The 72089-nt window shown below is 36.3% G+C and overlaps 4 protein-coding genes across 4 annotated transcripts in view; 3 read left to right on the top strand and 1 right to left on the bottom strand.

The window, feature by feature from the left end:
- Positions 1-4414: 4414 nt before the first annotated feature.
- LOC126726741 (dihydroceramide fatty acyl 2-hydroxylase FAH1) lies at positions 4415-7988 on the top strand. The gene is made up of 7 exons (XM_050432089.1): positions 4415-4600; positions 5200-5270; positions 5551-5643; positions 5821-6017; positions 6175-6280; positions 7174-7320; positions 7600-7988. Exons 2-7 carry the CDS (start codon positions 5220-5222, stop codon positions 7717-7719), a joined length of 714 nt encoding a protein of 237 aa, XP_050288046.1. The 5' UTR covers positions 4415-4600; positions 5200-5219; the 3' UTR covers positions 7720-7988.
- Positions 7989-29336: 21348 nt separating this feature from the next.
- On the top strand, positions 29337-58538 carry LOC126726740 (uncharacterized). Its single transcript, XM_050432088.1, has 21 exons — positions 29337-29795; positions 37976-38074; positions 42761-42912; positions 43299-43371; positions 43563-43685; positions 43959-44067; positions 44524-44603; positions 44816-44897; positions 45144-45283; positions 45369-45479; positions 46833-46949; positions 47079-47168; positions 48061-48114; positions 48311-48385; positions 48580-48655; positions 48866-48965; positions 51080-51149; positions 52361-52431; positions 53136-53245; positions 53890-54147; positions 57918-58538. The coding sequence occupies exons 1-21, from the start codon at positions 29670-29672 to the stop codon at positions 58181-58183; spliced, it is 2382 nt and encodes a 793-aa protein (XP_050288045.1). The 5' UTR covers positions 29337-29669; the 3' UTR covers positions 58184-58538.
- Positions 58539-63198: 4660 nt separating this feature from the next.
- On the top strand, positions 63199-64281 carry LOC126728570 (putative germin-like protein 2-3; the record flags this gene model as incomplete). Its single annotated transcript, XM_050434369.1, is given in 3 exon segments — positions 63199-63460; positions 63463-63489; positions 63492-64281. Coding segments are annotated over 3 exon segments (498 nt in total), but the record flags the coding sequence as incomplete, so codon positions are not given.
- A 6520-nt stretch (positions 64282-70801) lies between these two features.
- The window catches only part of LOC126726739 (uncharacterized), a 1891-nt gene continuing 603 nt past the window's right edge, over positions 70802-72089 (bottom strand). The window contains exon 1 of the mRNA XM_050432087.1: positions 70802-72089. This exon is cut by the window's right edge and continues 603 nt beyond it. Coding sequence (XP_050288044.1) covers positions 71044-72089 — 1046 coding nt within the window. The 3' untranslated portion in view covers positions 70802-71043.

The raw sequence follows: 72089 nt of genomic DNA, 5'->3' as shown, positions 1-72089 counted from the left end.
GAGTGGGCTTGTGTCTTCATTGTTATTGCCTACGTGTGAAGTAGATTGACAGCTCACTTGCAACATACTTCTTTCACCCACTCTAATAACCGGATTTGGCTCATCTATCTGAATAGGAGTGGGGCTCTCTGTATCTGCCTCAGCTTTTTGACTAACAACTCCCATATCAATTTCTCTTATGTTTCTTTCAGCCCTGACTTTAGCCGACTGCCTGTCTTGAGTGTCTGACACTCCACATATCTGATTTTGAGCTGACTTGTCCCCTGAGTTTGAACTTTGGAAAAAGTCTTCATTGTTGCTTTCTTCTCCACAACCCGCCGGTGAAGTATGCAGAAAATTTTCAGCTGCAGACCGGCTTCCATCTTCATTTGTATTTTCCTTGGCACCTGAATTTCTGGCTTTAAAATTCATTTGTTTTACATTTCCACCATTAAAGGCTCCATTTGCCTTTAACCACTCCCCATATTGCTTCGGGGTGTTTTGCCAGTCAGAATAGATCTTGCAATGTTTGTCATCATGACCAAGCAGCCCACACAAATAGCAGAAGGTAGGGAGCCTTTCATATCTAAATGTAATCCAAAACTTTTCACCACTCTTATTCACTACATTTCCACCTCTTCGGAGTGGCTTCTCAATTGGGAGAGCCACTCTAATGCGTAGGAATTTGGCTTGATTTGAGTGTTTGGCTCTTTTATCTACTTCAATCAAACGCCCCAAACTCTTCCCAATATCCTGACAAACTTCCACTGACATGAGCTCAAATGGTAAGCCCCATAGCTGAATCCAAAATGGAGTGTGGGAGAAAACAATATTTGTTGCCATGAGACCTTTCTTCCATCTACACAGAAGCAGCAAATTGTTTTCAAAATTCCATGGCCCACTGTTTTCCACCTAATCGCGCTGATAACTTGAGCCAAATTTAAATTGTAAGATGTTGCTCCCAACGTCAACAATTCTTAGTTCCGATCCCATCTTCCATGCTGCCCTCAGTGTGTTTTTCAGAGCTCTCATGTTTTGCTGCCTATCTGAAAGAAGCCTTCCAAACAAGCTTAATGAACATTCTTCTAAGAGGTCATCCCTATTTTGAGTTGAAATTATAATATCCTCTTCTTCCTCTTTAGTCAGACAAAGGTGCTGCAGCTCTTCGGTGATATCTTGTTCCATTGAGAAGACCAGTGAAGTGAGAGGGTAAGAAAACCCCCACAGGGGAGCTTAGTTCTCTACCAAAAGGAGAGGGAAAGTTCTCTTACAAGGTGAGAGAGAGAGAGACTCCTACACGGGAGAGAGAGACTTTATTAGGTACTCTTGAGTCTGGAGAATGATATGGTGCACGATTAATCAATTATCGTGGGTTTTTTGGCAAATGCTTTGCAAATTTTACACCACTCAAAAGAGTCAAAAATCTATTTTTTTGGTTGACAATAAACATTTCTGGTTTGACCAAAATTTTAAGTCATGTAGATCATTTGAAAACATTGATGTAGTGTGTTTATATAGTAGGATTTAGGCATATGAATTTGAATTTGAGTGATTAAAATTCAAATAACTTGTTTGGATAGTTTTAAAACAGTCAAAATTTGAATTTGACAAAATTTACTGCAAATTTATAAACTTTCAAAATCCTTTGAAATCAAGACATTTTAAATTTAATGATTACAAATTCAAATCCAAGTTTTTGAGAGCAACCTAAAACTATTCGTTGTTTTGTTGGAGACATGAAGCCAAAACTAATTATGAATCTTTTCTCACAAATTGTGGTGGGAAACGTAGCAAAAAGTTTATGAACACAAATTTTGTCACACACTTATTCATAACTTATGCATGTGTCAAGTAGTGATTAAATTATTTTTCACCAAGTACCAATGATGGTCCTAATGTCCTATATATAAATGATATAATCCAATCACAAATTCACAAATATACAAATTGTGGTAAAATGCATAGTGGTAAAATGCATAGTAAAATGTGTGTCCCTAAAAGAATTATTGAAAACAGAAGAACATATCAGTCACACTGGTCTATGACTCTATGGGCACATCAATGACAAGGAATGAAAGGCCACAGTTTCGTAGTCAAGCAACTAATACAAAGTCTATCACTTTGTTTTATCATGCCATGTGACATTTGCCTGCAGGATAAGATTTGGCATTCAATCTAGAGAGAGAAATTTGCAAAAATTTTAGAATATTCCAACAATTTAATTAATTGAAAACGCATCTTTGACAAAAATTTTCCCCTTTGGAAGAGCAACAAGCCAACGAGGTGCTAAAACATCTATCCATTCACACTTTTCGCCATGTTTGTTTTTTATAATAAGCTTTTCTACAAAAGCATATCTTGCGGCTTAGAAATGTTGTACATTTTCTCAGTAAACAACTTGGTCACCCATTTTTCTCCAACTAATGTCTTGCATTTCGAGAAGTTCTTTTTGGATATTCCATTTGCCATCTGTATGCCAACTTGACAGGTCATAGTACACTTTGTTTTTCCTTCCCCTTGTTTGATTGGCTAGCAATAGAAATAAAGAAAAGCAAAAAATTTAAAACACATTGAAATGATAAATCGAAAGTAATAAGTAAAAAAGTTATTTCAATAATATGAATTTAAATTTGGGATTATTGTATCATGTAATTATGATTCAAAAGGTTAAAAAAATAAATAAATTTGATCCAAAGATTAAGACTAAAAGCGAATTTTTTAACTTACAATTTCAATTATTAAAAGTGTGATTGCACAATAAATAATCCTATCTTAATTATTACACCGTACCTCAATCGTGGTTCCCTAACAAAAGGATGAATCATGAATCAAGAATCAAATTTTTGCCGCCAAGTTTAAAAATCTCATAGTTCCTAGTCCTATAAAACTATTCCATACACTGTGGAATCCTTTGAATCATTGTAAGAACTATGCTCCCTGAAATTTACAATCAAATCGAATGACTTCTAGAAGGTATTTAAAAGACTTCATTAGCAATGGAAGAAGTTGTTGTGCAAACTTCAAACCCAAATAATACGGGTTGATTCTTTAAATATTATATATATTAAAAAACAGAAGAAAGAACTTTTGAAGGCTTTCACAAGATGTGTAATGAGTAAAATGACTTTTGAATTTAGCAAATATGGACCACCTATACTGAATTTCCTATGAGTATTAACTTAATTTTGTAGTTAATTTTATTGGCAGGTTGATTATCAAAAAAAAAAAAAAAAATGGCAGGCCTTCACAGCTAAAAAACACACAAATGTCTCTTCTTATCACTTGGTGGGCTAGTCTCAAGAAAGAAGGTAAAAAAACTTAAACAAACGCGGTTTTAAAATTGAAGGTAACAGGTTTTAAGAAATTGGTTTAGTGGTTTTTAAAATCTCATAAAATCTATGATGTTTTGAGTTTGAAAATTATAATCAAAGTCTTGAAACCACCTTTAAAAATCCTTTCTATTTTTGATAATAACTTGATGTGTGTAGATTCGTAGAATAGAAAACAATACACAGTTGTGGAATATTCTGAGTTTATGACATTGAATGGTTACAAATAATCCTTCTGAGGGAATAGAAAACTAGAGGCAATATTTATTGGTCTTGGTCATCATGATTTCGTATTCAAACCAACGGTATTTAGAGAAAGGTTGTTTAGCATTATCTGTTGGCGCTGACTGGATGTTGAGGTACGAAAACTTAACGGTTAAGAGTCCTCACACAAAATTCAATAAATTGGGTTTACGACTACGACATTTTCACAGTAGATCTTAGATTGCGGACCGTTACGAGTTTTAATATTGCTTACCAGTAAGAAGTAGAATTTATTATAAACATAAAGTAGTGAATAGATATATTAATATTTTGAAAATGGAGCTTGTGTCTAGTGGTCAGTGTCATTGGATATTTTGCAATATAGATACATGTCCAAGATTTAATATATATTCATATCCTAACGTGTCCAATGACCACTTATTACTAGACACAAGCTATATTCAAAATTTAAAAATTGGGACTATTTGGTTGTGTAACTAAAACAATAATTTTTAATATTTAAATAATATTATATGTATTTTTATATATTTTTCAAGTGGCTCAATTTTCTCACCCAATCTAAAACACCCCCACGCCCCACCTCATCCCCACTCAAACCATTTACTTAAAAAATAAAAAGAAAAAAAAAATCCAGGAAACGGCTACGCTGTAATCTGAGCAGAGCCAGACTGGCAACCGTTAGATTCCAACGTGGGAGAAGAATCTTGAAGATTGATAGTGACCTCGGATGCTCCTCCCATGTTAAATCAACGGCCCAGATTTTTCCAACCCTTCTTTCCTAAAACAAAATAACACAAAAAAAACACCTTACACTTATCACCCAAAAATTGAAAAACGGACCACTCTGCCTCACGAACACACATACATATACACACACACACCCAAAAAAAAAAAAAAAAGAAAGGGTCCTTTCTCAATTGCCACTCAACACAGTTGAGAATCCTCGTTGCTATTCGCAGCAACACACCAAAAAAAAAAAAGAAAAAAAATCCCCACGACCAAGTACTCTTGGTGGTGGTGGTGGTCTTGTTCTTTTGGATTCGGATCCGACCCGCATTGTGTCTCGGGTTTGTTCTATTATGTTCTCCTCTTTTTTCTCATCCGGGGTTCCTAAAGAATCATTTGTAGATCTGGGTTTTTTGTGTTGTTTGATTTTCTTGACAATTTTTTTTCTGGGTTGATTTGTTTTTGGATGTGGGTTTTTAAAGTAGATACATTGTTGGTTTATATTCATTGCTTTCTTGACTGTTATGAACATTTACTGCTGCTTCTTTATTTGCTTTGCTTCCAAAGCTGAAATCTTTATCAAGTTTGTGTTTGGTTTCCAAGAAAATTAGGATAAGGGAAAGAAAAAGAATAAATATTCTTTTAATCCTCTGTGTGTGTGTTTTGGTTTATTCTGATGTTTCTCCAAAGGAAGATCCTAGTCCTAGGTTGATTGTGATATCCTTATAAAGAGGAATTCTTTTGACTTGAGATCTCTTTTTCATGATTTGAAAGGGAAAGAGTTCGTTTAGCTTAAAATTGGGATAAATTAGCTAATGATTAAAAGGAGGCTCAAAATTGAGCCTCTTTTTTATGTCATGTCATGCTTCTTTATAATAGAAAGGGGGTTTGTTCAGTTTGATTCTTAGCTGATTCATTCATTCTGTTGGTTTCTCTGCAGCTACATTGTAAGCTGCCAAGATGGTTGCGCAGGAGTTTACGGTCGATTTGAATAAGCCCCTTGTCTACCAGGTACTGTTACACTTCCATAAAGTCTCTCATAAAATCTATAGTAATGGTATTCACCTAACCAAATTATGCTACTGTTTCCTGGGTTGAAGCTTTTTTATTGCAAGGAATTTACATTTATATTGCAAGAAGTTGTTAACCGCTTTTTTATTCTCAACCAATTATTGGAACTTTTAAATTCATTAGCAAAAGCATGTCAATTCACATTTTAATTTGAATTTACATAAATGTTGTTATGCTAATGGTTTTGGTATGCATGTTAACTTAAAACAATCTTTCACAGGTCGGCTATCTTGGTGAATCTTATCAGGAGTGGGTTCACCAACCTATTGTTAGCAAGGAAGGCCCTCGATTTTTTGAGAGTGATTTCTGGGAGGTACAATCTCTTTGTTTGCACGTAGGAACCTTATTTCCATTAGGACATAGGTTACAACATGCATATATTTAGTTGCAAGAATGCATATGTTTATGCACTTGTATAATTAGTAGTTTAATTTTTCTTTTTTGGAGATTAGATACAGCAGCAAATTTGACTCGTTACTACTTGAAACAGTTCTTGACCCGCACTGTTTGGTGGGCAATTCCAGTCATTTGGCTGCCAGTTGTATGCTGGGCCATCTCCAAATCTATTCAAATGGGCGTATCGCTTCCTCTTATAGCTTTCCTGGTGGCCTGTGGAATTTTTCTGTGGACACTTATCGAGTACTCATTGCATCGTTTCCTTTTTCACATCGATACAAAGAGCTATTGGTTAGTTATTATTTTGATCTCTCTCTCTCTCTCTCTCTCTCTCATGTGTGTTTATGTAGACATTTAAAATTTTGTTTGATTTTCTAGCATCTATACAGAGTTTAGTTGTCTGTTATCAAAATTTTCTCGCACTAAGTTTGTTTTAAATTTTATTTAGGGGAAACACCATTCATTATCTTCTTCATGGCTGCCATCACAAGCACCCAATGGATGGCTTGAGACTTGTTTTCCCACCGGCTGCAACAGCTATCCTTTTATTTCCAGTACGTCTGTTCTGCCTTATCCAATATCCTTTTATAAGAATTCAAGGAGTTGCTTTTTTAGTTAATTTTTTTTTTTTATAGGTAATAAGAGCTTCTTTTTTTAGTTATTGAAAGAGAAGATAAATTATGTATTAAATTTTTAAGCATTTGACTTAATATTTTCTGATTGGCAGAAAGAACAACTTGCATGTATACTATGTGCCTTAATATAGTTTGCCTTGGACTTATTTTTCTTTGATTGGTGAGCTACACACACACACCTAGTGGGTATTGAATCCACGATCTCACCCTCCACTTTTCTCTTACAAGGAGAGGACATGCCATATGAGCTGGAGCTTATTGACTTGCCTTAGACTTAATTAACTGGATCTTTTTTGTTTGAAATATTGGTCTTCCTCTTAAACATTCTATAGCAACCAATCCTAGTTCCAAATCCATGTACTGTATACCAACATGTACATACTGACCTTCTAACCAATTCCATGTGAATGTATTTTAACTAGTGGCACATGTTTTTATGGGCACTTGTATCCTGAGATAGGTGAAGATTCAGGATTCTACAAATTAAGAAATTTCGATGTATGAACACCATCATGATTGAACATAAATTTTATGGGTGGGTCTGGACTAAAATATTGTTACTTAATACGTGTATTTACATGTGTTTGTAGTATCCTTTTATATGAGAAAAAGGCGAGACAAACTTGTGTACTATTCCTTATTTTGTATATTGTTACTGACTTTGTATATATTTAATTAATCTTTGGTGTGCAAAATGAAGTTCCAGGTAGTTCACATTTAGACTTCTGATAAGTTTTTGTCATAGTTTCACATATTTGATGTATTATAAAGTTCTTCTGCTGATTCCAACTGTTACTTTCCATTCCTGCCAGTTCTGGAACTTGGTCAAACTTATGTCTACTCCTACAACTACTCCTGCTTTGTTTGGAGGTGGTTTACTGGGTTATGTGATATATGATTGCACCCATTACTACGTCCACCATGGTCAACCAACAAGCAAAGTGCCTAAAGATCTCAAGGTAAGAGCAGGGCGGCAAGTGGTAGTCTATAACTTGCCCCTCCCTCATTAGATCCCCCCCTATATCTTTCAATGAAGAAGTTATTTGTAATATTAAAGTATATCTTTTCAGGTGTCTAAAAGAATTTTAAATTTTGGAATCCTAGGAGATCATTAGCCTGTCATTATTAGATATGTAATCACATTATCAGAAAAGGCATATTGGTTTATTGAAGGGCAGGTTATCAAATCAATCTGGTAGGAGCCAACAAATAAGGCTTTGTTTGCTTGTGTTTTGCAGAAATACCACTTGAACCATCATTTCAGAATCCAGGACAAAGGCTATGGGATCACATCATCATTCTGGGACAAGGTGTTCGGAACACTTCCCACAATGAAAGCTGCTGCGAAAAGTAGATAATTTATCTCAATGAAGCATCTGTTCATTGGTTTCGAGTAGCGAGCTTCTGGGGTTTTTAACATTTTTTCTCTCTAAATATTCTTTAATCTGCTGTCTATTTATTTGATGTAGTATGTCAATCCAAGAAATACCTTCCTGGATAGCTGCATGCTTGCATGTTGTGGACAAGTCAGTTTTTTGGGTGTTCCTTCCATACAGGGGGAAAAGTACTGTATAAATAGAATCTATGTCATGTTTGTTTAAGAAGGAAAAAGTCTCCTCTTGTTTCATATCTTCCCAAATTGTCTAGAATCTAGATTGCTTGTTCATTCGATCGTTTTGTCTCTCAAGTAACTTCTATGGCATACAGCTCTCATCTGTGTGGGTTACTACTTTTTGAAGGGAAGAATTATAAAAGTTATTCAAGATGTGTTGTAAGTTGTTTCTAGTATAAATTGTTGTACTGATATCTTTTTAGATGGAAACCTGTTAGTTCATCGGAAAAAAAAAAAAAAATGAATTAATTGTTTTGTGTATGTGTTTTTCTCCGTTGTTTTGGATGGAGGGGGTGTTACTATTATTATTTTTACAGCCCTATTTATTCTTATCTTTTTTTGGGATTTGATTTTTGTTAAATTATTGTTCAAAATAGTTTTTTTTTTTTTTTATACAAATTTTGGAATAGGCATTATTTTCCTGGTTACAAGTGGTAATAGATTTTTCCAAGGGAAATTGTGAGTGTGGCATGCAAATTGAACTTAGTCTTTCTTTGTAAAATGCCCATTTTGTATGTGGAAAATCAAAAGATTAATGATTGATCCAGTCTCAAATGCGTAATTTGCACTTGGTATCCAAACGCTTTTAAGCGGTGTTCGGCACTTCGGCTTATCTATACTACTATTTAAGGGGCTTCTCCTGTTTGGATTCCATAATTTTTATGCCCAAAATACCCTCAAATTCATCTGTTTCTAAGGTTTAAATTATAGGGTTAGACATGTAAAATTAATAATTTAAAAACTCCTAATTTTTAGCTAAAAAAAAAAAACAGTTTTTTCTCCCACTTCTCCATTTCTCTCTCACGTTAGTTTACCATGTTTCACTCCTAAAAAATTGCTTTTAATTTGCCAACCACGTTTTCCACTTATACAATTACTAAACTCAAAATTTTTTTTTTCCCTTTTACGACTAATTGTAAACCAAATTCATTGTAAAATACATTTTTCATCAATTCCTTTTCAGTTTCTTTGCAGTTCACACTTTCTCCATTTTTTATATAAACAAATGCACTTTCTTCTCATCTTTTTTTTATCCAGTATCTATATATATTTTGTTTTTAGGTGGAGAGAAGAAGAGGCTGACAAAAAGAGATTTGGCCAGTGGGGAGAGAAAGCAAATCTTGGCCATTCTTCTTTTCTATTGCCACTCTAGAGTCTAGATCTAGAGGCATTCCGAATCCACTCATCTACTTGACTTTGGTAATTGGTAATATCCTCCCACCGAACAACCTTTTTTTTTTTTTTTTTCAGTCTCTTTAATATCTATTTGCTTTTAATTTTGCGGTACTGGTTCTTTTTTTTTAAATATTTTCTCTAATTGTTTCACTTTGGTGCGAATTCTTTTTCAAAGTATGGAAATGGTAATATTTTTATCTCTTTTTTTGTTTTTGGGGTTATCGATTTGAAATTATTGACTAATTAGTTGATATTGTATATTATAGATGATAAAGGCATTCCCTGATTATTTTAAGTGGTGCTCTCTCTTCCTCCTATTCTTTTTCTTCTTCACGTTTGATTGTTCTTCATTTTTTTTCTTTTATGTTTCTGCATTTCATAATTTGGGGAATGTGGTGAGTTGTGTCCGTTGCTTTTATGGTTAAATACGTGTTCTAGGTGTTTGTAAAAAATATTTGGTTTGCAAACGTCTAAAATTTTTCTTATTATTTCTCAGGTGAGTGACCCATTTTTAAAATGAAGCCAACGTTGTCTCCAAAGATGTTGAGCCCGAGCAGTGTTGTAGCTGATCATCAACGACATAGTTGTTAGCATTAATAGCGGTGAGAGAGATGGAAGGGAGTCAGTGATGAGCTATAGTCATAGTAGATAGTTCTTAGTTTTTAAAATTTATGTTAATTTTTCAATTTAAATTTGTACTACCATGAGCATTCGGTTTAGTTCTCAGAGTTACTATTACTCCATTTGGAATTTGGAAGTTCGATTGATTATTTGATTTTGGGTAAGGGTTAATTTAGAACATTAATTATAATTTGGGATTACTACATTTTCCAATCACAAAAAAATCTAAGGGTGTGATAAAAAATTATTTCTCCACACATGATACTCATCACACCCCTAGGTTTTTTTGTGATTGAAAAATGTAGTAATCCCAAATTATAATAAAAACTCTAAATTAACCCTTACCCAAAAAATAGAAAAGCCTCTGAGCACGCGCGTGAGCGCGTGCTCAAAGGCTAATGTTATTGATCCTGGTAAGTTAGGAATAATATAATCAGATTCTTACCACTTTTAGTTTGGTGGGCTTTTTGGGTTCGTTAATTGAGTTCAAATATTAAAATTAGATAAGATATCATCCCTTAAGAAAATTTATATTCTTTCAAAAGTATATTCCCTTAAAAAATGAGTTTTCAAATTTTAGAATCTTCACTTACATAAGGTTTTCTGTAGAAAATTAGCGGTGACTTAAAATTGCAAGTAGTGTGTTTTTTAAAATAGTATTGTTCTAGTAACATTGTTAGTATTTTTTGAAAATACATATGGATAAAAAATTGTGTGAAAATATATATAATGATGTTTATACACTGAAAATTATTGTCTAAATAAACAAAAGTAATAAATCATAAATGGCCCTGAGTTTTCCAAAAAGTGAAAATCTACCATTTGAAAAAGCAATCTCGCTGATTTCATGGAGTCAAAACAATTTAAAAAATCATGCTTCGGCTAAAAACGCCCCTCAAGGCTCTATGATAGCCTATCCAAATGGGCCCATATTCTTCTAAAAAGTAAAAACTATGAATAGCCCATACAAATAGGCCCATGCTCTTCTAAAAAGTAAAAACTACTCCTATAAAATTTGACATTTTGACATATATATTTCCATAAAAAATTGGTTCTAAAATAAGTCTGCAGAGTAAATTACTTGTAGTTTTAATTTTAAATTGGGGTCTTGTGGGATTGTTGCATGAACAAGGGCGCCAGCTTTGGGTAGTATATATGGTGTCGTGAGTGAATGTTTCTAACATTTTCGTACCCCATATATGTATTTTGTTAGCCATTTTGACAACAAATTTAAGGAAAATGGATGGAAGAACATAATGGGTGACATTTTAAATTGTCAAGGACCAAAATTGAACTTTGCAAATTTGTATGGATTAAATCAGAACATGTATTATATTCCAAGAATGTAAAGCATAGTTTTGCCTTTATTATGTAAGTTTAAAAATAATGAATAAACTTTTAAACATTTTATCACCCAAAAAACAAAAAACATGAACAAAGAAAGTCATTCCTAAATTAATTTATTATATTATTGGCATGAAATTAGGGGATATTGGGCTTTTGCCCTTATTTTGCAAAAATAATAGCAATATGTCCTTGTTTTGAAACTATTTAGGTCCGTGTCCCTATTTTTGGAACTTGATTTTAACAAAATCAAGTTCGGTATAAAACTCGATATCCTTAAAATCAAGTTATATGTAAATTTTTAACTGAAACTTGACTTTAGCAAAGTCGAGTTTCACTTTAATTTTTTTTTTTTTTTTTTTTTTTTTTTTTTTTTTTTTTTTTTATAAATTAAGTGGCAAAATATGCATAGAACTCAACATTGCTAATGTCGAGTTCTACTTGTAACTCGATTTTACTAAAAACGAGTTTCAAAACTGGGATACAGACCTAAATAGTTTCAAAATAAGGACTGTGGGGACCGGCCCAGAATAACAAGTTGGCTGGACCTTGGGCCCGTCCGAGGACGATTCTGTCCGAGGAGACATCGTGGCCCATAATCCCTGCCCAAACCTACTGGGTCGAAAAAAACACGCCCGAGGAGTAACTCCTCCACGGATATTCCAAAGTCCAAATCAATGATGCATCCCAGTTACTGTAGCCCTCACTCCAAACACGTAAAAAGAAAGATGACTCAAAATATCCCAGTAAAGGCTGCCACCACCACATTAAATGCACCACAACTACTCTCCTGGCCGCATTAATGAAGAGAAGACCTCTGAACAATGTTACCTTGGTCACTGCAACTCACAAAGAACTGGTAAGGGCGTCTGATGGAACAGGCGCTCAAGTGGGGGTTTGGATAATCAACAAGTGTAGGGCCCAGATGATAAAAGAGAGCCTATATCATATGTAAGAGTCCCCCAGAAAGGGGGACGGAAAAAAGGAGGAAAAGGAGAGAGAAAAAGAAGAAGTCTTTGTATGAAAGTAGGTCCATGAATAAAACTTCCATTTTCACACCCATTTTCTGGATTCAAGTTTCTATATCCACGAAAGACATGCAACGAACCGTTTGAGCCAACTGGAACCGAGTTCTTCAGCCCATACTCTACAAACTTCATTGTGTGGGACTTCTTGAATCAGGGCCTGATCATCCAGGACCGGGTTAACGAAAATCGTGTCCCTACAATTGGCGCCGTCTGTGGGAAGAATTAGGATATCAACTAGCACAACGGTCGAGCATGGCAGAACTAGGTCCACACCAGGAGAATCCTCACCAGACTAACTCCCAACAGACACAACCCATTGAGTCCCAGAGGCAAAATAATCCTGCCAACCCGGGCGGCAGAGGGAATCGTGAGGGAAGTGTACATACTATCCAGACGAGCCAGAGTTACACTCAGATAGGTAGTCACGTATCCCAGAGGCGAAATAGTCATCAGGCCATGCAACGAGAGATAGATGACCTGAAGAGGAAGTTACGACGTGTGCAGCGAAAATGATCTCCCTCTAGCTCAGGTGAGTCCTCTAATGGGGAGGATGCGAGTTACCGACGGAGGTCAAGGACCCCCCCAAGTGAAACCTTCTCTTACGAAAGAGAACCACACCCTGTACGGAAGTATGAGAGCCCATCCAGCAAGGATTCGGGAAATGATGCTATAAAGAGGGCGCTAGACCAGATTTCAAGGTCACCCTTCATGTATAGAATCGAAGGGGCTAAGCTGCCTCGACGCTTCAACCAACCAGCATTCGCGTCTACAATGGCCGAGCAGAGTCGGTAGAGCACGTTAGTCAGTTCAACTAAAAAATGGCTATCTACTTGCAAAATGAAGCCCTGATGTGCATAGTCTTCCTATCCAGCTTGGGACCAATGGCGATGAGGTGGTTCAATAGCCTGAAGACAAATTCCATAGGCTCGAACAAGCAGCTCACTCAGGCTTTCTGCTCCCGCTTTATTACAAATACCAGACTCCCTCGACCCCTCAGTTCGCTATTGTCCTTATCCATGCACGAGTGCGAGACCCTGAAAGCATATTCGAATAGATATTGGGAGGTATATAACAAATTAGATGACAACCATGACAATGTTGCTATCAGCACATTCAAAAGCGGTCTCCCCACCGAGCATGACTTAAGGAAATCTCTCACTGGTAAACCAGTTGCCAACGTTCATCAGTTGAGGGATAGGATCAACAAGTACAAAAGGGTGGAGGAAGATCAGCTGCAAGGAAGGGGAAAGGAGAAGGTCATTCCCCCTAAAGCAAATGATTTTAGGTCAGAAAGATATAACCATAACCAGCCGAGGAGAGATTTTTCGCGACAGGCTGGACAGAGTAACACGCAAATGGTGAATGTTGTGTTCAGGGAGCCAGTACAACAGGTGCTGGAGAAAGTAAGGAACGAGCCCTATTTCAGATGGCCAGGAAAGATGGCTGGAGACCCTTCCAAACGTAACCAGAACCTATACTACCACTATCATCAGGACCATGGGCATACCACTGAGAATTGCAGGAATCTATGGAATCACCTAGATCAGTTGGTTCGAGAAGGGAAGTTACGTCATCTCTTGCACCCCTCGAGCGGCCATCCCGGTCAAGCAATGCAAGAGCCTCGAAAGGACGTGTCATTAAGACCCCCCATCAGAACGATACATGTTATCCTCGCCGCACCAGGAAGAACTAGGCCACCCCTCTCCAGGGTACTGGCTGTTGATCGGCTCCCCTCCAAGGACAAGCAAAGGGAACCCAAAAGGTCAAAAAAGGGAAGCTCTTTGATACTAGGATTCTCGGACGAGGATAAGAGAGGAACTATCCAACCTCACAACGATGCCTTAGTGGTTACGTTAAGAATTGGAGGCTTCGATGTGAAAAAGGTGTTAGTAGACTCAGGGAGTGCTGTAGAGATAATGTACCCTGATCTGTACAAGGGGCTGAACCTGAAGCCGGAGGATTTGACAGCTTATGACTCCCCCCTTATCAGCTTCGAAGGAAAGACTGTTACGCCAAAGGGGCAAATCAAACTACCCATACAGACTGGATTGGAGGTGGTGGAGGTAAATTTTATCGTGGTCGATGCTTACTCGCCCTACACCGCGATAGTTGCCAGGCCATGGATCCACGCCCTGGAAGCCGTATCCTCCACCCTTCACCAAAAAGTAAAATACCCATCCAGAGGACAAGTAGAAGAGATTCGTGGAGATCAGGCCATGGCCAGGCAGTGTATGGTGGCCGCCATCTTGCATCGGTCCCATGTCGAGTCCTCGGCACCTGAGAGCTTATAGCAACCAGCCGCCTCGGCAGGGCAAGACGATGGGCTAGCCGAGGAGATAAGGTGTGAAAGTTTAGATAAATTCACTGTCAACAACGATCCGGAGAAATTTTTCCAGGTCGGCTCCGAGTTGCCTTCTCAAGAAAAAGAGGAACTGGTCAGATTTCTCAAAGGAAATGTCGATGTGTTTGCATGGGACGCCTACGACGCCCCGGGAGTTGATCCTAGCCTTATTTGTCACCACCTGAACGTTAACCCATCTTCCACTCCGAAGAAGCAACCCCCCCGACGCCCCTTAAAGGAACATGCTAGTGCCATAAGAGACGAAGTGGAAAAACTGAAAAATGCAGGGGCTATCAGAGAGGTCTTTTACCCCGAATGGTTGGCAAACACGGTGGTAGTAAGGAAGAAAACAGGGAAGTGGAGAGTCTGCGTGGACTTCACGGACCTAAACAAGGCGTGCCCAAAGGACCCATTTCCTTTACCACAAATCGACCGATTGGTGGACGCAACCGTGGGTCACCCTCGAATGAGTTTCCTGGACGCCTTCCAGGGCTATCATCAGATACCCCTTGCGTTAGAAGACCAGGAGAAGACGGCTTTCATGACGCCCATCGAAAATTATCACTATAAGGTGATGCCGTTTGGACCAAAGAACGCAGGGTCAACCTACCAAAGGATGATGACCAGGATGTTTGAGCCACAGTTGGGCAAAATCATTGAGGTTTACATAGACGATTTGGTTGTGAAGAGTAAAAGGGTGTCCGAGCACGTGAAAGACCTTGAAATAATCTTTGCTATCTTAAGGGAGCACAAATTGCAGCTGAATGCTTCCAAATGTTCATTCGGGATCGGGTCTGGGAAATTCTTAGGGTATATGGTAACCCATAGGGGAATAGAAGTAAGTCCCGATCAAATCAAAGCAATTAACGGCCTACAGGCTCCTCGGAATCCGAAAGAAGTGCAGAAGCTCACTGGCATGATCGCATCCTTAAACCGGTTCATATCCCGATCAGCGGATCGATGTCGACCTTTTTACCTCTTGATAAATAAGTGGAAAGGGTTTGAATGGTCGGAGGATTGTGTTCGAGCCTTCCAGCAACTTAAGGAATACCTATCACAACCACCCATCATGTCCAGCCTTGAGGCAGACGAGGTATTGTTTGCATACGTCGCTGTAGCCCCCCATGCTGTAAGCCTGGTACTGATACGGGATGATAATGGGGTACAACGACCGGTTTACTATGTGAGCAAATCATTACATGAGGCTGAGGTGCGATACCTACCTTTGGAAAAAGCAATTCTGGCGATAGTACACGCCACACGAAAGCTCCCTCACTACTTTCAAGCGCATACGGTCATCGTTCTAACTCAGCTTCCCCTTCGAGCGGTGCTTCGAAGCGCCGACTACACAGGAAGGATCGCCATGTGGAGTGCGCTTTTGGGGGCCTTTGATATTAAATATATGCCCAGATCCTCCATCAAAGGTCAGGTCCTCGCAGACTTGGTCGCGGAGTTTGCTGAACCCTCTATAGAAACAATAACCGAGAAGAAAGATATGGATGGAAAGTCAGTTGGTGCAATTTCAGCAGGGGGGACCTTGCATTGGAAGATCTACGTGGATGCCCAGAAATTCATCTGGAAGAACATTATTACCCGCTTCGGAACTCCACACACACTCATTTCGAACAACGGTCTCCAATTCGACAGCAAGAACTTTAGGGAGTATTGCCGCGAGTTTGGGATCATTAACCGATACTCCACTCCCGCCTACCCCCAAGGAAATGGGCAAGTCGAGGCCGTGAACAAGGTCATAGCGAACGGACTGAAGAAGAGACTAGATGAGGCAAAGGGGAGATGGGTAGAAGAGCTCCCACACGTCTTATGGACCTATCGGACGACGCCGCGACGGTCAACCGATGAAACCCCCTTTTTGATGACTTATGGGGCTGAGGCCGGGCTCCCAATTGAGAACAACTTTCCCACACTTAGGTCTAACTCATTTACCCCAAACAGCAACGACGAGTTATTGGGAAAAAGTCTAGACCTAACCGAGGAAAGAAGGGAAAAAGCAACGATCCATATGTCCTATTATCATCAGAAGCTAAGACAAGGATATGATGCCAATGTTAAACTACGACCTTTAGGTTCGGGTGATCTCGTAATGAGAAAGATTCTCAATAGCGCAAAAAACCCCTTTTGGGGCAAGTTGGGGCCCAATTGGGAATGACCGTATCGCATCACATCCGTGGCCAGAATAGGCACTTATTATCTAGAAGATTTGGATGAGAAAACTGTACCTCAACCATGGAATGTAAATAACCTAAGAAGATACTATTATTAATGAAAATGGCTTTGCCCATGTTTTGTTTCGTGATTATCCTGTGCCCACTGTTCTATTTCCATCTATTCATAGTTTTAAACAGAACCTAAGTCCTGCATGGTTCCTCGGATCACAAACTTAGGGGAAATTATTACTTATGACAATCTATTCATAGTTTTAAACAGAACCTAAGTCCTGCATGGCTCCTCGGACCACAGACTTAGGGAAAATTATTACTTATGACAATCTATTCATAGTTCTAAATAGAACCTAAGTCCTGCATGGCTCCTCGGACCACAGACTTAGGGGAAATTATTACTTATGACAAACTATTCATAGTTTTAAACAGAACCTAAGTCCTGCATGGCTCCTCGGACCACAGACTTAGGGGAAATTATTACTTATGGCAACTATTCAAGTTTTAAACATAACCTAAGTTCTGCATGGCTCCTCGGACCACAGACTTAGGGGAAATTATTACTTATGACAATCTATTCAAGTTTTAAACAGAACCTAAGTTCTGCATGGCTCCTCGGACCACAGACTTAGGGGAAATTATTACTTATGACAATCTATTCAAGTTTTAAACAAAACCTAAGTTCTGCATGAATCCTCGAACCACAGACTTAGGGGAAATTATTACTTATGACAACTATTCAAGTTTTAAACAGAACCTACGTCCTGCATGGCTCCTCGGACCACAGACTTAGGGGAAATTATTACTTATGGCAACTATTCAAGTTTTAAACAGAACCTAAGTTCTGCATGGATCCTCGGACCACAGACTTAGGGGAAATTATTACTTATGGCAATTATTCAAGTTTTAAACAGAACCTAAGTCCTGTATGGCTCCTCGGACCACAGACTTAGGGGAAATTATTACTTATGGCAACTATTCAAGTTTTAAACAGAACCTAAGTCCTGCATAGCTCCTCGAACCATAGACTTAGGGGAAATTATTACTTATGGCAACTATTCATAGTTTTAAACAGAACCTAAGTCCTGCATGGCTCCTCGGACCATAGACTTAGGGGAAATTATTACTTATGACAATTTAAACCTAAGTTCTACATGGATCCTCGGACCACAGACTTAGGGGAAATTATTACTTATGACAATTTATCCAAGTTTTAAACAGAACCTAAGTCTTGCATAGTCCTCGGACCACAGACTTAGGGGAAATTATTACTTAAGGGAAATCATTTCAAGGTGTGCGCGCAGTCTAGCATTATTGCAACCCTTATTCAAATCCGCCGCACGACATCCTTTTTATCTCAACCGTCTATATTTATTTGTATCATTGCAAACGTTAAATAAAAGGATGGCACCAGCATACATCAATAGAAAACAAAGAGAACATTCTATATTAATATTCCGAGGTCAATACAAAGAGAGGTCCTTACAAAAGAACACAAAAACAGGACGACTCTCATTCAAAAAAAAAAGGGGAAGTACACAAATTAAAAACCTAAAGACTAAGCCTTAGCAGGAGGATCCTTCTTCTGCTCTGGCTGAGGAGGAGGAGCCTCGGAGATAGAGTCTATGGCAAGATCCTTCGCTTTGTCAAGCACAGGGACGACATCGAGCACCGCCAAGTCCTGCTCAGAAGCTGCTTGGGTGCCATCAGGATTCTCTCGGATCTTCTGAGGATAAAAGATGTTCTCAGGTAGTCTCAGCGCCGAATCCGCAGGAATTCCTGCAGCATCAAGGGCATGAGCCCATGAGATGCTGCAATAGTCCCTGCACACCTCGGGGATCTCCTCGGATAGCCTGGCCTCCGTTTCTTAGATCCCGAGCTGATGAGAAGCTTTCTTTTCAGCCTCTGCAGCCTCTTGGATCAGCTGAGCCTCTTCTTTAACCCGCAGTATCTCGTCCCCAGCTTTCTGTAGGGCGGCCTTAAGTTCCAGTACATTCTACTTCTCAGTAGCAAGACTGGTTTCAGTTACGAACAATTTCTGGCGCTGATCCTCGGCTTGGGTTTCAGCATTCTTTAGGCCAGCCTCCGCGCTCTTGCGCTGTTTCTCGGATTCCTTGAACTTCTCCGTCAGTTCAAGGATTTCTTACTTAAGGGACCCCACGGTCTTCTCCACCTCGGTCCAGGATTGAACCTCAACTTCAGCCAAGCTGCGGTTGCTGCGGCAGAACTCCTCAGCCACAAACACCTGCTGGGTGATCTGCCAACAAAACAAAACCAAAATTAGGATAGAATGCAACAGTGTTGATGGCTTAATAAAAGGATACAAGAAGGGCTTACCATCGCAAGGTCCCTCTTAAGGGACAGAAAGAGCTCGGGCTGGGAGAATCGCCTGTAGGCCTCCATGTCCCGAGGAAGGAGCACTGGCTGCTCCAGGGCCTCAGCTATATAGCCCGCTCTGCCCCTGTTGTACTCTCGAACCGAGGCAGTATAGAGGATAGCGACCCCGTCCAGCTCCATCTTCAGACTCCATGTGCGGGGATTAACGCGCACCTCAGCCCGATTCTCCTCATCCCGGCTCTCCGTGGAGTTAGCCCTCTTACTCCTCTGTCCCCGAGTGGCTTTCTGCTGCTGGGTCGGGCGGGAGGCCACTTCACCCTCCTCAGGAACGTCAACCGGCCTCTTCTTTTTTAGGTCGGGGTTAACCTTGAGGCCAAGGTCGGAAGGAACCTGAGGGGCAATTGGAGGAGGGTCCTGGGTTTGTGCCTTAGCAGGCGCCTTTAAGGACTGACCCTTTCCTCGGCTGGACATCAGCTCTCGCAAAGATTTTCCCTTACCAGCCATATCGCCTACCTCCCCGTCTGAAGAATCGTTCGAGCAAGTCATAATGATTGGACCGTCAGCCACGGAGTTGTGATCCTACTCTCTTTCAGGGTCCGAGAGCTTAACTACGGGGGCTTTGTCAACCTCCTCCTCAAAATAAAACTCGTCTATTTCCTCCTCAAGGGAAAGACGAGATGATTCGGCCTCTTCCTCAGCTGGCACGGCGACTTCAAGGTCTTCTGGAGGCAGTTGCACGGCCGGAGGAGGATCTCAAACTCCAGGTAGCACGACCGACTTAAGATCTACTCGAGCCAAACACCCAGGCTTGGACACGTCAATCCTAGCTAACCGAGGGCTACCAGCTCTAATGGCGTGGCCAACGGGTTGGAAAGCACGGGTTAGTGGTTGATAGCCCAAAACCAGATGACACGCACGCAGCTGCCCGTCCTCGTGGACGTAGATTTCTGATCTTAAAAGATTATTTAGGGCCGGAACGTTCACGTGGCTCAGCTTGGGAGCAACCAAAGCTCTATCTGCAATACAGCCGAGAAGAAAATTAGAATTAAACTAAAAGATTTATGACAAGCGGAAAAGAGAGTAAGTCCGAGGAGCTAAGCCCCTCCCCTAAAGGATTGGGCCTAAAGGCGCCGCACCTGGGGTTCCTGCCTGAGTTGGACAATGCAGACCATCGCTCCATTCTCCTGAGGCAATGAGGAAATCATCCTTTATAGTCTTATTGGATATGGGGAGACAGGAGATTAGCCTAACCATCTCGGATCGAGATTTAAGGTAATACCCTCCATTCTCGACGTAGTGGCACTCATACATGCGTACCACGTCATGCCAAGTCAGACCCAGACCCATTCGCTCGTTCAAGACGTCTATGCAGCCTAATACCCTGAACATGTTTGGAGCGCACTGGTATGGCGTCAACCTATGGTGGAACAAGTAGTCCCGGGTAATCCTACGCATGGGGAGCATCATTCCCCCTTGAATAAAGGCAATCATGGGAATGACTACTTCACCCACTCCTCTATCTAACAGTACTCCTTCTGGGGGACAGTACCGCAGAGCCACCCCCGGCGGGATATGGTATTTTGCCCTAAAAGCCTCCATAGCAACCGGAGTGTCTACTAGTTTTTTGAATCTACCCATTTAAGCTGAACTGGAGGAATGGAAATAAAGACCGAGGAGAAAAATAAAATCCGAGGAGAAAATCGAAGCGACAGAGCGAATGGAACTTACGGATATCTTCACAAATGACTGGTGAGGTGATCAGAAATCTCTTCTAGGGAGGGCACTTCGCAGAAACGATTGTGGAGATTTGAAGGAAGGAGGTGCTCAAGGATTTCTGGGCGCTGAAGTTCTCTGGAGTTCTCTGTTCTGATGTGCGGATAAAAAAGAAAAAAGGAACCTCTCAGGCGCTTTATATAGCAAGAAGGAGAGAGAAAAAATCCCTCCCGCTCACGAATTCAAGGAGCAATGCTGGCCGTCAGATCCACATCTTGCCGTTGGATGAAGGAGACATAAAGCTGTCTGGAGTAAATGGCCGCGCCTCGTAAATTGTGGCGCGTCAAAAGTAACCGCCCACGCGCGCGGACCAAGAGTTCATCCATTCCATCCTTCATAAATGTCAAAACCCCGCTTTTCTCCTCAGAGGGAGATTAAAACCGGAGTTTTGAGGGGCTATTGTGGGGACCGGCCCAGAATAACAAGTTGGCTGGACCTTGGGCCCGTCCGAGGAGACATCGTGGCCCATAATCCTTGCCCAAACCTACTGGGTCGAAGAAAACACGCCCGAGGAGTAACTCCTCCTTGGACATTCCAAAGTCCAAATCAATGATGCATTCCAGTTACTATAGCCCTCACTCCAAACACGTAAAAAGAAAGATGACTCAAAATATCACAGCAAAGGCTGCCACCACCACATTAAATGCACCACAACTACTCTCCTGGCCGCATTAATGAAGAGAAGACCCTTGAACAGTGTTACCTTGGTCACTGCAACTCACAAAGAACTAGTAAGGGCGTCTGATGGGACAGGCGCTCAAGTGGGGGTTTGGATGATCAACAAGTGTAGGGCCCAGATGATAAAAGAGAGCCTATATCATATGTAAGAGTCCCCCAGAAAGGGGGACGGAAAAAAGAAGGAAAAGGAGAGAGAAAAAGAAGAAGTCTTTGTATGAAAGTAGGTCCATGAATAAAACTTCCATTTTCACACCCATTTTCTGGATTCACGTTTCTATATCCACGAAGGACATGCAACGAACCGTTTGAGCCAACTGGAACCGAGTTCTTCAGCCCATACTCTACAAACTTCATTGTGTGGGACTTCTTGAACCAGGGCCTGATCGTCCAGGACCGGGTTAACGAAAATCGTGTCCCTACAAGGACATATTGCTGTTATTTTTGTAAAATAAGGGCAAAAGCCCAATATCCCCTATGAAATCAATTATATTCATTAGCATGCCAGCTTGTGATTATCAAAAAAACAAAATGCTAGTTTGTAAGCATCTTGAGATGTAATTGGTAATAATTTTAGTATTTTTTGTCATAAATAAATTATGCGTCCATAGTCCATACTAAATTTTAGTTGGCATTTAACATATATCTAGTAGCAGAAGTGCACAAAAGAAAATCCATAAATATATCAAATCATTAGGATTCACATAGCAAGATTTGGGACTATGGAAACTTTCTTTAAGCTTGATTAATTATTACTTAATTAGACAACCTAAAATGGAGTTAATTTTTTTAAAAATATTAAATAATAGAATATTAATTACAAGACAATTATTGTAGTTTAAATTGAGGGTTTTGAACATTTCCAAAAAAAAGAAGAAGATAGAGACTTTGAATAAATAGACAAAAGTTAATTAGCATTTTTACACACTTAATATGCATTCAGACTTATCATGACTTTTGAATGGAGTTTATTGTTTGTCTTTGCGTTAGAACTCATTTCTCTCTCTCTTGTGTTGTGTGTGTGTTTGTTTATCAATATATATATATATATATATAGAGAGAGAGAGAGAGAGAGATATATATATATATATATATATATAGAGAGAGAGAGAGAGAGAGAGAGAGAGAGAGAGAGAGAGAGAGAGAGAGAGAGAGAGAGAGAGACGGGTTCAAGTTACACCTAGTATAACTTTACAAAAGTTACATATTTTTTATACCTTAGATTTTTAAAAGATCTAACGGTTGAAAAAAAAATCATTAAATGCTATTCATTTTCCCCTCATTACCTAATTAATACGACAATTTTTTTCTCTCTCTCCTTCTTAAATTCTTTCCATACCTTTTTTTTTCCCTTTTTCTTTCTATTTGTAGAGCATAATATCATTTTTTTTTCTTTCCAACCGTTAAAGAGCACTATATAATTTTGGTGTGGGCAGAAACTTCAGTACAAATCTATTTGCAAGAAATTCAAATGGTACTAGATAAGTTATATATATATATATATATATATATGTATGAATTCAGACTTATCCTTTCTTTTCTCTTAGTGATTTAAAGTCAATTTTTTTTGAGCCTAAACTTAAAAAAAAAAAATTAATTTTAGTTTCAGCATACGGTGTTACAATGTAACAATCTAAATATTTTAAAGCAACTTAAAATTTGTAGTTATATATATATATATATATTTTTTTTTTTTTGATGAACAAAAAGGGGGGATGGGGGCGACCATATGTGATTTACCTTTCAGGGCGTGACTCAATAAGGGCACCCCTTACTAGGGAATGTTGGATTAAACCATAACTACTATGACTGGGGCGCCACAGACCTCACCCTAGCACCCCAAGAGAGCCAGAGTGTGGAGCGCAATGCATGCCATGAAAATTCCCCCCACATGGTACCCGCCACGACTCGAACATGGGACCATAAGCATACACACGGGATCCCACACCACTGGGCTACCCCTCCTGGGGCAAAATTTGTAGTTATATACTTTGAATAACTGTTATTGTTAACATATGAGAGATAGATAGATGAAAAATAAATATAGGTAGAATTAAGGATTTTAGTTGTATTCTGGTTATATAATGTATTATAAACTCGGTTTAAAACATTAGTATTATTATTTTCGCGTATGTTCTAATAAATATTACTATTTACTAAAAAAAATAGGGATATTTATCCCACATTGATTGTGTGTCTAGTGTCTGCTGTTTATAATTTTAGTCTACAACTACAAAGGTTAGGTCATTTTGTAATTGTACTCTGATTATGTAATGTATTATAAATCTGGTTTAAATTTAAAATACTAGTGTTACTATTTTCATGTAGGGATGGCAATGGGGCGGGGTGGGGCCGAATGATGAAATCTTCACCTTCGCCCCGCATGGATTTTTCTTGCCCCATCCCCGCCCCGCCCCGTATGACGGGGAAAATTTCTTGCCCCATCCCCGCCCCTTAAGGCCTCGCGAAGACCCGCGAAGCCCCACCCTACATCGTAAAACTTTATTTCTTGTTAATTTTCCCTACAACTATTACCATTTTTTCAAATAAAATTACAGGTTTCAATAATAAAAATATACTTAAAATTATAAATAAATTTATCCTATCAAATCAAACTAATTTTTAGCAAAAACTAAATAATATTATCTAAATGTTTAACAAGACAATATCCCTGACCCTCATCATCTTGTTCTCCAAAAATTGAAAAACAAAAACCCAGTTTGTAAAATAGATATGGATTTCAACAAGCATAAAGAAGCAGTGTTGTTAAGCAGCCAAATGCCCACACAAAATTACAAAAACAATGACACAGACACATATTTAGAGCCATAGACCTGTACCTCATTAAAAAAAATTATATTATGTTCATGATGAAAAGTAAGTTGAGAAAGACCGTATGAATCATGAATGAAATCAGCAATTCAATAGTATATAAATTTGTTGCTAATAAAGATAAAAAAAAGTTAAAATTGGTACCTTATTTCCAACTTTGCTAGAGAGAAAAAAGAGGTAGAGCCACGTTAGATAGAATAAAATAAGCTGATGATATTTTTGTTTAAATAGTAGGGTTTTAGGGTACAATAAAATTATAATTTAACCTTTATTAATGCAGGGAAGGGCGGGGATGGGGCAGGGCGGGGCGGGTCTAAAATCTCGCCCCATCCTGACCCCACCACCTTTGCGGGGCGGGGAAAACCCGCACGGGGCGAAGCGGGGAGGGGCGGGTCAAGTGGGACGGGAAAAAATTGCCATCCCTATTTTCATGTGTATTCTAATAAGTATTACTGTTTATTAAAAAAAAAAAATAGGGATATTTATCCCACGTTAGTTGTGTGTCTAGTGTCCGCTATTTATAACCTCATTCTACAATTACAAAGGTTAGGCCCTTTTATAGTTGTACTATGGTTATGTAATGTATTATAAACCTGGTTTAAAATACTAGTATTACTATTTTTGTGTGTGCTCTAATAAGTATTATTATTTACTCAAAAAAATAGTTTCATTTCTTTTTACTATATTTTAAAAAAATATTTATTCTTTTTACTATTTCAACATCATTATATGACATTAGTTCTTATATTTTTTTATTATTAAAAGATAGAATTTTATTAATGTTGATAAAAAAGAGATTACAAAAAAGTATAGTAACAGATACAAAGCTCCCATATGTATGCATGGGACCACCGGTCTAAACCCATGCAATATTGGTTACAATTTAACAAGCATGAGATTATTAGTTCTTATTTTGTTAAGTTTAAAGAATTTAATACATATTCTCAGCACAAGAAAAAAAAAATTAAAAACATATTAAACGGTTATCTTTGACGTTCTAGAAAATACTACACCTATCCTTTTAATACAAGGGAAAATTAAACTAAACCCACTTGTGGTAAGCTTGGTTTTAATAGTGTCTATCTGTGTTTTGTAGTTTGTCACTTTACTCACCTGAGATTTTCTCCGTCAAGTTTCTGTAATCCACCTCAACTTTATACTATTAAAAAAAAAAGGTGTAAATGCACTTTTCATCCCTATATTTTGCCACGATTATTATTTTGGTCCTTACATTTTATTTTTACCATATTTAGTCCCTATTTAGAAAAACGCCATTCATTTTAGTCATTTTCATCAGTGCCCTAACAGCAATATCCTACGTGGCTAATGAAATGCATTGTTGGCACTTAGAACGCCTACGTGGCCATTAAAATAATATTACAAATGCCACGTCAACAACCAATTATTATTTTTTTAATTTATCAATTTTAACAAATTCAAAAAAACAAAAAACAAAATTAAAATCCAAAAGAAAAAATATGAGTTAAAATAATAATTTCTCAATTTAACAAAATTAAAACATAATTAAAAATTAAAAGTAACATGAATTAAGATCTGAATTTAACTTGAATAAGAACAACAATAACACAAACCCAATTCAATATCATCAGTAAACCCAGCACATACCCAAATGTTAACAAACTCAAAATACCCAAATATGACCAAAATACCCAATCGATTTACAACCACAATGTTAATCAATATTAACACACCCAAAATAAATAAATAAATTTAAACACATGGCTACCATGCGTGGGTACATCTCCTAATTCCCAATTGCCAAGCATTAATAGACGGGTTGGATGCCACATGTAGGTTTTTAATTAGATTTTTTTGGAAGAATAAGTTCTTCCCAAAGAACATTCATATGTTCTCTCTCTCTCTCTCTCCCACAGAAGCCGAATTTCATTTATGGAATTTTAGTTTTCTGGGTTTGTTTTTTGGTAGTTAGTTCGGGTTTATGGATTTATGGGTCTTTGATCTTTCTCTTTTCCTTAACTGATTGAGTGTTTGAGAATGGGACTTCGTCTAGATCGAATCTCAAACTCGGGCTCACTTCAACAATGGAGCTTTATGGACCAGTGAAGGCGGCCAACCACGCCAAAATCGAAGACTTTCGACACCTCCACTTGAAGACTCGAATTCTCAGGTTTAAAATCTCAGATCTTCGGTCATGGTTTTAGTTTTATATGGGTTTGGGTTCTTAGTTTCATTTGGGTTTGTTTGTATTGGGAAGTTGCAAGGATCAATTGGGTTTGAAGGGATCTTGCTCCAATGGTCTTTGTTTGTTTCAAATTTTTAGTTCTGAAATTTATGGGTTAATTTGTTTTTTAGGTTTGATATTTGTGGATTTGCTCTAGATCTGCTGTTGGGTTTATGTTTGTGTTCTTGCTGGAGATCGGTTTGTGTTTGGTTTAAGTTGATTTTGTGTTGGTTTCTTGGAAAGATGAGAAAATCTGGGTTGGACTTGTGATTTTGTATATTTGGGTTTTGTAATTTGAGAAAATCTGGGATTTTTGGTTTGAGAAAATCTGAGAAGATCTGCTGCTAGTTTTGTGCTTGTGTTCTTGCTAGAGATCAGTTTGTGTTTGTGTTCTTATGTTTGGTTGACAAGAAAGGGCAAGAAAATGTGAGAAAATCTGAGCATGTGTTCTTATGTCTAAAATCTGGGTTTGTGTTCTTTAGGGTGTGTTTGGTTCCTGTAAAATGTTTTCCAGAAAATAAATATTTTCCGGAAATGCTAATTTCTGGAAAAGGAAAATGTATTCAGGCTATTTGGCTGTCTCGGAATTCGTTTTACGGAAAATCAATTCCGGTGTTTGGTTCGTTCAAACATTTTTACATAAAATGCTTTACATAGCCAAGCCACCCAATTTTCCATACACTTCCTCAGCTGTAAACATGTGGATAATGAATCAATTCCACACTTATTCACAAAAGAAACAAAACCTAGCAAAAAAATTAATCAAATCCAGTCAAATTGAGATCGCGCGGTGGAGGCGAGATCGGAGGCAAGATCGAGCTGCGCGGTGCTGCAATTGACAATCGACGCAGTGCGATCGTCGGACTGGAGCGCGATGTGTTTGGCTCAGTGATTGGAGTACCGTGAGGGGGAGGCTTGATTGGCTGAGCTCGGCGTGAGCTGGATTGGTGTCAGTGGCTGGATCGGTGTGGGTTTTCAGCTGAGCTCTCTTCTTTCTCTCGCTCTCTCTCTCTTTTGCACATGACCCGGAAATGAATTGAAGTGAAAATGAAAGTGTAAAATCATTTTCGGGTCAAACGAGTAAATTTCTAGTCAAAGGAAATGATTTTCCGGAAAATAGAATTTTCCGTATCTGCCAAATACGCGAGTCAAGGGGAAAATAATTTCCTGAAACCATTTTCACCCAAAACAAACCCACCCTTAGTGTTCTTGTTGAAGATGAACACAGATCTAAATTGATGTATTTTTTGGATTTTAATTTTGTTTTTTGTTTTTTTGAATTTGTTAAAATTGATAAATTAAAAAAAAAATTAATTGGTTGTTGACATGGCATTTTTAATATTATTTTAATGGCCACATAGGCGTTTTGAGTGCCAACAATGCTTTCCGTTAGCCACGTAGGATATCGCTGTTAGGGCATTGACGAAAAGGACTAAAATGAACAACGTTTTTCTAAATAGGGACTAAATATGGTAAAAATAAAATGTAGGGACTAAAATGGTAATCGGGGCAAAATATAGGGATGAAAAGTGCATTTATGCCAAAAAAAAGTCATTAAAAAAACAAATAAATGAAGACCAAAGCATTAGGATTTTATAAAAATCAAGAACATACCCAATTTGATATTCAAGCTCACACCCAAAACAATGCCTACACGCAAAACCAAACCCATAACTAGGGGTGACAATTCATATTCATGTGTCGGGTTTGTGTCATGTCCATACATGAATATTCGACTCTATGAGACAACACTAACCTGACACGTTTATTAAATGTGTCAAGATTCCTTAACCCTAATACGGCATGTCTATTAAACGAGTTAGTTGTGTTGACCCATTTATTAGATTTTATCAAAGTGGAAATTTTTTTTACAAATTTTAGTATAAACCAAATTGATCTGAACTATGAAAAACCAAACAAATAATTTTTTACTATAAAATTCAGGACTAACAGGTAACTGTATCACAAATAATTATTCAAAATAAAAGTATATCTCAATATCATAAATAATTAGTCGCAATATATCAAAAAAAAAAAAAATCACAACAACTAATAATACATATACCTAGGGTTTGAAGGGTGTATTGGTAAAATGTCATTTAATTAAAATAGGTCATATGGGTCTAATGGTTTCCATAGGTTGGACAGGTTCCTTATATGTTTATTAAACGGGTCAGTCGTGTTAACCCGAATATAACACAAATCCATTAAGCCTCAATCCATAAACTGCTAAGGAGGAAAGAGACATAAAAGGGGAGGAAAAAAGACATGTTTAGCCTTGTTTTTAACAGTGTGAAATTGAGGTGGGTTATGGAAACCTGACAGTAGAAATTTTAAATGGGTAAAGTGACACATCCCAAAACGCAGGTAGACACTATTAAAATCAACCTCACCACATGTGGGTTTAGTTTAATTTCCCCTTAATTCAATAACCCATATTTTTTTACAGGATTTTTGTGGTGGGTGATTATTGGTAAATAAAAAAGTGATATTAGTTGTGAGTCCAAATGAGAATTAGTAAATATATGTCAGTTTGCCAGATTAACAGTTTTTTAAAAATATTGTTAAAAAGTTTGTGACTATAACCCTACTCTTTAAAATAATAATTAAAAAAACTCACTATTTCGGTATTTCCTTTTAATTTTTTAAATTTTTTTTAAGGTTAAGTAGAAAAAAAAGGGAATAACATTTTTAAGGGATATATATGTTTTGCTGAATTTTAAGGGATATATTTTTTAGGCACAGATACAGGCAAATAGATAGGTGCACTCAAAAAAAAAAAAAAAAAAAAAAAGGGGTAAAAAAAAGTCCAGATAAAAGTAACTACGGAGAATGTATCTCTGCATGTGTTGTGTTAGTGTGTAGGAATTAGGATTTTTTTTGATAAACTAGGAATTAGGAATTTGATTAATTAGTTGGCCACTTTGGTTGGGATCTCCATGTAACAAAAAAACCCGAATAGAATACTGAGTACCGATCCTTCCATAACCAAACCATTCCATTCCAGTAGGTCTTTCTGATTGGGTACTGTTTCTTCACTTGTTTCTAATTGAATTCCAAATCCCAAAAAATCAATTTCCCGATTGGATTTGGATTCCACTTTCATCTTCTCTCTCGTCCTTCTCTCTTCACACGCACACAATCAGTCACAGATCGTATCTCTATCTCTCTCTTTAGAAGAAGAAGAAGATGTTCAAGTTCCTGAAGGGGGTAGTGGGTGGATCTGGCACGGGAATCAAAGATCTACCTTACAACATTGGCGAACCTTATTCCTCTGCTTGGGGCTCCTGGACTCACTTTCGTGGCACTTCCAAGGTTCTCAATCTCTCTCTCTCTCTCTTTCATATGCTTTTTTTTTTGTTGTTGTGTAGCTACGTTTTGATCTGCCTAAGTTAATTGGTTTATTTTAGAGGTTTGATTTGATTTTGCGTGTCCCTGAAATGTAAAGATTCGTTTTTTACTCTCTGTGATGTGATGGTGAATACACTCTAGTGACTTTGAGTGTGTTGGAACTTGAAACCCCGCTGGATTTTGTTTTAAAGTTTCCAATTTTAGAAGAATTCAGTAGAAGGAAGCCACAGCTGGGAATGAATTATTATTGGATCTTGTTAGATTGGCAATGCCCGAAAAACTATTTTGATTGGGAAGTAAAAAAGTATATATCTTTTTAGTTTTTTTTTTTTTTTTTTGATTGGTAAATTATGCGCACACTCAGTGAGATGTGAACCTATGACCACACTTATAAGGGGAGGCGGCGCCAGAGCTCGTTGGCGTTTTTAGTTTATACTTGGTAAATCTTTAGTTAGCTTCCCCATTAAAGATTTTCTATGGAATTGATAATGTAACTTGTTGTTATTCCAATATCTTCGGATGTCCTTTTGCTTGCCTTCAAATCAAGCTTATAAGCTAATATAGATCTTTGGGTGAGGAGAGAGTAATAGACTAAAATCACATGGGCTGTTTCAAAAGAAACATTTGAGCACACCATTCATTTAAGAATTTAACTGAACTAGAGACGGAGGCTCTGCTGCTCTGGGCATTGCATGGCTTAGTAGTCTTTACTTCTTTTGATAAAAACACTTAGGCCCTGTTTGAGAATGTTTTTAGTTTTCTATCTCAAAAACTAGTCTCATGAGATGAGAGCAAAAAACAGTTCTGGTTGCTCCTTCAATTCAAAAGCCTGATCAACCAAATTCATCATCAAATCAACTAAATCAAATAGAGCCCAAGATGTATGGCTGAGGGGGTGCGGAAATTGAAGAAATTGGGTTGCTCCATCAACTATGATACAAAAAAGGTGAAGGTAGTGGAGGAACATCAAGAAGAGCTCGAGGCTTTCTATTACAATCATTATGCATCTGAAAATTTGATTGTGGAATGATGGGGGGAGAAACAAACAGAAATAAGAATTTATGACATGGTGGAAAGTAGATTTCTATGCCTTCAAGAAACTAAAATGGAGTCAATGTCTAGAAATATTGTTAGAAGCATCTGGGGGAACACCTTTGTAGATTGGGTTCATTTAGAACCTTTAGGAGCATCTGGTGGTATTTTGTTAATGTGGGATGGAAGAGTTGTTGAAAAAGTTGAAGAGGCAGTGGGGGAGTATTCTATTACTTGTGAATTCCAAAACACGGAAGATGACTTTATTTTTTTTTTTGATAAATAACGGAATTGTATTAAAAAGAAGCCCAGGTACACCGGTGGTGAACATGGAAAACAGTACGTCAAACACATAAATTACAAAGATCAAGCATTTCTAAAAAATTAGAACAAGGGAAGAGATTAAAGGAAGAACTCCACTCTAGCAAGGTATGAAGAAGAAGAGATTTAAGATCTGAAGTAGACCGCTCCTTCCCTTTGAAACATCTTGAGTTCCGCTCTTGCCAAATACACCATAGGACACAATGAGGGACAGCCCTCCATAAATCAATGCTTCGATGCCCACCGAAGGAACCTTGCCAACTCGAAAATAAATCAGAGACACCATGCGGCATAACCCATTGAAGACCAAAAAGAGCCCAAACCATAGACCATAAATCATAAGCAATAGGACAATGAAGGAGAAGGTGATTCACCAATTCCCCACTCTTTTTACACATATAGCATCAATCAACAACTGTGACACCCTTATACCATAAATTTTCGGTAGTCAAAATCCTACCTAATGAGATAGTCCTCGAGAAGAAGGTAACCCTAGGAGGGACCTTTGAACGCCACACAGGTTTCCAAGGGAAAGAAATGTCAAGAGTAGAGGAAAGGGAGAGATAGAACTCACACACTTTAAAATTCTTATTCCCTATTGGTTTCCAACAAAGTTTGTCCTGACCTTCACCATTAAGGGGCAATGAATTGATAAGATCTAAAAAAGTGTAAAAATGTTCATTTTCCCAATCTTGGGGAGCTCTAGAAAAAAGAAGATCCCAATGAAGCCTCTGGTTAGGAAAGTGCATAACATCTACAATGGAAGACTCCTTATTACAACTAATATTATAGAGTTTTGGAAAAGCCTCTCGGAGAGTACAGCTCCCACACCACACTTGATGCCAAAATTTAATTCTATCGCCAACGCCAACCTCAAACTAAATGGATTTTGAAAAGACTGGCCAGCCTTGTCTTATGGTTCTCCAAAGACTAACACCATAAGGATTAGAGACTTCTTTTGTACACCAACCTCCCCAATCATTCCCATATTTAGACTCAATAACCCGCCTCCAGAGATGGGTTGTCTCTCTTCCATATCTCCACAGCCATTTACCCAAAAAAGCTTGATTGAAGGCTCTCAAATTTCTAATACCCAAACCGCCAGACTGCAAGGGAGAACAAACTTGGGCCCATTTTACTAGCTGGAATTTAGGAGACTCATCTATCCCACCCCATAGAAAATTCCTTTGAAGCCTCTCAATACGAATAGCAATATCCACAGGAATAGGAAGAGAGATAGGTAATAAGTTGGCAAGCTTGAGAGAGTGCTTTTGATTAAGGTGATCTTACCACCTTTTGATAAGTATAATCGCTTCCAACTCGTTAATCTTCGCTCCATTCTTTCTAGGATAGAGTTCCAAATCGCCCTATCCTTGAATTTAGCGCCAAAAGGCAGTCCCAAGTAAGTCATTGGCAAAGATGACTGACTACAACCCAGCAATGCCACAAGCTCCCCCATATTAGTCACCTCTCCAACTGGAACCAATTCTTACTTAGCCTAGTTAATGTGCAACCCTGACACCGCCTCAAAGGAGGCTAAGATCTCCCGCAAATATTCAACCTGACTTGCGGAAGCATCACAGAAAATTAAAGTGTCAACCGCAAAGAGAAGATGGGTCACCATGAGGGGGGTATCAGACCTTGTACCAACAGTGAAACCTGAACTATGTCCAGCCAGAACCGCACCATCCAACAAACGGCTTAAAGCCTCCATAACAATAGCAAATAGGAGCGGGGAGAGAGGATCTCCTTGGCACAGCCCCCTAGAGCTCCCAAAGAAATCCTTAGGGGAGCCATTTATCAAAATCGGAAATCTCACTGTGGAGATACAAAACAGAATCCACTTTCTCCATTTCTTAGAGAATCCACAACGCTGCAACATATACATAAGAAAATCCCAGCTGACATGATCAAAAGCTTTCTCCACATCTAACTTACATAAAACCTTAGGAATCCTTGCCTTGAGCCTACTATCCAAACACTCATTAGTAATTAAGACAGAATCTAGGATTTGCCTATCTAGAAGAAAAGCATTTTGAGACTTAGAGATAATTCCAAAAATCACCCTTCTCAGCCTATTAGCCAACAACTTGGAAATGATTTTATAAATACTGCCCATCCATACTTTTCAAGCCCAAAAGAACCTCTTCCTCCTCAAATTGGCTTTCTAAAATATGATCTTGTTTCTCCATATATGGCATTAAAAGCCATCTCTTCGAACTTCAATCTCCAAACTTCTGATTCTTGATAAAGATTAGTGTAGAAATGGAAAATGTGCTCCTTTATAACAGCATGATCATTGTTGAGTGCGTTGACAACTTTTAGTAGCCAACAAATTTATTTTGCTTATGCAAGTTGGACAACAGCCAACCAATGAAAAAAAAAACTCAGTATTTCTGTCTCCTTCCTCTAGCCAAAGAGCCCAAGACTTCTGTCTTCAACTTTTTGCTTCGTAACGATTAATTTTTGCAACTCCATTTTATTATCTTCCCTACTAATCCTCTCTTCAGCATATAAATTTCCTTCCATGATCCCCCCACCAATTTCACACTCTATCCTCAAAGCCCTTAGATTTCAGCCACATAATTTCAAATTTGAAAAACATTTACCTATATTTACCCCATGGCTATCAAGTAAGATCAGGAAGTGATCTGATAAGAGTCATTTGATTAATCTCTGACTCAAATTAGAAAAAAACACACTTCCCTATAAGGTGAAACCGAAAATCTATCTAACCTAGACATTGAAAGTGAATCATGATTATTCAAACAAGTAAAAGCACCTCCCTCCAAAAGAACATCTAGCAAAGCATGTTCTAATATAAACTCAGAAAATCCCACATCTTTGTGGTTCTTGTTGCCTCACCTTTCACTTGGAAAATGGACAACGGTAAATTCCTCCCCTCCACACACCCCCCCCGGGCACCCAACCCAATGCACCAAGGTACATTGCGCCAACTATCCAATCCTGCTAACTCCTCCCAAAGCTGCCTTATGTTTCCATCAATAATAGGACCATAAACTCTAGAGTAACGCTTGTCATGATCATAGTTTGGTCCATATACACCAGTGAAAGCCCATACAAAATGATCTACCACATTCTTAAATTTGCATGAGACAGAAAGCCTTCCCACTGCTTCGTCAATTTTTTCCACCATCCTTCTATCCCACATCACCAAAACACCCCCCGACGCACCTATAGAGCCCAAATAAAGCCAATCCAAATGTTGACAACCCCACAAGCTCCGAATCTCTCTCCTTGTTATCAATTCCATTTTTGTTTCCTGAAGACAAATAATGTCTGCACCCCAACCTTTGATCATATTTTGAATTCGAAGCCTTTTTTCACAATCATTTAGCCCCCTAACATTCCAGGAGATAATTTTCAGGTTCATTGAGGCACCACAGAATCCTGTTCCCCACTGGCATTACCTACCAAATCAAAATTATTCTCAAAGTTCCAAGAGTTTAGTAGACTGCTCAACTCCCGACGCCCTTTAGAACTTGTCTTAAGCTCTCTTTTCTGAGAGCATTCAACCTGCATCATTTTAGCTTTCTTCCTAGCCTCCAAAGCTAAAAAAATCCCAGTAATTTCCGCTTCGAAGCCTTCCAAGGAAGTACCTACAGATTTCCTAAAGGCTTTAATACGTTTCTCAACCCAAGGAGATAATTGGGTGGAGGCAATTGCCACTTCTACGAGTGGAGCAACTGGGTTAGCCATGGCCAAAGGTTGCACAACTAGTGGTTCTTTAATATTTTCCTAGTTTACAAGACCCCCATCAGAGTCCCCCAACTCACAATCTGACCCAAATACAACAGAAACATTATCCAAAGCACCATCACAATCATCCGCTCAACTAACAAGATGCCCTTCTTCCTTGGTTGCCTTTATTGGAATGGTTGCCTTTATTGGAATCCTACGTTAATTTGATTAGTGCCTGATTGGGAAGTAGAATATTTGGTACAATTACTGAAAGACGTACACAGCAAATTTTTGATGTGGGAAAGTAGATAAGTGGGAATGGTTTCCTTTGAAAAAGCAAGCTTTCCAAGTAAAGAGCTACTACAAAGCGTTCAAAGAGGGCAGATGTAAAGGTTTTCCTTGGCAAAGCATTTGGAAAGCTTGTGTACTGCATATGGTAGCTTTGTTCTTGTAGTGTGTGGCATTAGGGAGGACTTTGACAAATGACAATCTAATGAAGGGATTGATAATTATTGTAGCTTGGTGTTTTATGTGTAAAATCCATGGAGAGAATGTCGCTCATCTTTTCTTACATTGTGTGGTGGCTCGGGAATTGTAGTCTATGGTTTTCTGTTTGGTTGGTGTCCCTTGGGCCTTATTTTGTGATGGAGGTTATCATGCTGGAAGGGACTTTTTGGTTAGAGGAGTAATGGGGGGCATTTGGAAAGCTGTTCGATTGTATTTAATGTGGTGTCTTTGAAAAGAATGGAATGACTGTTGCTTTAAACTTTTTTTGAAGGTCTTATATGAACGCATTTTGACCTCTCATACTTCTTCTATGTGGTGTCTTTGAAAAGAACGGAATGAGTGTTGCTTTAAACTTTTTTTTTGTGAAGATCTTATATGAATGCATATCGACCTCTCATACTTCTTCTACTGTGGACTTTGGATACCTTGAGTTTTTGTTAATTAATTAATTAATGATTATTTTTTTACTTTTTATTTTCTGTTTTGACTTCTGCTTTTATACTTACTGGGTAATTTGGTAGCACCCCTTTGCATTTTTTTTAATACATTTTTTCTTATAAAGAAACAAATCAACTAAAACCATCATTGAATCCAACCCAAACTGCCAATCACCATTGATTTTCTGTTGAAACCATCCTAACTCTGTCATTACTAAGCTGCCATGACTTTATAGCAATCCCAACAAGAAACCGAAATCTTGTGGGGAAAATGGACCTTGGCAAAGTTCGATTGGTTGTCTGGGTTTTGCTGTGGTGTTTTGGATGACCTTGTCAAACAAGCCAAGTTGGTGTGATGACACAGAAGAGCCGGAAGGGAAGACAAATTTCTCCATGGTGGCGGTGGTGTACCTATCATCATTGCTGGCAGCAATTACTTCCAATGAAGAGAGAGGGATGAATGGTTAATGTGTGAGGAAATGAAACGAAAACATCATTTTGGTGTTTCTAGTTTTCTTTACTATTAGGGGTGATTGGTATACAAAACCCATGTTAGGGACCTATGGTGTAAGTATGTGGAAAACCATTAGAAGTGGTTGGTTGGCTTTTTTAAAGTTTCTTTGGTATGATGTGGGTGATGGTACTAAGGTGAAGTTTTGGGAGGATGTATGGTGTGGGGATTGTTCTCTTTAAGAAGCTTTTCCAGAGTTGTATAGTATTAGCTTGGCAAGGGAGTCTTTTGTGTCGGAGGTCATGCGTTTCTTTGATGGGAGGCTTCATTGGGACATCCAACTCTGTCGTCCTGTACAGGATTGGGAGTTTGGCTTTGTTTTTGGATATGCTTTATTCCACGGATGTACGAGGCTATGGTGCTAATAAAGCTTGTTGGAAGCCAGCAATGAGAAGAGGTTTTGAGGTTAGAGGTTTTTATCGCTCTCTATCCCCTTCTTCTTTCATTTCTTTTCCTTGGAAAATGGTGTGGCAATCGAAGGTTCCTTGTAGAGTAGTGTTCTTTTCTTTGATTGCCACTTTAGGTAAGATTTTAACTACAAATATTCTTTGGATTAGACATATTGCAGTGCTATATGTGCAAAAGGTGTGGGGAATCGGTGTACCATTTTCTTCTTCATTGGCTTATTGCATATGAGTTGTGGTCTATGGTCTTGTTTGTTTGGTTTCATTGGGTTATGCCGCATAAAGTTATTGAGTTGTTAGCTTCTTGGCAGGGCAAGTTCAAAAGACATAAAAATATAGATTTATGGAGGATTGTGCCGCACATTTTGTTTTGGTGCTTATGGAGGGAATTGAATGCTAGATGCTTTGAGGATTGTGAATGGTCTATCCTTGATATAAAGTCTTTTTTCTTCTGTACTCTCCTTGAATGGAGCTTGGTTTTGCCTTAATGTTCTTGTTTATCCCTTTCTGTCCTTCTTGATCATTGTAATTTTGGTTTTTAAATTCTGCCACTGTAGTACATTTCCCGTGTATTTGGGTTGGCTATTTTTTTAATAAAATTTCTTACGTTATTTATCAAAAAAAATTTTCTCTACTATTATCTATTAGAGTTTGTTTTTTCTTCCCCTCGAAAACAGGTTTTGTATATCTTTTGTCTATTTTCTGTCAATGTTAAACATAACATGACTGACTGTTTATTATGGTATATTGGCCAGTTTATTTTCCCTAGCTTATTTTGCTAGATATTTTTAAAAGCCTCACTTTTTTCTAGGTACAACTTATTTAAATTGCACTTTTTAACGAGCCTCACCTTTAAAAACAAGTTGTCCAAAATAAGCTATCTCAAATAGAAACTAATATTGCAAATTTAGTGTTTATCAGTAAGGAATTTGGAATCTGAATTGTATATGATTTATTATGGAGCCAATGTGCTTGTAAAAAGATTCAGTGTGATTCATGTAAATTTAGTATAGGTTATTTCGTTAATATAATTACAATAATTTTTTTTGGTATTTGGGGATTATTTATTACGAACCATGCTGGAACACATTAAAGTCTAGGCTGTAGAAATGCTTTTTTGTCTTTTTCTTTCACTGTTTTCTTATTGAAAGTTACTTGATTGCCACCCCCCCCCCCCCACACACACACATAAAAGTTGATGTGCTTTTTTAATTCTGGTGTAACTTTCAGGATGATGGGTCTCTAGTGTCAATATTTTCTCTTTCCGGGAGTAATGCCCAGGATGGACATTTAGCTGCAGGTCGAAATGGTGTCAAGCGTCTTCGCACTGTAAGCTTTTAATAGCTATTGTAAATTATTTTCTATTTGCAGTTTAACTATTTGATTGATACTCTTATTTTCCCAACTACATTTTAGGAACATGATGCAATGTGGATGATTCTGTTTTTCAAACTCAAATAGGTTAGCTTGCAATCAGTTTTCATTTTTCCATAGGCAGTCATCCTTGCCATTTATAGAGTAATTATACGCAATAATCAACTGCATGTTTGTGTTTTAAAACTTTATTGAAACAATATTCTAACTGCACCTAAGTCCTATAAAAAAAAAATATTCTAACTGCACCTAAGCATCTCTTTTAATAATGTGAAATTCCAATTCCATGACTATAGGATAGATTTGCATTCTTCAAGGCTGGATTTGGGGGATGGTTATTCCTGTTTTCATTGGTCATCCTGTAAATGCATTTGGAGATTATATGTGACATCCAACAACATGTTTGTGGGGTTCTCAAACTTCATTCGAACAATATTCTAATTGCAGTATTGCACTAAGGCATCCCCTTGTTGTTAAGTTCAATGACTAAAGGCTAGAGTTGCATTCTTTAAGGCTGAGATTGAGGAATGAATAGTTGCTTTGAACTTTATAGCTGTGTAGATATGATTGAGTCCAGAGAGTTGGTTGTTTGTTTTTGGTCTTTCGTTTATTTAAAAAATTGGTAAGTTACAATACACGCGCTGTAGGTCTTTAACCCATGACCTCATCCTCCACCTTGCTCTTACAAGGAGAGGAGATTTGAGATAGAGCTCATTGGCATCCTGAGAGTTGGTTCTTTGCTTTGACCTTTTTGGTTGTTTCTGAAATTATTGTATCCAACAAAAAATGTTCATGTGGAAAAATGCAATGTTGTTATCCCTTGTGGATGAGAGAATTCTGTGTCTTGTCATGGCATATTAACAAATTGAGGTCAGAATAACACTTAGTGAAGCTTTTATTATGTGGAAGTCATTTAAATATTGGGAACTTTGAAAAGATACTATGTGTGTTTGGCATCAACTTATAAGCTCAGCTTTTAGCTTTTAACTTTTATGTACAACTTTTTAAAACCTTACTTTTTCCCGCATTTTCTCACTTTTTCAAAATTTCTCAAGGTAAAAGTATACTTTAGCATACTTTGAACAAAAAGTTTTCATAAAAAAGCTAGATAAGCTATTCCCAAATGGATACTTAAATATCAGAATTTCTTTTGATGGTCACTTTTGGGGTTTAACTGATAATTCTTTGATCATATTGGTCTACTCAATTTTCTAGCCTGGTTAAAGATTGTGAGGGTCTAAAATTTGAAATGATACAATAAGCATAGATGATTGTGTATATACTTGAGAGAAAAACACTAGCAGGTGCAAAAAGGATCCCTTTTTGAAGTTCATGGCAGTGAGTCTCTAAGGTGACATAGTGGTTTCATCCAATGGTAGTACTGCCAATTGAAGTTGATTCTTCTCTTTCCACCTTCCCAACATGGAAAACTGCTCTTAATATGCTTCCAGTTTATGACTTAATGTACTTGGCAATCCATGTTTTTTCTATAAGTTGTTGTTGTTATTATTATTGTTATATTAGAATGAGTCAATGAGGAGATATTTATGTATGCATAAAATTTCCCAAAGAATTACAAATATGGACAAATTAGTTTTTTTATTTATTGGTAAGTTACTCACGCACACGATGGGTTTTGAACCCATGACCGCACCCTCCTTCCCATGATTATAGGAGGAAGTGCCAATTGAGCTATAGCTCATTGGCAATATGGAAAAGTTATTATTAATAGAAACTGAGTATATAAAGTCTACAATAAAGCACATATCACTAGCTCAAAGGATCCTAAACCATTTGAATATCAATCTCACAAATGAAGTTGTCTCTACCATTGAATCCTCCACATTGTTAAAAGTATAGTTGTTCCTCTCCCGCCATATTACCCACGGTAAGTATATTCCAGACAGAGGATTTCTGTTTCCCAAACCAATTTTTCTAACCAAATGTACACCCACAACAGTTTTTGGCTTCACCCAATGAAAATCCCAAAGAAAGAACAAATGACCATAGTTATAGGCTACTCCACAATGGATGAGTAAATGATTCGTAGTTGCACTGCTAATTTTCGCATACAATACCAATCCAATCCGCCAAAATTATACCTCTCTTAATAAGACTATCACTTGCCAAATTTTTACTCAATGCTACTTTCCCTATGAAAACTGTACCTTGCTTGGTGCCCGCTCATCAAATACTCTTCCATGGGAAACTTATGGCATTGGAGCCTCTTACTTCATAATAGGAGCAAATATCAAACTTACTATCATCTTTAGCCTCCACTTTAAACAATCTGAACCCTCTCCACTAGCGATTTTAGATGTTAAACAATGTGCGTGTGCTCCTTTCATTCAAAGGCTCCAAAGAAGAATGTACAAAAGCATGTCCGCTGCAATTGAGTATCTGTCTAGAAACAATTTTTTTTTGATAAGTAATAAAGATTCATTGATATCAAAAAGAGAGAGACACCCAAGTACACCGAGGGTATACAGGGGAGAACAAATCAAAAACGAACATTACAAAAATCAAGAAAATCCAAAATAGAAGAAAAAGGATGGTTTCTCCACACAGAGAACCAATCAAGTAAGGTTCTAAAGAAAAGAAGCTTGAGATTAGGCATGGAACGCTCCTTGTCTTCAAAACACCTACTATTTCTCTCCTTCCAAATACACCACATCAAACAATGAGGAACAACCATCCAAATATCTCCATTACGATGGCGGCCAAAACGACCTTGCCAACAAGCCAAAAGCCCAACAACAGAGAATGGCATAACCTAGCAAACTCCAAATAACCCAAAAACCATATCCCACAACTCCAAAGCAACCGGGCAACGAAGGAAAAGATGGTCAATAGTTTCACTATTACACTTGCACATATAACACCAATCCAAAATGCAAACCTTTCTTTTCCTTAAGTTATCAATTGTCAGGCATTTCCCCAAGGCTGCGGTCCATACAAAGAAAGCCACTCTAGAGGGAATCTTCTACTTCCAAATGCTTTTCCAAGGGAAAAACTGCTTACTATGGCCAACTAGAAGATGGTAATTAGCATTGACCGTGAACCCTTTACTCTTATAAGGCAGCCAACATCTCTTATCTTCCCCGTTCCCCCTTACAGGAGTGCAATAAATGGAATTGATGAAGCTTCTGAAAGCTTCCAATTCACGATTATGCACCTCCCTACAAAACTGAAAATCCCAATTGAGGACTCCATTGGTGAACCTCATTAGATCCGCCACACTTGCCTCTTTGTTACAACAAATCCTATATAAATCAGGATAGTGGTCTGCGAGAGGAGAAGATCCACACCAACAATCTAGCCAAAACTGCACTTTTGATCCATCTCCAATTTCACACAGAATAAACCGAGATAAAGAGTGCCACCCCCTTCTAATATTTTTCCACAAACTAACTCCATAAGGACCAGAGAAAGAGCTAGAACACCAACCACCCCAATCACAACCATACTTCACCTCTATCACTTGACGCCATAGAGCATAGCTTTCTTGCCCAAATCTCCATAACCACTTCCCTAATAAAGCTACATTGAAGGTTCTTAGGTTCCTAATCCCCAACCCACCTGAAGAAAGCGGAGTACACACTGTAGACCAATTAACCAAATGAAGTTTGGGCTCGTCTCCTAGGCCACCCCATAAAAAGGCCCACTGAAGCCTAGCAATTTGGTTGGCCACAGAAGCGGGAATAGGGAATAAAGAAAGAAAATAAGTAGGGAGATTAGAGAGAGTGCTTTTAATTAAAGTGACTCTACCTCCCTTGGATAAATATAATTTTTTCCAACTTGCTAATTTTCTTTCCATCTTCTCTAGAATAGGATTCCAAATGGACTTGTCCTTAAATTTTGCCCCCAAAGGAAGACCCAAATATTTCATTGGGAGTGACCCTTGCTTGCAGCCTAAGACAGCCACCAAAAGATCCAGGTTACGAATTGCCCCCACAGCCACTAGTTCAAACTTATCCAAATTTACCTTTAGACCAGGCATAGCCTCAAACCAAATGAGCACCATACGGAGAATCAGAATTTGATCAATATTAGCATCACAAAAAATCAGAGTATCATTAGTGAAAAGATCCATGTTACGAACTGTCTAGAAACAATGCTTTCAATGGTTGATTCCAATTCCAAGTATCATTCCAAAATCACTCTTATACCATGCCCAACCCCAAAGTAGTATGGTCTGCAAATCTCTTCTAGCCTGCCCCTATTCTTCTCCATAGGTTACATCCAGTCATCCATAAGTATATTTTGTCACCCTTGTCGTCTATTGTCTCCATTCCTCTCCATATTTAAAGTCAATAACACATCACCATAGATGGTTTCTTTCCTCACCAAAATGCCATAATCATTCCTCTGGCAATGCTTGATTAAAATTTCCTGCCCAACTTCTTTGCTCCTAATCTGCCATACTTCACTGGAGAGCATAGTGGATTCCATTTCATGCCTGGGCACTTACATGCCCACTAAAGTCTATCTGAAACTACCTGTGGGCTTTTTGAAGTTACACCAGAAGCTTCTTTTCTAATGTGTTACCGTCTATTTTTTATTCCAGACCTACTACTTTTGATTGTTTGACATTCCAGAAGCTTTAGCATTCTCTATAAAGCTGCTTTTGCTCCTTTTCAGGTCAGACATCCCAATATCTTATCCTTTCTTCACAGTACTGAGGCTGAAACATTTGACGGTTCTACTGCAAAGGTTACTATCTACATTGTCACGGAGCCTGTTATACCACTGTCGGAAAAGATCAAGGAACTTGGCTTAGAAGGTACACAAAGGTATGGGCAATCTAGTCATCTGTATCTGTTATAGTTTACCCAATGTGATTGCATTTGGATAATTTCAGAAATTTCCAAATATCTATTGGCTAGATTTTTTCACTCACTTGAACATATTAGGGTATCATAGTTTCCTTTAAACTTATATTAATGACTTATTACTTTGTTGTTTGCCATAGATTCTCCTTTTGTAAGCATTTCGTTGTAAATAATTTAAATCTGCCATCTTTTTGTTGATTTATAGTTTGGCAATAGATAGACACTATCTATTCGTCTCTATGTGTGATGTCCAATGCCAAATATAGGGCAGTTGTTTGAAGCATCAATGATCAATTGGTTGGTGGTCTTAAATCATTTTGACATGTAGTGACTTGACTTTGTTACAGGGATGAGTATTACGCGTGGGGACTGAACCAGATAGCCAAAGCTGTGAGCTTCTTAAATAATGATTGTAAACTTGTAAGTATCCTTAAGTGGACTATACTTGTATCATTGATATTAAATTACATAGATATATGTGTTTGTGATTTCTGCTTAATATATTAGCTTGTTCTTTTTTGGGTCCAGCTTCTTGTTCTTCTTCCACTTTTCTCTCTCTCTTATTATAATGTTCATTTTTTTTACTATTTGACTCACTTTGACTACTTCAGGTCCATGGAAATGTTTCTTTGGCAAGTGTGGTTGTCACACAAACTTTGGACTGGAAGTTGCATGCATTTGATGTTCTATCTGAGTTTGATTCTAATAATGAAGCTTCCACTGTACCAGTGCTGGTAATCTTTATGTTTGGATGTAATCCATTAGTTGCAATTTGTTCTTGACTTATGCAATGCTATATATTGTATTTTTTCTGAGAAATTAAAACAAAATTCATTCATGGAAATGATTATAAAATAATAATTAAGAAGCAAAAATTCTAATGAATGGGGCATCAAAGAGAGTGTGTTGTCTAATCATAATTTAAAACCTGCTTCCTGCATAAGTGGCTTGGTGATTGTTTGATTTGGATTTGTTTCTCACATGATATTTTTTAATATTCCTTTCAGCCATATGCATGGCTTGTTGGAGCACAATATAAACCAACAGAGTTGGTGAATTCAGACTGGGCTGCAATCCGAAAATCACCACCATGGGCTATTGATTCTTGGGGCTTGGGTAAGCTTCTCATGGCTACCTTTTTGGCTTGAATGAAATGTGATAATTAGTTTGGTACATGGGGTGGATCATACAGAATACATAACCGACCTTAAAATTTTGGGACTAAGGCTGGGTTGTTGTTGTTGTTACATGAGATGGATCATAAATTCTTTCTTACTGTTGCACTCGGTGATTGTTGGTATGCATGTATTTTAAATCTTGTTGTGACCCATAATATGTCAGGCTGATCTGTGTCGATGATGCTATATTTGCTTTGAACATATTCTTGTGTATTATCTTAACTTCTTTCTACTTATCATGTATTAAAAAAAAAAGAACTTCTATTTACTTATCTGATACAAATTCTACACCCTCATTGGCTTTTGTGTAAATGATGTCTTCTTCTTCTTCTTATTATTAATATTAAATTATAGGCTTCTTTAAGCAATCTAAGCTATTTATTTTAATTGATAGGCTGTCTTATATATGAACTCTTCTCCGGCATGAAGTTGGGCAGAACAGAGGAGCTGAAAAACACTGCTTCCATTCCAAAGGTTAGCCTTTTGTTGCTATGGACAGGTTGGTGATGACTTATTGTATGCTTCTGGAGTTATTTTCCTGCCTCTTCGCTACACTATCTCCACCCAACCTTTCCTTTCATTACCTCTATTTTGTAGTAGTATATTAGTTGTTGTGTTATTTTGTTTATGCACGTGTTGGTTGCTTTGATTCAATTTTCATTTGCATCTGTTTTCTTGCCTCACAGTCTTTGCTTCCAGATTATCAGCGGCTTTTAAGTGCCGTGCCTTCTCGTAGGTTGAATACATCAAAGCTTATTGAAAATAGTGGTGAGTTCTTAAACTTCATTGTATTTAATAATTTTGGAGAAACTCTAGTCCTGGTAACCTGCTACATGATGTGCCTTGTGAGTGGTGGCTATGTCAAGTGGTGTACCTATTTTGATGAAATTCACTATGAATTCTTATACTCAGCTCTGCTTTTCTGTTTCTGGCATAATGTTGCTTCTTGGATTTTCTTTTCTCCGCCATTCTTTTTCCTCTTATTATAAAGTTTTTCAACCAATGGATTGACAGAATATTTCCAAAATAAACTGGTGGACACAATACATTTTATGGAGATTCTAAATTTAAAAGACAGTGTTGAAAAGGATACCTTCTTCCGCAAGCTTCCAAATTTAGCAGAGCAGCTTCCTCGTCCAATTGTCCTGAAAAAGGTGTGACATGGAAATTCTAATGTTATATATCTACTTGAAATGTCTTTGAATGCCAGCTTATGTTTTTGTTTACTTGTTTCTACAGTTAGTTCCATTATTAGCTTCTGCACTTGAATTTGGTTCAGCTGCTGCCCCTGCTTTGGCTGCCTTGTTGAAAATGGGTTCCTGGCTTTCGACAGAAGAATTCAGTGCCAAGGTCATTCTCTTTCAGTACCTTTACAATATCCTTATTTTCAGATGTTAATTTTTGTCTGGTAATGATCTGGGTTGATTGATATCTGTTCATATAATGCATAGAGCTCTAGTTGCTGGTTCGGCCAGTTTGATGGCCCTATATGAACTATTGGTTTTTGTGATGCCCTATGTAATGCCCTAGGAATAAGATCTATGTATGTGCAAAGGAGAAATTTTTTTTTTGATAAGTAATAAGATTATATAAATAAAAAAAAATGAGTCAACCAATTATACAGGAAACATATTGGGTTAGACAATAGTTACAAAAATTGCATAAATCTAACAAATCAATAATACAAAATAAAGAGAGATTCCTCGTGGCTGACAACCAATTCAAAAGAGTTCTAAAAAAGAAGAACTTAAGATTATGCATAGAAATTTTGGTGTCTTCAAAACTCCAAGTATGCCTTTCCCTCCAAATGCACCACATCAAACAATGGGGGATAACCATCCAAATATGACCATTTCAATGACAACCAAAAAGACCTTCCCAACAAGCTCAAAGCTCAACAACAGATTTTGGTATCACCCATGAAACTCGAAACAAAACCAAAATCATGGACCACAAATATGAAGCAATAGGGCAATGAATTAAAAGGTGATCAACATATTCACCATTGCATTTGCACATACAGCACCAATCAGCTTTGGGTAAAATTTTGACAATTGCAAAGGAGCAATTTTCTTACTTTACATAGAGACGTTTCTTCATTTAATACCTTAAAAACGGTCCAGAGGTGGCTTACATGGTTATTTAATGAATAGCCATGATCAAAGTATACCACCAATCATCCTACCATTGTGTATTGGTACTTATCAGGTATAGAATGAATCTACTTCTTTTTGTTCCTACACACAAAATTCTTTTATTTTATTAAAATAATAGAACACATTAGGTCTTTCCTCAAGATTATCTACCGAAAAGGGGAGGTACAGAGCTTTTTTTTTTTTGGATAAGTAATTAACTTCATTGGTAAAGAAGAGAACAATACAATGAAAATAAAAGCACACAGGCAGTTTGGTACAGAAAAATAAGAAAAACTAAGAACTAATAAGCAAGAAAGTTATAGTCTATAATTTGTTCATAGTCCATTGGTTTACCTTGACACCTCCTCCCTTTGTAAGAGCAAAGTTGATGGTGAGGTTATCGGTTCAAGACCTGCTGGGTGCTTGTATAGTTTTCCAATCAAACAAAAAATTTACTTTGTTTTTTAAAGTGTTTGTGGCACTATTGCTATTTTACTCCACCCTCCTTTATTGGTCCTCTTTTCACTCTAGATCTTACTCTAACTTGACTCAAATTAATTATATGCAGGTGCTGCCAACAATTGTGAAACTATTTGCCTCCAATGACCGAGCTATTCGTGTTGGTCTCTTGCAACATATTGATCAATATGGAGAGTCGTTATCAGCACAAATTGTTGATGAACAAGTATGCGGTCAATGATACAAATGATTTTAATGTCTTTAACAATCATGCAAACTCTAATTACTTTTCTTCTATTATCTATTGTTTTAGCAGTGTGGAAATTCTAAAATTCCATTTGGTGTTTGCAACTAGGTTTACCCTCATGTTGCTACCGGGTTCTCTGACACATCTGCTTTCCTTCGTGAACTGACTCTTAAATCCATGCTTACTCTGGCTCCTAAGGTTTGTGCATCATATTTTCTGGTTTTAGGACTCCTATTTCCTTTGTTTTCTGTGTAATGGATTTATTGAGAAAAACCAATGTTGATTTTGATGAGAGCCCTTTAATGTATGAGGTATATACTGCAGTAATTCTGGTAGTTAGTGTTGAATTTTTTGAGAAGGAATAATGAATTGCATTTAAAAAGTGCAGAAATAATTAGTGTTGATTTGTTGCATTAGTCTAATTAGTTTGTTGAGGAGTCGAAGCTGAGTTTTGGGACTAAGGCTTTGTTGCTGTACAAAACATGTCGTAGGTTTTGAACCCGCTCACCCTCCTTCCATTCTTGTGAGAGGTAGTGTCATTTGAATCATAGCTCATTGGCATACCTATTTGAATGACTCTTGGGCTTCTGTCTTTTTCTTGGTGGGGCACCATACAGTTAGGCCACCCTTTGCAAGCTGTCTTGCACCATGTCTTACAAGATGAGAGAATGTCCTCTAACTTGCTTGGTTCATGCCTAAATTAGAGTGGTTTGAATTAAGTTGAATTCACTTCAAGGATGAGAAAGAATACAGGGAAAGAAAGGTTAAGGAACTAAAAACACATGATGGCTTGTGATTTGATGGAGAATATGGCCCTAGATGGAAGCCAAAGTGGCAGAGGATGTTCAGTATTTCTTATCCATGCTCAACGAATTGTTGTTTCAAGCTAATTTAATGCTGTGATTGAAATTGTAGTACCATAATATTTACGGACAAATGATGCAACGCACTTCTCTTCCTTGTGTTATCATCTTGAGTCTGCATTTCATGGGTTTTTTTTCCCCGGTCATTTTATTAATCAATGGTAGATAATTATTTGTGTTTTTTTACTCCTTTCTAAATGGTCTTCCTATTTCACTTGTCATTGCAGCTTTCTCAACGTACTATTTCAGGGTCATTATTGAAGTATCTCTCAAAGTTGCAGGTAATAGTTTCAACCATTTGTTTGGAGAAGTGGAGCCTATAAAGAGCTGGTTATTCACTCATATTTTAGACTTCCTGTTTAATGACTTAAGTTGGTTTTATTGATCATTAAATGCCTATATTGATTTAGTTGACGATGACTTCTTTTTCTTTTTCTTTTATGTTCAATAGGTTTCTCAGTTTTGTAAATCTTGCAGGTTGATGAAGAGCCAGCAATCAGAACAAATACTACCATTTTACTTGGAAATATTGCAAGTCACCTAAATGAAGGGGTTAGTATCAGCAATTTCGGATTTTATTGATTTGTTGGCATCCTGAATAACTTGATATTCTTGTTTGATATGCTTGCTCTCAAACATCATGCTTTCTTCCTTTTTTCATTATGGTCTAATTGGCCGTCATAAGCATATTATGCTAAATGTTCCTTTTGTGAGTGTCAACTGATGGGTTAATATCTACAATGCAGACAAGGAAGAGAGTTTTGATTAATGCATTTACTGTTCGTGCATTGCGTGATACTTTCTCGCCTGCCCGAGGAGCAGGTATCAGAACTCTATGATATTTGTCTGTGGCAACTCTTTCACCTCATTATTCATGAAGTTCTGGGCATTAAAAATATTTCTACGTTTTGTCAATAAAAAAATTGTGCATTTTATCTTCCATCTTCAATTCTTTAAATCTTGGATGTTGATTAACTCCAATGTTGTTGTACCAGTTAGTTTATGGACCAATTCAAAATTTTATTGTGTCAGGGATCATGGCTCTATGTGCCACCAGTGCTTATTATGACGTCACTGAGATTGCAACTCGGATTCTACCGAACATCGTTGTACTTACCATTGATCCTGACAGGTTAACTATTCTTCAAATGATTTGCCTATTATTATTTTAGCCATTTTCCTGGTGTAAATGTTTGGGGCTGTGCTTTTTTAACACTCATTTCCTTTTATTAAACTGTTTTTGCTTGTCCTATTTTATTTCTTATGTTGATTAAGTCTTCTCCTTTCCAACTAACTGTCCAGTGGCCTGTCAATCCTAAGAAATGTGCCCTTGATCCAGTAATATTTTATTGGTAGGAGCGGATAGTCAGGATTACTTTATAAATCAGACATGGTTAATTCTGGGAGAACAATGCTTGTGGTTTTGAACACTGGCCTCCTTAGATGTTTTAACTATTAATTAATAGCACACATGTTTTCCTGGGGCTCCTTTAAAAGGACAAGGGGGAACAACAAACTCTGATTTAGAACACCAGGGGCAGGTCTGGTATAGCTTGGGTTTCGAAGAATTAGGGTTAGGTTTTGGTGGGGAATAGGCTAGAAAATAATAGGGATTATAGGGTTTTCAAAGGGGACAAGGATTAATAGGGTTTGGGAATGAAAACAAAGGTGAAAATCAAGATTTGGGTGGCTGTGAACAGTGATGTAAACAGTAACCGTAAATGGTAAAATTAAAGAAAATAGATAAATTCTATGAATCGCACGGACTTCCTAAGCATCACACCTAAGAGTTCCTTGGCGTCACACCTTAGACAAGGTTGCATCACACAAACCATAAAAGAAAGCTTCATAGCTCTTAAATTTTGAAAACATTCATTAATAATCAACTCAATAGAAAGTTCTAGAACTCTTTAAATAGAAAACTAATGCCTAATCCTAGTTGAACTAGGATTTCTTAAAACCCTAATAAGACTTGGACTTGGACTCAGGCTTTTACTACTAAGCCCAAGTGCCCAACTAAATAATCAAACTTAAAATAAAGCCCAAAAGAAGATCTAATGGACTGTTAGCACAACCCATTCCAGAATATTATGAAATTACAAAAATGCCCTTGACACATAAAATCAAGTAAAATATAATAAATTTGTCTTCCCATTGCCTCTTGCATCAAATGATTGGGAGATGGGTGTTGTGGATGAATTTCTTCGTACTTTGGGTTCTAATTTACCTCCAATTGAGAATGGAGACTGTATGAGATGGAAGTTGATGAATAATGGGGATTTAGATATCTGCTCATTTTATAATAAGCTACGAGGTCCCTTGCCCATTTTCTTTCCTTGGAAAGGTATTTGGAAGGTTAAGGCTCCTCGGTGTGTTTCTTTCTTTGTTTGGATCGCTGTTTGGGATAAGATTCTTACAAGTGACAATCTGCGGGGTAGAGGGTTTGATTTTGTTGACTAGTGCATTATGTGTTGTTGTAATGGGGAGACAGTGGATCATTTGCTACTTCATTGTGGAAACTGGAAATGCTTATTGGTTGTGGAGTTTAGTTTTTAGATCTTTTGGGATTTCATGGGTCTTGCCAAGATCAGTTGCAAATACTCTTTTTGGTTGGTGGAATTGGTTTGGAAAGCATTCGTCTAGCATTTGGAATTTGGTTCTGTTGTGCTTAATGTGGTGTATTTGGAGGGAGCGAAATTGGCAGACATTTGAGGACATGGAAAGCTCCGACGACCAGCTGCGTGCTTCTTTCAGTGGCTCACTTTTTGATTGGTCTAGGGCTTGGGGACTCGCTTTTTGTGATTCTCTCCCTATGTTTCTTAGTTCTCTCTTTTGTAATTAGTATTTTCTTTGTTTTTTCTTTTCTCTTTCTGTAATATTTGATCTGCCTTACGCCTTTATGCATGAGGTAGCTTTTTGAATATACATCTTTATTACTTATCAACAAAAAAAAAAAAAAAAAAAATGACAGGATCATTAGGCGCAATAATTTTTCTTCTATCTGTAGACATTAAAATAACAATCATATTCATAAAAAGATGAATTTCTATGATGCTACTTTAACCCCCTGTGGGGATTTAAAAAAAAAAAAAATTTATTATTATTATTTTTTGTTTCTTTTGTACTCAATTTCTTTGTTTCTATTCTGTCTTATGTTCTTAACATGGTTACTTGTTTTATTGTTGGACCTTGAAGTATTTTCAGTGTTTGAGCCATTGTGTTGTCTTCCTTTTTAATTTTGAACAGCGATGTTCGCTCGAAAGCATTCCAAGCTGTTGATCAATTTTTGCAGATGCTGAAGCAATTCCAAGAGAAGGTGTGCTTTTTAATTCTTGTTATTTCTAATTATTTTTTACTTATGAAAAAAATTCGTTGTATTTTGGTTTAAAGCACAACTTCTGTTTATAAAATCTGCATGTATATTTGAGGAGATAAGTATCGTGTGCATGAGTGTAGCTTACGTTTACTGACTTCCACTTTTTTCCTTTTGATAACGGACTTCCACGTTTTTTCCTGAATCAATTCTTATGTATTTCCTGTTGACATCACATCTATGATGCAAGAGTTGGTGAAGTCATGGTCTGTGATATTATGTTTCTATGGCCATTGTAGTACAGACACCCTTGTACCTACACAGATCTTTTTTTGACTCTCCCGCCTTGGCTGACCATAGCACCCCCCAGCTAGTATTTTTCCTTGCGACTCCAGCATCCCACCTGCTCAAAGAAAAGTTCTTGATACAAACTGATCTGAAGTTTATTGGTTTTTACTTGGTAAATATTAAAAATAGACGAAAGACCTCATGTTCACAGGTTGTGTTCACAAAGTTCCCTCAAAGAATTACAGAGCTGAAGCTTATTGTTTCTTTTGCCATGTGCGTGAGGCCAGAGTGTGCGCGCAAAATTAATGTTGTGAAATGTTCCTTGCTTGTTAAGGAAAGTTATCTGCTTAAGAAGAACACAACTTATTTGAAGTATGCATATTATGCTTAAATCAGATAGCATATTTTTTATTTTAAGATAGGGTTTCTGCCCTTAACGTTTTTGCTTTGTTGTGTTATTTATTTTTATTTTTTTCCTTCTTATCATACATGTGATGTTCTTGGCCGAATGTAGAAGGATATGTATATTAGTTTAGACTCAAGACTCAAGAGTGAATAGTTTATGGCTTGTCCATTTTTAGTGGTGCTTTTGATATCAGAAGAAAGTAATGTGTCTATCTTGTTCCTTTCCATTTTTGGATAAGTCTTCCTGTCTCTCCTTTCAATCTTTATTTCTTTCTTTCGGTTCCTTTCCATTTTTGGATAAGTCTTCCTGTCTCTCCTTTCAATCTTTATTTCTTTCTTTCGGTTGTACTTTTACTAAGAAGTAGTTAATTTTTAGGGAAAGCAGGTCTTGAGTCTGAACTAGAATATATATATTTTTGATAAATGAGTCTGAAACTAGAATATATGATGCTGATATTTGGTTTTGTTCCATTCTTTCATAATTTTTATGTTGATTATTTCCCCTTTGTGTTCATTTATAGGCAAATTCAGGAGATACTGGAGGTGCAGGCCTTGGGTTGTCATCAATACCTGGAAATGCTAGTTTACTTGGGTGAGTTGTGAATGTACATATGTATGTATGTTTGTGTTCTTTTTATTCAAAATTGAGACAAATTGTTGGAATGATTCCAAGCTGTTGTCTTTTATGTGAAACTGGGTACTAAAAGCACGGGTGAAACCATCATGTATCATTCTACTCTATTGCTAATCCTAAATTGTAACTTGTAAATGGATTTTTTTTTTTTTTTTTTAAATTTTAAATTTCAGATCTTAAATATCTCTTTAATTATGTTGTTGATAGCATGTAATCAAATCTATTGGCTAGTTTCTAGCGCTTGCTGGAAGGAAGGCATTTTCTATATATAATTAAATGATTTATAATAATTTTTTTGGTGTTTATATAGAGATGGCATTTTACAAGATCAACCTTTATTAAGATATGGGACATCCAAATGTCAAAATATGCCATGCAAATAAGCTCTAGCTCAAATTGCACATACTCCTTCCATATTAATGGGATGGAGGGTGAGTTTGTGGGTTCATGACCCAGAGTGTGTGTAACTTACCCAAAAAAGAAAGCCCAAACATGCCCCTAATTCTCCATTTGTGCCTGTATTGTAAATTCAATTGCTTTTGAATAGTTCTATTAATACCTTGATTTTCAACTCCATTCTTCCATAATTGGTTCTCAACTCAGAATATTAGAAAATGCATCTTTACCTTACTATTGACTTGAAACTAATGGTACCTATGCAGATGGGCCATGAGCTCCTTGACTCTCAAGGGCAAACCTTCTGAACAAGCTCCACTTGCTTCTGTGACTTCCAGTGCTCCCCTAACTTCTACTTCTTCCAATGCCAGTTCAGGTAGGCATGTTGATAACTTGTCTTTTTGTTTCCTTTGCCACCTTATTGCAAATCTGGGCCTTGTGATAACACTTTTTTTTTTACTATTGCCCATGTATGGGTTATTGGATAGACTTACATAGAATGACTGGATTAAATTTGATAAATTTTTAGATATTTCATGGCAAGAGAGCTTATGGTGGTAACCGGTAATTAATGGAGCCATAAAGCATGTTTTGTTCAACTTTCATAATTGAATAGCTTATGTGGTATCTGTCAGACTGTAACTCTGTAAGGTTTTTTAGTAAATAAATATAAATGAGGTCTGGTGCGTCTATCTTTGTCAAGGAGGCATTGGCTACTGATTGTGGAACAGTTTTGGGACATGCATATTCTTGTAGACTGCTTCTATTGTGTTGTTGGAAGAAAAAAAGAGGGTGGGTTGGTACATAAGGGCTTACTTTATGTACAGTACAGGAACAGTGTGGAGCAAAATGTGTTAATTATGCTAATTTTTTCGTCTCTCTGAAGTTACATATATACATTCTGGCACCAATATTAGAAAATGCACTTAATTGATTATGACATCCAATGGATACATAAGTTTATGTGAGTGCATTTATTTGAAATTCAATCTCACTGTAATTACTTTCCTTGAATCCTAGTGATGGATACTCCAAGTACAGCACCTATCCGTGTCAATTCCACCCCAGATTTTGCTGATCAACCTCTACCTCCATCTCCTACCTCAACGGATGGATGGGGAGAGCTTGAAAATGGAATCCATGAAGAGCATGAAAATGACAAGGATGGTTGGGATGATATTGAACCACTTGAAGAGCCAAAGCCATCTCCCTCTCTTGCAAACATTCAAGCAGCTCAAAAGCGGCCAGTCTCACAATCTGCTTCCCAGCCAAAACAAGGTAGATTATCCATTCTACTTCTAGTTGCTGACAGTATTTACCATTTGGTAGAAGTGGATATAGGAGTTAAAATGGTTCATCCATCTGCCCCAACTGATCTATGACCGGAAGATATATATATATATACACACACACACACACAGGGCAGAGCTAAGGAGGGGCCAGGCCCCCCTGAATTTTCAAAATTTCCATTTATAATACTGATAAAATGGGAATTTTTTTAGATTTTTAGGGAAATTAACTTACCGGCCCTCCCAGATTCTGAGACAAGAAAATATCAAAAAAAGAAAAAGAAAAAAAGAAAATCAAATGAAACAACCCGATAAAATACAATCTGGCCCATAATCTTAACAAATCCAAGCACCAAATCTCAAATCTGCAATATAAGCAAAAAGAATCCCATCCAAATTAGGATTCCTCTTCTATGTGAATCAGGAATAAGGACTTGTCCGAATACAAAAAAGAGAAGAAAGTTTCTAACAGACATATATATAGATGTAATGTTACTTGAAAAGGAAAAAAAAAAACCTCATAAAAAATTTCCCTTACACGGCAGCCATAGTAGCCATGCTGTGACATCTCAAGACTTTGCCTCTACAAGTCATTGTTTTGGCACCTCAACTCACTGGTTGTACTATAGCCGGACTCAATGAAAGTGCTGCAGTTGAATCTCTCTGTCAGTATGTTTTGAGTGCTTGTGGTTAGTTTAGGAGTTTATGTTTAGTTGTTTTACTGTTTATTCTCTTACTGCTATAGATGACGCGTAGTTAATATTGGTAGTATATTGTGTTTATTATATTTAAAATATAAACAAGTGGTTAACAGCTAGCATCTTTTTATAATCTAAAATTTTTATTTAAATTTAAATTTGATATTTGCAGCTGGCTTTTTATGGTTTATTTGATGTTTATATTTGATAAATATGGTTTGAGTAATTGTACTAAGTGTGGTTTTTTTTCCCCCCCAAATAAGTTATTGGAATTTGCTTGTTTATTATATTATATAATTATATGTGATCATGTAGCATGTATAATTATTTTATTGAGACAAATTTACACCTCAGTTGTTTGGTTTTGTCTAACTGCACATATAGAAATTACTAAAAAACTTTAGTTTAGAATCAATTATAAATTTCCAAAAGCCTTATAAATCAATTAACACGCTCCGGCACTATATATATATATATATATTTTGGTGTAACTTTTGTCAATGTTACACTACTAAAGAACTTTTTATTGGATGTATTTTTTTTATTATAAAAATCTACCATTATGTTATAAATTATCCCTTCAAAGTGTGAATGAGCTCTAACTCAAAGGGCACCTTCTCTTTGTATAAGTTCCTAAGTTTCTAAGTGAGGGTGAGGTTGTGAGTTCAAGATCTATTAAATGTGTGTGTAACTTACCAATAATATATATACACACACACATGCCATTGTTGCAAAGTACCAAGATGATTAGAGATCAACATCCTTGTCATCTATAACATGTTTAAATTTTAGTTTTTGTACCTTAAAATTATACACAACATGAGTTATAGATTAGATAGTAAATAAATTTGATTAATGCGAAATTTGGTATACATGTTAAGAAGAGAACCTATAATCCAACTATATGATTTTCAAAATATTAACCAAATAAAAAGTAATTAAGTGGTGTAACGTTAATAAAGAGTTACACAGGATATAACTTGATCTTGACCCATGTCGCCAATGTGTCTTCTATGCTTGATCAATTGATGGCTTAGATACACCAGATATCATCTATGCCAAATCAATGACTGTTATTTATCACATGATTAAATTTCAAGGTTTTTTTTATTTTATTTTTTTGTACTTTAAAATTATCTACAAAACATGAATTTGGGGATGAGATAGTAAATACATTTGATAACACAAATTGGCCATGCGTGTAAAGAACAAAGAGAATGTATAATTTAATGTTGTGATTTTCAAAATATTAACCTAATAAAAAGATACCAAATGATGTAACATTAATAAAGAGTTACACTAGATGTAATTTGATTTTGACACACACACACATTGAATTTCAATAAGTATGTGTCTTGCCCACGTGCATTGTATGCCTGATCAATGGATTTAATCTTGAGTTGCTTGAATTTCAATATGTGTGTTGCCCACATGCATTCTATGCCTGATAAATGGATTTAATCTTGAGTTGCTTGGTGTAGCCTACAGGCAGAGGGAGGGGGGGAACAGGCCCCCTTGGCTTTTTAAAATTCCTCCGTACTCCCTATAAATTTATTAATGAAATGTTAAATTATGTGTAAATTTACTTAATGTTCCCTTCATATTTTAAAAAAAAAAATTGTGCAAACACTCATTTAAAGTACTAATGTCTCATTTACTTTGCAGTTTTTTTGCCGTATAGAACTCAACTTTAGGAGCATTTAAAGCATATGTTTCTAGAAGTATATAAGAAAATATTTTTAGTAAATTCTCTTTTTCTTTTCCAAAAACAATCTCCTTTTCATTTTCTATATAGAGAGAGTTAGGGATACAAAAATGTTTTTTTTTAATACATCAATAGTTGGGGGTGGGGGGATTTGTCCCTGTTGTCATCCATAAATAAAAGAAAATTTTTCATTTTATATTATTGTTATATTTCTCTTATATTATATTGTATATGTTAAGACATATAAAAGTGGCATTATTTAATGTAGCTGAAATTAATTGATTTGTATAGATTTTATGTTTTCTAAAACTATTGTTATACTTTCATTTCATGTGTAATCTTTAATTTATTTAACCAAAAATAATCTTGACTTAAAATGTTTAAAGATATTAAGTGTGATTAATATAATTTAAAGGATACTTACACATGACTTTATAATGAAAGAAAATATGTTTTATATTCTGGATTTAAAAATTATTGATATTTTTACAGGCTCGAGGGATACCCAGTGGTTCCACCCCTCTTGTGCTTGGGCACTGGGGTTCAAACCCCAACAGCTCCCCTCCTCCTATATACCTAGCAAAATAAATATTGATATATTTAGCTTGGTCTTAGTAGACTTATTTTTTGGCTTCGCAACTGATAGCCTAGTCCAGCTTGAAAATAATTGTTACTGGTGGGAAGTCTGATTACTGTTTGAACTACCTCTCATTTAGAAGTGTGCATTTAGCTATTGTCATTTGGCATGCCTCATATGAAAAAAAACAAGAAGACATTTCTTCTTGGATTTTTGATTGCGACTTGGATGTGTTTCTTCTCTAGAGTAATAGCAACTTGCAACTTATTATTTTGCCCCATATATGTGTCTTGACAAACTCTGCCTATATCAGTGCTTAGTGTCATATATTTTGCTCATAGTTGATCACAACTCACAAGCATGGAAAAAGGAGGGTTGTCGTAGGTTGGTAGCCATCATATGATTTAGTAATTTTAATTTAAACGAAATCCTTATAGGCACAACTTGGGGTGTCCCCTAATACACGTGGCCGACCCCGAATGCTTTGTTGAGTATCCATTCTGACCCCAAAACTCTGGGGTCATGGCTATGTTGTAGATTGTCTTGACACAATATATGCACATTAACAACCATATTTTCCGAAATAGAAGCTTTATAGTTGCTGTTGCTATTCTATCTTGTTTCTATTGTGTACTTGAAAATCCTTCTCATCACTTGTGCGCGAATAGTAAAAGACACAAATGCTTACTCATTTATACCATTTGCTCCGTTGCTTTTAGTGTTTGGTCTTGCATTCAGCAAGTCTTTTAATGGAATTTTTCTCATTCCCCTTCCCCCAGCTACAAGTTTACGACCGAAAAATGCAGCAAAGGTGACCAAACATGAGGAAGATGATGATTTGTGGGATTCCATAGCCGCGCCAGCTCCAAAAACATCAAAGCCTTTGAATGTTAGAAGAGCTGCATCAGCAGATGATGACCTTTGGAATGCCATTGCTGCTCCTGCACCAGCTACAAGGGCTCAGCCTTTATCGTCTGGCCGTGGTCGAGGAGCCAAGCCTGCTGCTCCACGTTTAGGTGCACAGAGAAAAAATCAGCCATCCTGATCTGGGATGTGAAGAATTGCATAGAACAGAACAGAAGAAAGGACTACAAGAATTATATCTGTACATTTGAGTGATTGACCTTATTGATATAAAACGAATCCATGTCACAGTGAGTTGTATTTGCAGTCTGTGACCATATTATTTGACTTGTAATATTATTCTTTTGATTAATTTTGTTTTGGTCCAATAGTGGCTTACTAAGCTGAGAGATACGCAGTTAGTAGTTCATAGTTCAGTCCATTTTTCATTTGAAGAAGAAAACTTTTATTTTTCGTGTGACATATGTTGCAAATGGTGTAATGTTAAAATTTGCATCATCATTATATTTGTGCCTAACATATCTTCTGGGATATTATTCTTTCTCTCTTTAATTGATTTGTATATGAATTACGTTTGTAGATGGTTTTGCTTTACGTTTATTCTAGCCTGTAACTTCAAAAACGGGCGTGGGGAGCATTTGCTTTATTTTCTATTTCATCCTATTGCAAGTTTCAACCAGCTTAATAATTGCTCATTATATGCCTTTTTTTTTTCTTAAGCAGACACCACTTTAAGCATTTACAATGAACTCTAGCCAATTTTCTAACAATTTTTACTAGAGAGTCATTTTTCTATTTTAGCAATCCAACTTTTAAAAAAAAAAAATACATTACTCCAATGAATTCTCTACGGTTTTTTTTTCCTTATTTCATTCAGATGTTTTCTTGTTTGGTACCGTAGAAAAAGAGTTGGTAGAGAATAAACAATTGAAGAGAGACATCATTTAGCAGGCTTATAAGTGTTGAGGTACTGTAGTTTTGTAATATTTTGTTGACGAGTTATTGAGCTTCTTGGAATAAAAATTAGGGATTGATTAATCAAAATTTGGAAAAAAAAGAAAAGAAAAGACAAAAGACATTTATTGAGCTCACTGTGAATGCTATGTGGCTTTTGGAATTGCCGTATGTTTAATGCTCTTTTGCACTAGACCTGTTCGAATTTGGTCACATTTTTAATAATTGTCATGAGTTCAGTCCATTTGTGCACTGAACCTATCCCTTGCCCATGCCTCTCTCTCAGTTTTTTTACTCGGGAACCAATAAATACGGCATGTTATTAAACGTTGGACTAAGCATCAATTGGTTGCAGTTGGTTTTTCAATGACTACATGTATGTTATTTCTAAATTCTAAGTAATTTGTAGAATAATGAATTAAGGATAGAAAGATAACAAATAAATTGCAGTTTAATCCTTCCACGTTTAGGATTGTCAATTTCGTCCAAAATTCATTTACTAATTCCTCTCTAGCATATTTTACAGAACTTTCTCAAAAAAAAGAAAAAGAAAAAAAAAAGAATATTTAACAGAAAAAGTTCTTAGCACGCATGTTTTTGTTTAGATTGTCGATGCTTGTAATTGTAGAAATCATTTTCTTATTGTATGAAATACCAAATAAAGAGGAGTTAGGCACTAAATGAATCTCCTAAAATTAATTGTTTAGGGCCTGATGGAATTCGTGGTCTCTTCTTTAAGCATTACTAGAAGATAGGTGGGAGGCTTGTTATTGAAGCAAACAAACGTTAAATACATTTCTATTTAGTATTTGCTTACTCCTTTACGCAAATTTAAAATATCTAACAAAAAATTCTTAGCATGCATGTTTTTGTCTAGATTGTTGATTCTGGGACTAATGTACAAATCATTATTCTTACTTATATGAAATGCTATACGAACAGGAAATTGGACAGCAACTTCACTGGAAGATAATTGGGAGGCTTGCATTGAAGCAAACAAACTTTTGATTGTGAATGCAAAAGGTTTTGGTCATTTTATACCAATAAGCCTATAATGTTAGCGATGATATAATTTCTAAACTCGTGGCATATAGGTTAGGGCATTTTTTGAACAAAATAGTCTCACAAAATCAGTTTAATTTCATATTAGATAATAATACTACAACAACGAAGCCTTAGTCCCAAATTTTGGGGTGCATTGTACTAAATAATAATAATAATAGGAGAATGAGGCGATTAGATAAAGGCCTTATAGTTGTAAGCCCCAAGCCCATTTCAAAAAGAGTATTCTAACTCACAAGTTGTTTATACACTTAAAGCAACATCCAATTTACTTCCTAGCCATTATTCCAACATATATCATGCTCAACAGTTGAAGTGGTGCCTATTGACATACTTTTCCTTTTCCCTTATATGGTTGCTAACCCATGTGTATGTAATTTTTTTATTGTAAAATGGAGAGAGAGAGAGAGAGAGAGAGAGTTTTACAAAGTAATAACTAATCAACCAATTTTATAATAATAAAATGGGACACACTACTAATATCAAAGATGTAGCTACTAAGGGCTTTATCTTGGGAAAGTAGACTATTAAGTCAAACCACGTAATTCTCGTGTACATTTTCTCTTTTGCTTTGGCATCTCAATCTTAATTTTCTCTATAATACTTTTCTATTTCATTTTGATTTCAATAAGAGAGGAGATCCACATAACTCTCGTGTACTCTTTATCTCTTTTGCTTTGGCATCTCAATATTAATTTTCTCCACAATATTTTTCTATTTCATTTTGATTTCAATAAGAGAGGAGATCAATTCTACTATACTCAACATGATTACAATACTCAGCCTCTCAAACTCAAACTATGAGATTCTCAAGTTACAATTTTTCTCTCTATTTTACTCAGTGTTCTTTTTTAAGAGTTTTATTCTCCTCTCTATGAAAGCATTCTTAAGCTAAAGCCATAAACCCTTTATAATACTGTTTACATATTAGGGTCCAATCAAGTCCTTGATGAACAACGAATACAACAACAATTATTAGGAATTTCAATTTCTTATTTAACAATGAACAGAATTTCATTTCATACCAAAAATCCCAACAAAAAATGTCAAATAGGAATCTGAGGTAATTCACGGACTCTTAACTTATATGATGGTTGTGATGGTTCTCTTTAGGTTAAGGATGACATACTACTCTTTCAATCAAAGTCATAATCTGAACATTTCAAACCCAAACCAGGCCTGCATTCTAGACAAAAGCATTTATCTTGAGGATAATGTTGTTAATTAATATGCTATTCTTAAATGGCGAGCTTAATTTTCTCTTAATTATGTTTGGTACAAATAAGCAGTGAAGCATGTGGTGTTTGTTGAGACATTAAAAAAATTGACACAAAATCCTCTTAGACCAGTTTTTTCAAAAAAATTAATCTGAAATCTGGACTGTTGCATTTGACATATTAGGATATCGTATTTATTTTGGTGCATATCATAAATAAACTTTTCGAAAATGCTATTAGCTACAACTAGTAAGTTGCTTGTGCGATGCACCGATAATTTTGTGATATTTTATGTAAAACAGTTTTGAATAATGTTGTACATAAATTATAAAGAAAAAGTAAACTAAATTGGAGTAAAGAAATGTATACATTTAGAGATATTAACAATTGGTTTAGTAGCTTCATTGCATATCTGTAGTCTTTTTAAAGTAAGATTATTATTTTTTAAATTATGAAACCAAAAATAAATGCAAAAGAGTAACGGGACCACGAAAATAAACTAATTTGTGTTGTGTTCACATATTTCATACTATGAAATAAAAGTATACTCAACTCTCTGACTGTTTTTTACTCCTCAATAGTGCGACATTAAAATATGGTGTGGGTAAGTGTGTAGGCACGTGTCTTATAGATAATTTAAAACCATGATAGAATATGACTTTACATTGCGTACCAAATATTCTCTCTACTTATATACCCAAAACAAAAACTATCCAACCAAATTACCCAAACCTAAATCATATTTAATCCCCTAATTAAAAAGAAAAAAAAAATACTCATAGGGGTTTCAGCATCTTGATGGTGGTGGGAGGCCAATATGACGGAGGCGGTGGCCCCTCAGATTTCTATTTCTCTCTTTTTCAAATGTTTTGTCAGTCTTAGGCCTTTTATAGTGAAACAATGCATTTTGATTTTGTAGTGAAACAATGCATTTTATTTTATAATCCACAACATTTTTGTGTCTCTCTATCTCTCTCCAAGGCCTTATCTGGTTAGTTATTACTATTAGTCCTTAATTATTATTTTTTTGCTTTTTTTTAAATATTGAAATGGTGGGCATGCTAAAAGACATGATAAAGAGAGAAATGTGTGATGAAATCTTAGGCAATTAATGAGTGACTAATGAGATAACTGTAAAATAAGTTAATGTAAACTTTTGGGTAACAATAAAAAAAACTTAATGAAAGAGGTAAAAAAATGCTAAATGCAAAATTAGAGCGTCACTTGGCAAGACCTCATGTACTCCCGCATGAGATCTCTGCTTATATATATATATATATATATATATATTGATGATTATTCCTTTATAACTCCTAATCACTAATCAACATGAGTCTCAAAAAACTTTGTGATAAGACTTTAGCATACGTACAAAATAAGCATATATATATATATATATATATTTTAAAATAGGGATATTGCTATTGTGTTCATCCTTATAAGATTTAAGCATATATTAAATTTTCATTATTTTTGACAATTTTTCTTTGATTCCTTTATAATTTATATATTGTGTTGGTTTAAATGAATTTTTTCTCAAGTTTTCAGAGGATGGACTTTAGATAAGATGTTCAACTTTTATACGCCAAGCATTAACTATAAGTCTTGTTCATGGAACAAATAGAGATAAGAAATTAAGAATATGGTCCATTTTGGTCGACTTTAGCTTGATTTGTCTAGATATCAATTTTCTCTCTTGCCAAAGTCCAACTTATTTTAGGTAGAAGTTTCCTTGATTATTACTTGTATACAAAATTCTAGAATCATTAAATTGGAATAGGTCCCTTACTAATCTAACCAATTGGAATAGGATGAAATTTCTTCCCATCCACACTAAACGTTGTGTACACTCCAATTTTTTTCTACATCTCATAATGATACGATGTTGATAGGTGTCATCCAAGTCCAACATGATTGAAAGTTGTAATTGAGACTATGGCCCAGAAGATTTACTATTCAATAATTTGCAAGAAAAATTAAACACTCATTTGATGTAACAGGAGACAAAGCAGGCAACACATCTAATTCTCTTGGCTCTAGCGTTACCCCAGTGACTGTAGCTCAAATTCCTGGACTAAACACACTTGGTATTGCACTGGCTCGCTTGGACTATGCTCCATGGGGTCTTATTCCACTACATTTTCATCCTCGTGCTACCGAAGTTTTAACAGTCCTAGAAGGCAGCCTCTACGTTGGTTTTGTGACCTCTAATCCCAACAACCAGTTCATACAAAGGTCCTTCAGAAGGGTGATGTGTTGTCTTTCCAGTTGGACTCATTCACTTCCAGCAAAATGTGGGTCAAGGAAAGGCCATCTCTATCTCTGCCTTGAGTAGCCAAAACCCTGGAATCATTACTGTTGCTAATGCCGTTTTCGGATCAAAACCATCCATTGCAGATGATATTCTGTCCATGGCTTTCCAGGTGGACAAGTCTGTAATTGATTATCTTCAAGTAAAATTCTAGCCGAGCAGAATACTATGAAGCTCTAAGCCATCATATTACTAGGTGAGTGTTTTCATTATGCTAATGTTATATCACACAAATTTATTTTCTAAGGTTGTACTAGGATTTTCATTGATTAAGGTTGCATGATATGTCACCTACAATTTCTATAATATATGGATTATATTTTTAACTAAATATCATTCTTTTCTCTGTAGCTTGATGCATGTAACTGTCTTGACAATATGAAAAGAGTAATTGTCAACCACTGGGCCTTGTAGCTCGGTGGTACCCGGTACCATGTGTATCTTTGAGCTCAGGTTTTCTATCCCCCATAATTATCTAGCAAAAAAAAAAAAAAAAAAAGTAATTGTTAATGCACACACCTTATTGCAAACACTGTACACAACTTATTTCTTGAACTAAAATTGTGACTTGAATTCACGATTTCAATTCAAAAAATGAAATGTGTGTAATAAACAATACTCCTATGAAAATGTTCTGAAAGCAAGCTTACACTTTTGTTCTAATTTGAGTGTTCTACTTTACATGATACCAATCTAACTTGCTACACATCTTTTCTAAGTAATGGAAAAAAAAAAAGAAAAAAAAAAGAAAAAAAAAAAACATATGATACAAAGTAAAACACAAAGATTGGGAATGGGAATTTTTATTCAGTTTGTGTTGTCAAAAGTTTGGGTGCTATCACCTATAGGATTGGAAGAGGCGCAAAATTAATAGAGGCGAAACTGTTTCGAGTGTCAAAGAGCTAAAAGCTGCAAGCTTATTGCCATGCTGCTCTAATTTGTCAACAATGATTTCTAAATTTTCACAATAAAAAAAAAAAAAAAAAATATATATATATATATATATATATAAAATAAAGAAGAGGCCTCATATGAGAAAGTATGAGGTTTTGCCAAGTGGCGCATTTTATATAAAAAACTTTGAAATATTCTCAAGTGCCAAATCAGAGATAAAAACAAATTAAATATTGACATTTTGTTTTATTTGGTTTAACATTTCAAGACTTTTCTAATTATAAAATAAATATTCTTTGTAACTTTTAGTTCAGTGTTTCAAGATTTTTCATTCCTCACATGTACACACAAAACCCTTTGCATTTTAATTCACCATTTTCACCTCTTTCAATTTTACTTTTTATATATACTTACCCATAACCTTTTATGCAACCCTTGTAAGAAAGGATAAGCAGTGACCAAGCCACGTTGTGGTGAGTGAATGCAATTGCACTCCCTCAAAAGACATTTTTGTAGGGTTCAATGATGAGTGCTTCTATGAAAAATAGGTTCCATACAATTTAAAAATTAAACGTACGGATAGATTTAATTAAAAAAAAAAAAAAAGCTGAGTCCCAAAACAAAATAATAAACTAACCCACCAATAATTCTTGAGATCCCCTCCTCTATTTAATTTTTTTTTGGAATCAAACAAAAAAAGAAAAAGAAAGGTGAAGTATTAAGCTCTGTTTAATTTTTATTGAAAAAAGTTCTCCTTTCTCACTCTATCTTTACATTATGTATAAGCAAAAATTCAAAATTAACTTTCTAACTTTCAGCATTTTTTATTTTAGTACTCTAACTTTCAGTTTTATCATTTTAGTTCTTTAACTTTTAGTTTTATCATTTTAGTCCTCTAACTTTCAATTGTTATTAATTCGGTATTATGTTAATCATATGGTGACTTTCAGCCTTTTTGGACTTTTTTTTTTTTTTAATTTTCGTAATTAAAGGAAATTAAAAAAACTGTTATTAAAAATTAAAAAATAATAATAATAATAAAGGTTGACTGATGAATCTTGAAACTTTACAGACTGTGTTTGTTGGGCCTTATCTGGCCCAAAGGCAGTGAGAGGTTTAACACCGATTACAACTTCTTCAATGTTGGCCTCATGAAGCTACCCTTCGATTTTCCTGGTACGGCGTTTCGAAACGCGAGGCTCGGCGTTGACCGTTTAGTAAAAACTGTGTCTGTGTAGAACAGAGCAAAGAGAACATGAAGAAAGGAAAAGAACCCACGTGCTTGATCGATTTCTGGATGCAAGAGACTGTGAAGGAGTTAACAGCTTTATCCGAATCCGGCGAAACCACGGCGCTGCCGCCGCCAAACACCAGCGACGTCGAAATCGGAAGCTACCTCTTCGCTGCTCAGGACGCTTCCACTTCATCGCTCCTCTGGGCCGTGACTCTCCTAGACTCGCATCTGGAGGTTTTGGCAAAAGTGCGCGAAGAAGTCGAGTCGATATGGCTGCTAGAGTCCGATTCTTTGATAACGAGCGACCAGATAGCGCAAATGAAGTACACGCACGCGGTGGCGCGTGAGATTCTGAGGTACAGAGCTCCGACGCCTTTGGTCCCACACATCGCGGCGAAGGATTTTCCGTTGAACGAGTCGTACACGATTCCTATGGGGACCATTGTTTTAACAAACACAGTCTGTGAAGTTTTTATTTTTATTTTTATTTTTAATTTTTTAATTAATTTATTATTATTATTATTTATTTTAATAACAGTTTTTTAATTTCTTTTAATTACGAAAATTAAAAAAAAAAAAAGAAGCTAAAACGGTGTTGTTTTGCTCATTTAACGGAGACACTTAACAAATGGTTAACAAAATATCGAATTGACAATAATTAAAAGTTAGAGAATTGATAAAACTGAAAGTTAGAAGACTAAAACGAAAAAAACTGAAAGTTAGAGAATCAGTTTTGGATTTAGGAAAAAAGGAATATTTGTTGTCATTTTTTTGGAAAATATAAAAATTTGTCCCAAAAATCAATTATTTTTTTCTTTTCCTATAATTTTTTTTAAAAATAATTTCTAAACTAATACTTTTAGGACATTTGTTAAATTTTCCATATAGGAAAAAAGGAAAGTGGGACAGAATAGAGATCATAGTCGGTGGTGGCCTAATTGGAAAGAAAGAAAATTTACATACAAACTGTTTTATACAATTTTACATAAATAAAAAACAACATAATCCGTGAATTGATCTTATTTTGAGGGATGTGAACGGTCCGTTTTCAAGATTAAGTCTTTATTTAGTTCATACTTTGCTAGATTGGAGTTTTGCCTTACAGACTTTTTTCATGTCTTTCTCTTCCTGATTTGCTTGACCATTGTAATATGTAATATGGGTTCCTGATTGTATCTCCTATAGTACATCCCTAGTGCACATGGATTTATTTTGTGATTTCAATAAAAGTTTCGTTTTATCCCACAAAAAAGAAAAAAAGAAAAAAGAAAAAGAAAATAAGAGAAAAAAGAAAAGAAAAAGAGAATCTGACTTGAGCGTTGAAGTATTGAGCCCGTTTGGATTGAGTTTTTTGATAACTCAATTCTCTGTTTCCATAACTCATAACTCAAAAATGATGGGACCCATAATAAAAAGTTTGTTTGGCAAACAATAACTCTGTTTCCATCACTCAATTCTCTGATTTTTGAGTTATGAGTTATGGAAACTGAAAACAACTTTTGGCTGTTTTCAGTTTCCATAACTTATAATTCAATGGCAATATTGTAATTAAACACACATAGGGACCCATAGCCGCAACTTTTGACCACCTTTTGACTTTTTTTTTTTTTTTTTTTTTTTTTTTTTTCTGGATTGGCGTTGGCTGTTTGTTTGTTTGTTTTTTTTTTTTTTTTTTCTTTTCCTGGGTTGGCCGTTCAGTTTTTTTTTTTTTTTTTTTTTTAGCTTCGGTGAGTTGGGTACTAAAAAAAAAAAAAAAAACTGTACTGGTTGACAGGTGTGGGATCCATGAATAGTATGAAAAAATTGAGTGATGAAAATAAAAGTGATGTTGCCAAATGAGTGTGAAAAAATGAGTGATGAGTGATAAGTTATGAGTGATGAAAATTGAGTGACGGAAATTGAGTGATGAAAAAAGCTTATCCAAATAGGCTCTAAGTATCGTGGCCAAACACCACACTAGTTTTCTAGACTATCACGTTTTTGCTTTTGCAAATATCTCCGTGGCTTTGGGATTGTAATCAATTGAATATGGGTTCAAGTCCATGTCATGGACCATGTTTGTATTCCTATAGTCAAAAGTGATATATTATATATCTTATTGAAATGATTTTATTAAATATTTTTGTTTTAATCTTGAATTCTTCAATAATCTCAGTGATATACTTTATACCGGTTTGGCTTGGGTATAGTACACTGAACCTGACACAATTTAAACGAATTCAAATATTATGTTCCACTTTTTCTGTTCCACTTTATACTCTACCAATAAAAGCTTGCCACGTGTTAACATAATTAATTAAATACTATCATTATTGACTTATTAATATTATCATTATTAATTAATGATAATATTTAATTAATTAGGTGAATACGTGACAAGTTTTTATTGGTGGAATATAAAGTGGAGCAGAAAAAGTAGGACAGAAGATTTGAACTCAATTTAAACACTTATCTAAAATTGGTTAATGTGTTCACATAGTGTTCGGTCGAATGTACTAAACCAAAGCTTTGCTCTATCTAGATGATGAAAGAACCTTCTTGCAAATTTTGCAGTCACCGTGGGCACAGAGCCGGCTAAATGCTAGAGCAAGAAATGCGGTCGCCTAAGGCCCCAAGTAAAAAAAAGCCCTCAAATTTTAACCAATAGGGTTATTTATAATTAATAAATAAAATAATATTTTTTTACCAGATGAAAAACAAATAAAAAAGAGAGAAAAATGCAACGTCCTCAATATTTTTTACAACACTTTTACAACTAATGTTAAGTAGTAGGTTGTTATTGATGGAAAAAAAAATAATAATAATTATAGTGATATTTTCAAATAGAAAACAAAAAGCAACTTAAAATCTAGAATTTGTTGTAAAAAATATTGTGAATGTTGCACTTCTAAAAAAAAAAAAGAATAATAATAAGAGTTGAGTTAGCAAACTTTTACTAGTTTTCATCTAAATCTACCACTAACACTGCTTTTTTACTTACCATTATTAACCTGGCACATCAACAAGTATGAAAAATTTTGTTAAACTTTTTCTGTCTATAAAATTTCTAAAAAAAGAAAAAATTCTACGTAGTTCATATTAATTAGTAGTAATTTTGCATCTAATACAAGATAATAAATTTTCGCCTTAGGCCCCCAAATGCATCAAACCGCCCTTGCGTGGGCATCGTGAAAGTTCATACTCCATTTAATATTTGTAAAAGCCATTATATTATAGGTGTGGTAATCCTTCTGAACATTCAGATTTCCTTTAGATTTAATTAATAACACTAGCAATCTAGAAACAAAATTCAATACGCTAGAATATAGACAGCAAATGACAATAGGATTTAGTGAAGAGAATAAAATCTTATCTGGTTGGTGAGCACTATTGAAATTTCTTTGCATAAACAATGTTCTTTTATACATATAGTGCAACTTTCCATTTACAATTTTATCTGGTTGCTGATGGGGGAACAATGTGAAACCACTATTAGAAGTAATGACAAACAGACTAAGACAAAATTTATTAAGAATTGAATATATAATGACAAATTTGGTTCACCAAGAAGACGTGCAGGATTTCCTCTTCATGATAAGAGTAATTTCTGATGTGGGATAAAGGCAAATTGGGAGATTTTTATTTTTATTATTAGTAGTTTTAATCCTACCAGATACTAATGATTTTGCTCTCAAAATAACAATTTTAGACTTGTATGGCACTTGGAGAGACCAACTGGGGAACCACTCTAATGCAGTTCCACAGATGTTGAAATGTCTTTGCCAAGAATAATAACTATTACTTTTTTCTGATAAGTAAAGAAAATTGAATTCAAAGTCATAAACAGGAGTCACCCAAATATCAGGTCAGGAAGTATACAGCAGGGGACCAAAACAATCAAATACATAGACCGAAAAAATAGAATGACTTTCTATGATAGGCATCCAATGATTCCAATCCGAGTTTTAAAAAATGAAAAGTTTTAAGTCGGCTATAGTCCTTTCAGAAGCAAATTTTAAGAAGAAAAAAAAAAGAATACTATTATTGATATGTTTTTTAAGGTTATATGGGAATCAAATTTTCTGTTATGCTGGGATTTTAATTGAGTTATTGATTGGTTATTCAAATAAGTGAATAACTTAGCGTTGCACGAGGCGTAAATTGCAAAGGAGTATCTTAGGACTTTCTTCATAAAAAGGAAAAAACAAACTTTATTGATTCCATGGCAAAGGGGATATTGGTGGGGAAACTTCATGGACTGTTGTTAAATCTTGCCCCTTCAAATTAGTGGTAGATTGCTAGTCAATGGATGGACTTGCAGAGACAAGAATTGTCTAAAACTTTGTAGGAAAAAGTAGGCAGGCATCAGTTCTATGAATTGGAGACATAAAAGTGAAGAGAATCTGAATAACAAGTGGTCGAAATCTTTAGTAATGGAATGGAATGGAAGGAGAAAAAAGGGAAGCAGAACCAAAATGGAAAAATTAAAAATCTAAAGGATGCCATTCCTTCCCCAATTTATGTTACAAAGCCATCAGATGACAAGTTCATATGTAGGCAGGATGTAGAACTGAATTTTCCATCTGCCAATACAGAAACTAGAACGGAAAGGTGGATACCAAATTTCTAAGCAATTAATTCTCTTTTAAGAAGATGTACAAGGCTAAGATAATGATACATGAAGAAGAAATCTAAATCCCATTCACACATATTTGTGTAATATATGAACTGTGATGAGCAATGGGTGAGATTTTGTGCATTCTACATTTCCAGATGAAACACACAGGACTCTGCCTCAACTTTGGAGTTTGGGCCATGTTGTTGTTTAAGTAGAGTTTTACACAAGGGTTCATTCCACATAGTTTTCAACATAATCACAGAATCACTCGCATACAATTATCTGTTTCACCTGAGAAATTCTGAAACATAAAACTAGTTTATAGTATTTTAAGTTTTGTTTATTGTCTAATAAATTATGAGCAAAGGGACAAGGAGAAAGGACCACTGAAATACATGTAGTTTATGCAATTTACAGGGCAATACCGAACATCGAGGCACATGAGTTTGAATGACAAACATAGATTAACTTAAAAAAACGGAAATAAAAGGAAACCAATGGCCAAAGCTGCCAACCAAGCACTACAAACATTCAAAGAAAGAGTTAAAATTGTGCACTATACTTCGTATCTGTGAATTTACATTTCAAAGTACAAAAGCTCTGGCTACACTGCCAACAAAATGGTTGGCATTTCTACCATACAGAGCTTTCGAAATACACTTTTGAGGATTCAATTAACACTTTACCAAAATGGAAACAACACTATCACTATAAAGTGGAAAAAATTTTTACCCAAAAACTCTAACTTGAGATAGGGACATAGCACCTGGCCTTAAGACACATTTACAGATCTTCTTCTATATCCAATAAACTTCAAAAACTTCAAGATGAAACAACATGAAATTGTGATTGTCAAAGCCACAACTTTACCTCCTGCAAGTCCAGAAAGAACAATCACAAGGAGAGTTATATAACCCAAACTCCCCTCCTTCCTTTCACCAATCACTGCCGACTCATTGCCAGCCCGTGATACTTGATCAATACTAGAATTTCCATCACCACCTAATTCTTCTTCTTCTAATGAATTTAATTTACGTACGCTTTGATTTTGGTCTATACCAATACCATCCTCTTTCTCCTCATCAACTCCACTCCCCAATGTATCATATTCATCCCCCAAATTACTCGATGCCTCACTGATAGACTCCTCCTCCATCATCCTCTTCCCCTTCTTTTCCTTCTTCAAATTCCGCAACCTCTTCGGCACCAATTTCTTGAAGATCTTCTTTGCTTTTCCTCTCCTACTACAACCTTTGGAACTCTCATCTGTACAAACCAACACCTGTGATCCATCCACCACCACCTCCTTCGCCGCCTCTTTTGCCTCATCTTCAAAGCAATCAATCTCAGGTCCAACACTAACAATCTCATTGGAATCATCAACAACAAAACTAGTCTCTACAATTTGGATTTCGTCGATCACAGATTTCGATTCAGCCCCACCACCAATCACTTCCTCCACAACACCATTCACAGCCTCACAAGTTTTGATGTTCTTGATTACCAACAAACCCTTCTGCACCCTTTGAACCAAAGACTCCAAAGCAGGTCTAGCCGAGAAGAAACAGGACCTCTTACAAAGATAGTCAGCGAGAATAAGCAGAAACGCGGAGAAGGTAATACAAACGGCAAGTCGTTTAGTACTCATGAAACCCAATACCACAACCACCCCCACAAACATAAATTTCAAGACCACACCGAAATTCTTAAAAACCTGATCTTCTTTGCTACAAACCTCGCTAACCTCTGCTTCCTTCAACTTCAATGGCGTCAGATCCTCGTCAACGCCAAAACTCACCGACCCAGATGGAGTCGGTG

This window comes from Quercus robur, chromosome 5 (genome assembly GCF_932294415.1).
Source record: "Quercus robur chromosome 5, dhQueRobu3.1, whole genome shotgun sequence".
NCBI classification, from domain to species: Eukaryota; Viridiplantae; Streptophyta; class Magnoliopsida; order Fagales; family Fagaceae; genus Quercus; species Quercus robur.
The sequence above is the reverse complement of the archived record's forward strand: the minus strand, read 5'-3'. Positions and strand labels throughout refer to the sequence as shown.

Excerpts from the sequence above, each read along its gene's own strand:
- LOC126726741 (XM_050432089.1), top strand. The coding sequence starts at position 5,220 with ATGGTTGCGCAGGAGTTTACGGTCGATTTGAATAAGCCCCTTGTCTAC. Across the intron at positions 5,644-5,820 it reads TTGAGAGTGATTTCTGGGAG|TTCTTGACCCGCACTGTTTG; the intron begins GTACAATCTCTT and ends TACTTGAAACAG. Across the intron at positions 7,321-7,599 it reads AAGTGCCTAAAGATCTCAAG|AAATACCACTTGAACCATCA; the intron begins GTAAGAGCAGGG and ends TGTGTTTTGCAG.
- LOC126726740 (XM_050432088.1), top strand. The coding sequence starts at position 29,670 with ATGTTCAAGTTCCTGAAGGGGGTAGTGGGTGGATCTGGCACGGGAATC. Across the intron at positions 43,372-43,562 it reads TAAATAATGATTGTAAACTT|GTCCATGGAAATGTTTCTTT; the intron begins GTAAGTATCCTT and ends TGACTACTTCAG. Across the intron at positions 54,148-57,917 it reads TGCTTCCCAGCCAAAACAAG|CTACAAGTTTACGACCGAAA; the intron begins GTAGATTATCCA and ends CCCTTCCCCCAG.